Source organism: Mustela putorius, unplaced genomic scaffold (genome assembly GCF_011764305.1).
Source record: "Mustela putorius furo isolate JIRA1106 unplaced genomic scaffold, ASM1176430v1.1 tig00003846_pilon_pilon_pilon, whole genome shotgun sequence".
Classification (NCBI taxonomy): Eukaryota; Metazoa; Chordata; class Mammalia; order Carnivora; family Mustelidae; genus Mustela; species Mustela putorius.
Window position 1 is genome coordinate 13,460,003 of NW_025421999.1, and position 72,089 is coordinate 13,532,091.

At 37.1% G+C, this 72,089-nt stretch overlaps 1 long non-coding RNA gene across 1 annotated transcript; it reads right to left on the reverse strand.

Annotated features, from left to right (window-relative positions):
* Positions 1–10,274: 10,274 nt before the first annotated feature.
* LOC101691580 lies at positions 10,275–28,142 on the reverse strand. The gene is made up of 3 exons (XR_200930.3): positions 27,906–28,142; positions 11,430–11,528; positions 10,275–10,312 (listed from the first exon to the last, which is right to left on the reverse strand). It is a non-coding gene; the product is annotated as an uncharacterized LOC101691580 (long non-coding RNA).
* Positions 28,143–72,089: the final 43,947 nt, after the last annotated feature.

The following is a 72,089-nucleotide window of genomic DNA, read 5'->3' on the forward strand; positions in this document are numbered from 1 at the left end:
ATTTTTCTACTAGGCAGTGTCATATAGATTTATAAATCAGTGTTAATACCTCCCTTAGGAATCCTTGGTGTCATTATGAGCATTTGATAGGAAACGCATTGTTTTAAAGACAGACTATTTCCACTCACTTTAAACCAACCATTCACAAGACTATAGTTGTTGCATTTCATATTAATATTTTTACAAACTTAAAAAGTGGCAACCAAATGAGTACTGAAGTTCCTTAGTACTCAAGTACTGGCAACCAAATGAGTACTGAAGCTTGAGTACTCAAGCGCCTACAGCTTGAGCATAATTTTCCCCAGCAAAGCAAGGGTCAAGACACAAGTACCAGTTTTGTAATTAAAATTCTTTTTTTTTTTCATAATTTTTCACCTGGAAATTATTTGATCATAAATATTATTTTCTTTTGGTTGATTTCATTAGTGTGTATCCTCTTCATTGTTAAGCATGTTTTGAGAATATAAATAAATAAGCTCTTTTTCTTTAAGAATGAGAGATTTATATTTAAAATCAGTGTTTCTCGTCAAGCTTCCTTTTATAATGTTACAAAGAACTATTCAGTGCTGTGGGCTACGGAAAAGCTGGTTTTCTTATCTACAGACAGAATATATCTACTGGTCCCTGTGTTTTTGCCTTTGGATTTAAAAAAAGTAATAGACTTATATTCCACAAATAAGTGAAGCTATATGATAATTGACTTTCTCTGCCTGACTTGTTTGTGGAACATAAGGAATAGCTTGGAAGACATTAGAAGAAGGAAGGGAAAAATGAAGGGGGTTATCAGAGGGGGAGACAACCCATGAGAGACTATGGACTCTGGGAAACAAACTGAGGGTTTCAGAGGAGAGGTGGGTGGGGAGAATGGGTGAGCCCAGTGATGAGTATTGAGGAGGGCATGTGTTGCATGGAGCACTGGGTGTTATACGCAAACAATGAATCATGGAACACTACATCAAAAACAAATGAAGTACTGTATGGTGACTAACATAATAAAAATAGTAACAACAGACTTAGTTTTCTTAGTAGCTCTAGATTTGCAGAAAACGAGAGAAAGTAAAAGAGTTCCCATATAACTGCTTACTCTCCTTCCACCCCTGAGTTTTCCCTGTTAACATCTTGCATTGGTATGGTCCATTTGTTACAACTGTTAGCCAATATGGATACACTGTTATTAACTAAAGCTCATAGTTTACCATTCAGTCTTTGTGTTTTTTATTTTATGGGTTTTGACAAATTTATAACTATATGCTCCCACCACTGTGGGATCATACAGTACAGTTTCACTGCCCTGGATTCCACTTATTGATCCATCACCAACCCGTCCACCCCTCACCCTATCCCTTGCCAAACCCTGGCAACCACTGATCTTTTTACTGTTTCTATACTTTTGACATTTCCAGAATATCATATGGTTTCAGATTGGCTTCTTTCAGTCAGTAATATACATTAAGGTGCTTCTATGTCTTTTCAAGGCTTGATAAATTTTTAGTTCTGAATAATATCCAATTTTTGAATGTATCACAGTTTATCCATTCATCTACTGAAGAAAACCAGGGTTGCTTCCAAATTTGGGCAATTATGAATAAAGTCGCTAAACATCCACGGGCAGGTTTTTGTGTGGGCATGATTTTCAACTCCTCTGAGTGAATACCAGAAGATCATAACTGCTGGATCACATGCTAAGAGTATATTTATTTTTGTAAGAAACAGCCAAACTATCTTCCAAAGTGATTGTACCGTACTATGCTCCCACCGGAAATGAATGAGAGTTGCTTTTGCTTCACATTCTGACCAGTATTTAGCATTATCAGTGTTCTGAATTTTGTCTATTCTAATAGGCTTGTAATGGTATCTTGTTTTAATTTGCAATTTCCTCATGACGTATGATCTTGAGTATCTTTTCATAGCCTCATTTTTCACCTGTATATCTTCTTTGGTAAGACACCTAGTTAGAACTTTTGTTCTATTTTTTAATTGGGTTATTTTCTTATTATTGAATCTCAAGAGTTCTTTGTATATTTTAGGTATCTGTCCTTTACTAAATATGTTTTGCAAATATTTACTCCTAGTCTGTGGATTCTCTTTTCATTCATTTTTGCAGAGCAGTCCTTAATTTGAATGAAGTCTAACTTCTTAATTTTTCTTTCATGGATCATATTTTTTGCGTTGAATCTAAAAAGTTATGACCAAACCGAAGGTCACCTATTTTTTTTCCTATGTTATCTTGGGGGAGTTTTACAGTTTTTCTCTTTATTTGGTATATTATCCATTTTGAGTTACTTTTTACAAAAGATGTGAAGTTTGTGCCTCCATTCATCTTTTTTTTTAATGCGCATGTCCAGTTGTCCCAGAATCATTTGTTTAAAAGGCTATCTTTTCTTTGTCTTTGCCCTCTTCTTAAAGATCATTTGATTGTATTTGTGTCGATGTCTGAGCTCTCTATTCTGTCCATTTATCTATAAGTCTATTTTTTTATGAATACCACACTGTCTGTATTATGTAGTTTTTTAAAAAAGATTTTTATTTACTTATTTGACAGAGAGAGAGATCATAAGTAGGTAGAGAGAGAGAAAGCAGGCTCCCCACCAAGCAGAGAGCCCGACGCGGGGCTCAATCCCAGGGCCCTGAGAGCATGACCTGAGCTGAAGGCAGAGGCTTAACCCACTGAGCCACCCAGGTGCCCCAGGATTATGTACCTTTATAGTAAGTCTTTAAGTCATGGAATTTCCATACCCAACTTAGCTTTTCTCCTTTAATACTACACTGGCTATTTTAATTCTTTTGCCTTTCTGCCAAAATGTTAGAATCAGTTTATTGATATCCAAAAGTTACATGCTGAGATTTTGATTGGGATTACATTGAGTCTATAGATCAGGCAGAGAAGAACTGATATTGAGACAATACTGAGTCTTCCTACAGGTGCCCATGGAATATATCTCCATTTATTTAAATACTAATTTATCAGTTTTATCAGTTTCTTCATATAGTTCTTTTGGATATTGTGGTAAATTTATACCTAAATATTTCATTTTTTGCTATTAATGTAAATGGAATTGTGATTTTAATTTCAAATTCCAATTTTCCATTACTGGTATATGGGAAAACAATTGCATTAGCTAAGGCTTCAGTACAATACTAAATAGGACAACTGAGAGTGCAAATCCTTGCCATGTTACTGATCTTAGCAAGAAAACACCTAGTTTCTTGCCCTTAGATTTTTAACTGTCCTGCTGAAATCCTGGAGCCATTTACCTTTATAAGGCCATGGTACATTAAGATCTAAAACAATATTGCAACAAAAACAAAGTAAAAGCCTTGGCAATTGGTGGGCTATGGTTTTTGGTTATTCAGTATTTCCTTACATGTGTTCTGTATGATTTTGATAACTCTTGGTGGTAAAAAATAACTGTGACCAAGTAAATTTCAATGACATTAGTTAACAGAAAAGGAAAGCGAATATGTTCTCTATCCCCCACTTTGGGAAACATCACCATCTGATGAGTTACTCATGCTGCTGCTGCTGATCCTTATCATAATAAAGAAAGATGTATTGATAGTCTATTGGGTGGCAAGTTCTGTAACCAATGCTGCCTCTTTGCTTCCTTCTCCCCCTGCCCCTACACACCACAGAGCCACCAGAAAGGATCTAGTTGTAACCGGGGGTAGGAGTAGTGCATGATGTCAATGCCAGCACCAGGTCACATGAAAGGATGTCTGCTACCAGAAGCAGCTGTGTCCCTGTATCTGCAAGGATGACTGTGTATACCCTTGTGCAGCAAAAATTCTAATATATATATAATGACTGAAATCTCTACTATCCCAGATTTTATGTTTCCTTTCATAAACAAAGTTATCAAGTGGGGGCATGGCTGCTGTTTTCTGAGGCTTTAGAGTGCTTTTGAAATACAACCTTAAACTATTCTCAGTTCACTTAGTAGTTAATCACCCACAGGAAAACAGTTTCCAATCTACACATTTTAAATGCAACAAACTGGCTTTACTGCCACATGGCTGAGAATGACAGCTATTTTGATGGTGGATAGTGAGATGTTGTCTGAGTCAGCTCCCGCTGCTCTAACAAATGATCACAGACTGGGTGGCTTAAACAACAAACATTTATTTCTCATACTTCAGGGGACTGCAAACCCAAGATCAAGGTGCCAGCATATGCAGTGTCTACTGAGGGCTTTCCCCCTTGTTTGCAAATGGCTTTGTATCTGCAAAGTATCTTTGTATTGTTACATGGCAGAGAGCAGAGAGAGAGAGAGCAAGGGTACTCTCTTATAAGGGCACTAATCCCATCAAGAGGGCTCTACCTCCTGCAAGTGCCTTCATGGTGTGGTGCCTCTGAATCTCCCCAAAGCAAGTTGTCCTGGGTCTCAGTTCCAGTGGAAAGCTTCTTGTGCCATAGCTCAAGCTGTCCCTTCTGTCCTCTGCTTGGACTTCTGGGGTCCAACCCTGATCTACAGTTCAGTCTTGGACTCATTTTAAATTTCCTTATAATACAATGCTTTATAATCCATTGAAATAGGTCAATTTAACTCTGAAAGTTACATTAGGTTTTGTACGTACCACCGTCATAGTATAAATCAGAGGTCTGAACACCACCTGTGTTTTTTTTTTTTTTTTCTAAATAGTCAATGAGCTATGAACAGTTTATATTTTTAAATGGCCACATTTTACATAGGAAAAAAAAAAAAGAGCCCACATACACTGTGCTGGGCTTATCATCCCATGGGAAACTATCTTTCCCTATTTCAGACTCAGTGTGTATTTCCTTGTTCTGCTTCAGCATGTGTGTCCTGTGGCACCTAGCCCACACCACTACACTATCTGTCCCCGGCAGGAAGAAGATGGGGCCTTCTGTAGTTGTACCGAAGCTTGTATACAGGTCATATGGGGCTGGTGGGAGGGAACTGCTGGCCACAGGGGACCCATACCACTATTAAAGTTTATCTTGCTCCGTCTCTGTTCTCTGAAGAGTAAAGCATTGTTCCATCTAGGGCTTGACGCTATTTTATTTTCTTTGGTTATTCCAATATCCAGATGCTTCAGACAGAATTGTTCGGACTTGTACTTCAGGATTGTTGCATTTCTGACCCTATATGACTGGTGTCCTTGTAAAACGGAGACATTTGGTCACAGTTCTGTGTATGCACATCTAAGTAAACACACACACACAGAGAATGCTATGTGAACAAAAGAGATCAGGGTGATATGTCTACAAGCCAAGGAATGCCAAATGTTGCCAGCAAACCATTAGAAGCTACAAGAGAGACATTGAACACATTCTCTGTCATAACCCTCAGAAGGGACCAATCTTGCTGACACTTTGGTTCTTGGACTTCCCAGCCTCCAGAACTGTGAGGCAATAAATTTCTGTTGTTTAAATCCCCAAGTCTATCATGCTTTTATAGCAGCCCTAGCAAACTAATTCACTGTGTTCAATTAAAATGTCTTCCCCACTCCCCGCCCCAGACCAGAGAATACTTCTTTTTTAGAGAATATTTCTGCTTCCTTTTCTTTCTATATTCAAGCTTTATCCAAAAGTCTTTTTGGAGCTTGGAGCACATAATAGAAGGGAGCGTTAAGCACACATATTGTGTTTTTTTTATAAAACCAGTATGAGATCTGATGCAATGAAATTTCTTAGGAAAAGGATTTTGGTTCTGATTCTAATACTTCCTCAAGGTTGTCACTGGATTAGAATTTCAATCCATATATTTTCAGTGTTAGTGTTAGATGATGTTAGATTATAGAATAATTACCATTTTAATAACCTATTTTATTGGCTTTTTTAAATCTTATTCCAGCAGCAAAATGAATGCTGGGTGGGGTCAAGCTAAGCATCTGTGTTATGCTGACTCCTCCCTACACTGTGGCTTCAGTATCACTGAGACCTGACGTTAATAGCCTTTCAGCTCTATCAAACTGGAAACTTCACCTTTTTAAAATGCAGTTGCCATGGCAACAACAGAGTTCTGGGATTTTTGTTTTCTGAAGGTATCAAAAGACTCAATGCCAATATAAGAGCACACAGCATGACATATTAGCATGTGCAATTCTGTGCTGTTTTTGAATTGAAGATGGGATGAAAAGAAAATGGCACCTAAATGTTTTCATAAACCTGCCAAAGAGCTCTTGTTTAATCCTGTGTCGTAGTTCATTCACTTATTTATACCCACCCTGTGTTCTGAAAAAGTGCTTGAGTCCTTGAAATTGATAGCAGACAACTGGACACATATATATATATATATATATATATATATATATATATATATACACACACACACATACATACATGTTTATACTGCTTATAATCACATCCTCTGAAAAGGTGTCTTTGTTCTGAACCTGTTCTTAATGGATTCTGCTTTGTTAGGTCATAGCTATATTGCTTCTTTACTCTTATCTCAATGTCATATCCAATGATAAAACCCACTTTAAAAAAATCTCTTTGTAATCTTTTTAATTAAGTCTTTCATCTTTCTACTCCTCTTCTCTGGTAAAAGAGAACAGAAACCTCCCCACTGCTTCACTTATTCCTCTCCCCACTGTTATATATTTAAGCACAAGGTTCTCTACATGGAGCTGGGCAAGGGGTGAAGTGGGGGGGTTGTCAAGATTTAGAAGTGAAATTCCAGGGAACTGAATTTTTATCTCAGCCTCAAACTGACCTTGAATTAGTTTTAAAAAACAAAGAGATAATACATTGTAATAAGAATGGCTACTTTGAATTGATATTCATAATGAAAAAAGCTTGCCCCAGATCTTCACTCAAAATAGGGCTTGTTTTTTTCATGATTGACCTAAAGGTGTGTTCCAAAAAATGTTAGCAGTACACAGTATGTTAGCATGTACACAATATGAATGACTCTTATTAGAGCCTTTCTGGAGGACAGATGGTAATAGAGGGACTCACAGTGTCGCTGAGCCAAACAAATTAGGGTTCAAGTCATAGCTCTGCCATTTGCTCTAGTATTTCCACAGCAACTGCATTTTCATGTTGGATAGCATGATTAATTATGTCTGTTCTAAATAATAACAAAAACCATGGTGTTAGGAAGGGTCATGTGAAAAAAAAAAAACACTAAATATAACTGAAGTAAGTTATTTAATCTCTCTGTTAACCTCTGGTCCCTACAGCTAAGAACCTTGCCTAGCACATAATAGGTACTCAATAAGTAGCCATTAGTGATGGATTCACTCAAAACCTTACCTTAGTTTTCTATCAAAAGGTGCTAATAAAGCTCTTCTAAGAATTCTTTAATATAAGACAGCCCAGAATACTGTTGATATACAATGAATGACACCATTTCTTTTCTAACTAGGTGATAGGTTACTTGAAGACAGCAACCTAATTATTTGTATTTATATATTCAGGCCCTAGCACAACATCTGGACATGACAGGCACTTAGCATTTGTTGAATGAAGACCTAAAGTAATCTATACCAGGTACAAGCACATAACCCAAGTTCGGCCCCAGTGTCATTTCACAGCTTTTCATTATAACCAGAATAATGGGAAAGGACCCTGTCCTCACATTTTGATATAACATTCTAGTGACAAAAGCCTGGTCTTGCTTACAGCCATGGTTTCAGACTCAAATAGGCAACTAGGGCTTTAGAAGATGAAACTATGAGACAGAGAGAAGTAATATGAGAAAATAATGTAATCATGGGGGGAAAATATAGAAGCCCTGCATCCAGTCATGCATGAAGCTGACTCTACCCTTGCCCTTTCTGTGGGTGGGTAATGTAAATGTAGTAAGTCAGGTGAAAGTTAATAAATTACAACTTCATGTGCTTTGGGAGAAGATATTTAATTAGGAAAACTGGAAGGTACTTTATAAGAGGACGTATGTGACCCCTTTCTCTCTTATTATCCAGTGGAAATATATATAGAAGACAGTGCTGGACACTGAAGATCTATTTTCCAGGAGAATAATGTTGACTTTTTTTCCCCCTAATATTTTATTTAATTATTTGAGAGACAGAGAGAGAAGCAAGCAGGGGAAAGAGTGGAGGGAGAAGGACAAGCAGGCTCCACACTGAGCAAGAGTCCAGGATGGAGCTCAATCTCCCAACCCCAAGATTATGACCTGAGCTGAAATCAAGTCAGACATTTAACCAACTGAGCCACCCAGGCACCCCAGAAGAATGCTGAGTACTTGCAAGCATAGAAACAGTCTAGTATAGAGAATAAATATTAAAGGCTAAAGTGCTTAGCACTCGGAGCCCAAGGCCAGCTTTCTATAATCTGAGAAGGCCAGCTGCTAACACCTAGCAACTTTATAGGAAATGGGGATTTAGGCTATAGAAAAAAGAATCCAGCTCACCCACCACCCAGTGGAAAACTGAATTTGAGCACAGCCTCACCTGTTTACAGCCAGGCAACCTGAGCTTCCAGGATTGTAAACTGGACAACCCTACTTATTTCTTCACAATAATCTAATAACCACCCCCACCCCATTTTCACATGAGTTAATGATGGCTGCATGTCACCTACACCTAAAGTTTTGACTAATATGGGCTTAAGTGATACCTACAACTGTGCTAGATAGTGAGCATAATGAAGTACAGTTTGTGACCGTGTTGCTCATTGGTACATCTCAAGTACTGAGACAAATGCTTGGTGTTTCCTCGGCATTAACATATAAATGTTGAATGCAGGATCTAAATGTTTACATAAAATCTCATTTCATCTTCACAGTAAGTTATAATCCTCATTTCTACTCAGAAAACTGAGGCTTAGAAAAGTTAAGACACACAGCATACGTAAGTGGTAGGGTTAGAATAAACCCGGGTCTGACGCTAAGATTTATACTCTCTTGATTACTGTTCATCTCCTCCCTGTGTGAAAAGTGATTTGTAAATCACTAAGAGGTATCAGAATCCAGTTTCCAAGAATTTAGGGTTGACTTATTTATGTTATGGTAACCTCTAGCTCTGTCGGATGCTATGAACAAAAAGGGTTACATTTTATGCCTCCTGGCATCTGCCTTCTGCAGAGAGAAGTATACAATTTCTGCAAAACCAAGAAACATTTTTTTCTCCTCGATGGACAAAAGCTTAAGAGGAGAGGAGAAGAGTACCAGTTGGGAAATGTTTGTTGTGACTTTCATATTTCCATGACTATTTTCCAAAAAACGAATCACAAAGAGCAAAGCAGAGGATGAGGGTGTGTTTCTAATTCCGCCGTATGGGTCCTTCCCTCTTGCCCACTCTTTCCTGGAACCAGGCAGGCTAAAGGGTACATATTCACAATGTGTCCCTTGTCTGAGAGGGATTTATTTCCTGAGGCAGATATGTAGGTACCAATAGGTCCTATGTTTCTGTCAGTGAAAGACACCCTTCCTGCTTTAAGTCAAAGTGTGGGGAGCTCCTGAAGACCTCTCTCAGTCAGTCAGCAGATGGACACTTCAAGGCTGCAGCTGGTGAGCATTCTCAAGGCCACAGATATCTCTCTGGGGAACAGGCACAGCATCCAGTGGATGTTTTTAATTGCTATCAAAGCCACCTCGACAGATCAAGTGGAATTAAAGTGTACTGTTGCAATTTCAAATAAGAAAAGCTCAAAACACATGATTTGTTGGACCAGAGACAAGATTATGCTCCCTAGCAGTTAGAAGGATTAAAGATTTTCTCCTCTGCTTTCTTCATTCCTCCTCTGAAAGAGTGTGGAGGAAGCTCCTTTGTGGACAGCAACATCACTTTTCAATGCTTTTCCATTCCCTTCTAGTTCAAGTATCTCTGGGAAAGAAGGAAGTCTCATGGCCTTTATGGTATTTGCCAGGACAAGCAGGAAATAGTGGAGATGGGGGAGCAAGAAAGCCAGAAAAAATTCACACAAATATATCCTTAATTTAACATAAAAGTGAAGTTCTGATAGTTGCCTTAGGTAACATTCTTAATATATATATTAAATAAGGTAAAATTATGTCATATATATTGACTTTCACCACTTATCATTATTTAAGATGTCAACATTCACTTTTAGATTTATCATATTTCAAGTCAAAATGATCATATTATCCCATACAAACACTGCTATACTCTATTGGATAATATACACTAAAAAATAATCATACAAGCAGACACTTTCAGTTCTAAAAACTTTCTGATACCACATTTCATGTTGAATTTGTGAAAGCATGTATTTCCAGTCAGCCAAGTAGAAGTATATTTAATATCAGGATAACAAATAATATAATAATAAATCAAGTTCTTCGCATTCTTAGTCTTTGAGTTTTGTTTCAAAAATTACTTACCTGAAGTTTCCTTAATGGTTTTCTTCATATTAGTAGTTCTGAAAAAGAGAAGTTGAATTTCTCAAGAGCAATTAATTCTCCCCAAGGCCCCAGGCTATGAATCTGCAGGCAATGGTTTCTCCCTTATTTGAAGACTCAGACATAATTTTTCCATCCCATTTATTTATGACTTTTTAATTGATTAAGATTGTTAGAGCCTAACAAATAATTAAATATAGAATATATAGAATATAGAATATGCATATGACTGATAAGTAATTGGGGTGCAAAATATTTTTGGCATCAGATAACAAAATATTTTGGTATCAGATAACAAAATGCATTTGTAATAGATACTGAAATTGACGAAGGGAGGGATTTATTTCTTGAGGCAGATATGTAGGTAGACATATGCATGCTATACATTTTAGCCAACTACATGAATGACTTCAAATAAGTCATTTAACTTCTTTCAGCCTCAGTTTTCCCATATATAAAAAAGGACAGTCATACTTATTCATGGAGTGGTTGTACAGACTACAGAGTATAATTCAGTTGTGCTGTTCACTTGGGGGCAAAAGAAAAAATGAGGTCAGTGTGGAAGTTCATGCATTGAGTTATCTATACATTATACACAGAAGATGAGGAGAGAGTGCAAAAGTTCATGTTTAGTACTTAAACAGAGAAAAGCGCTAAAATCTAGAGTTTATAAAAGGGGTAACTAAAAAGTTACATGAAAATCATAAGACATGATAATTCCACTACTGGGCAGAAAGAAAACAAAAACACTAATTTCAAAAGATATATGTAACCCTATGTTTATTTTTTTAAGGTTTTATTTATTTATTTGAGAGAGAGAGAGAGCAAAAGCAGAGGGAGTGGCAGAGAAGGATGGAGAATCAGGCTCCCCAGTGAGCAGGGAGCCTGATGCGGGGCTCAATCCCAGGACCCTGAGATCATGACCTGAGCCAAAGGCAGATACTTAACCAACTGAGCCACCCACGTGCCCTGCAACCCTACGTTTATTACAGCATTATTTACAGTAGCCAAGATACGGAAGCAACTTAAGTGCCCATTGAATGGCAGATGGATAAAGATGTGTGTACACAAACACCCAAAGACACAAGTGTACACACAGAGAAATATATGCAGCCATAAAGAAGGATGAAATCTTACCATTTTGTGACAACATCTTGGATGAAGAAGGTATTATATCAGTCAAATAATTCATACTGGGAAAGACAAATGCCATATGATTTCACTCACTTGAAGAATCTAAAAAACAAAACAACACACAAACAAAAAGTAGAATCAGACCCATTAATACAGAGAACAAACTGATGTTTGCTAGAGGGAAAGGGGAATAAGGGGTGTGAGGAAATGAGTGAAGTGGAGTGAAAGATGTAATAAGCATCCAGTTATAAAATGGCTAAGGCACAGGAATAAAAGGTAGGGCCTGGGGAATATAGTCAATGATATTGTAATAGTGTTGTATGGCGACAGATGGTAGCTACACTATGGTGAGCATAACGTAATGCATAGAGATGTTGAATCACCATGCTGTACAGGGGAACCAATGTAACATTGTCTGTCAACTATACTTAAATAAAAGCAATTTTTTAAAAAGCATAATGAAATAAATACACGAATTCAAGAAAAACAAATGAAATTCATAAATTTAAGACATGGTTCTTCTTAGAAAAGAGCAAAACTAAAAACTTTAGAAAATAATATCAAGGGAGAAATGAAAGTACAAATAAACAAAACCAGAATACCTAACTATCACATTCTCTGATTTTTTTTAAAGTTTAGCAAACTTCAAGTTTTTTTTTTTTTTTTAATTCTAAGACCAATGAATACATTTTAAGGTCTAGAAGTGTAATTTTATTGAAATTACAAGCATTTCTGGTATTAGAATAGAATTATGGATAGGATATACTCTGATAAATTCTCAAACATTCTTTTTTATATGGATTTTTAAAATTTATTTGACAGAGATGGGGGGGAGCAGCAGGGAGAGAGAGAAACAAGCTCCTGCTAAGCAGAGTCTAATGGGCTCGAACCCAGGATTCTGGGATCATGACCTTAGCCAAAGGCGGACACTTAACTGACTAACTCACCCAGGCACCGTGATTCTCAAACATTCTAAATCCCAAGAGTTTTATCAGTAAATTATTTCAAATTGTAAGGAACATGCTACATAAACGCTTGGAGAAAAGAGTTAAATATATTCTGCATCAAAAGTTTTAAAAAAGCAAAAAAAGGTCAACTTTATATATGTTATTGATACAAATTCCTAAATATAATATTAATGAATATAATTTAATAGCAGTTTTGAAAGAATAATGCACCATTTGGAATAGTTTAATTTATCTCAAGAAGGGGAAGTTGGCTCAATAGTGGGAAATCTTTTCCTATGATATACCTTTACTACAAGGAAATTAATAATAAAAATCTCTCTAAAAGGTATTAAATTCCCAAATTAATTATCTTCTATTGAACTTTCTCATAACTATCCATAAAATCATATTGTATCAATCTGACATAGAGTGTCTGTTTCACATCAAGAGCCAATATCGTATTTACTGATGAAACATCACTTCCTTTAAAGTACAGAATGATCCAAGGGCACCTACAATTACCATTATTCACTAGTGTTTTAGTCATTCTGGAAATACTAGAAGACAGGAAACACACACACACAAAAAAACACATACATGAAAGGAATAGATGAGATATTATTTGCAAAAGATTAAAGAAAAAGGATAGGATGGAATATCTAAAAATTCAAAGGAATTAACTAAAAATCCAGTAGGTTTATAGAAGAGGTCAGTTAAGTGGCTGTATTAAATATAACTTTAGAAAAACATGGCATCCTTATATAATAGCAACAATTAGGTAGGAAGAATAATGTTAGAAGAAATCCTGGCAAATCACAGTGGGCTGAGTGGTAGTAGCCCTTGTTAGAGCTATTGTGCTGATGTGTGATCTTTAGTTAAACAGATGAACAGTCTCTCACACTTGCCATATAACAGTTGATCTGATACTTGTGTTCTTGTCAGTTCCCATCATTACAGAAATTTAACAGTTCATATTCACCTGGAAAAGTCAGCAGTACACATTCTATATATTGCTTCAAGTCTATATTAACACGTGCTTTCTATTACAATACAGTCTGAAGAGACCCTCATTGTCTAGATATTCCATGAAACACCATGCTGATCCTCTACACTGATGGTGCTGTGCTAATTATATCAGGTGATCAAGAAGTAGAAAATACCCTGGATATAAAGCTGAAACACATATGTGCAGGGAGTGGGATATAAACTCTACAAAGTTTCCAGAGCCTACCATAGCAACAAAATTTTTAGGAGTTGAGAGTTCAAGGACATCCAGAATATCCTTTCTAAGATAAAATATATTGTATCTGGCATGTTGTCCCATCTACCACCAAGAAGAATAGTATCTAGAAGGACTCTCTGAATTCCTGAGATAGTTCAACCTGCCTTAGAAATATTGCCCTGTCTTAATTACCAGGTGACTCTGAAGGATGTCAAGTTTGAATGGGGTCCAGAGGAGGCAAGGACTCTATAGCATACTCAGTATTGGTACAGATTGCCCTGATTCTTGGGCAATATGACTAGCAGATCCAACACTACTGAAAGTATCCATAGTAGGTAACAACAATTCATGGCATGTCTGCGAAGCCTCAAAAAAGAGTCAAAGTTAAGGGGCACCTTGGTGGCTCAGTGGGTTAAGCCTCTGCCTTCAGCCCAGGTTATGATTTCAGGGTCCTGGGATTGAGCCCCGCATTGGGTTCTCTGCTCAGCAGGGAGCCTGCTTCTGTCTCTCTCTCTCTCTCTCTGCCTGCCTCTCTGCCTACTTGTGATCTCTGTGTGTGTGTGTGTGTGTGTGTCAAATAAATAAATAAAATCTTAAAAAAAAAAGAGTCCAAGTTAAGACTCTAGGTTTCTGGAGCAAGAACACGAAAGAACAAAAAACTACTTGTCATTTGAAAAGTAGATCCAATAGTGTAGCTAAACCCAAACAGAGACTAATGGTCCATGGGCATCAAGTGATTATGCAACCAGAGCTTCCTATTAATAACTATGTATTGTTAAGTCCCCCAAGGCTCAATGCCAGGTGAGCAAAGTAGCAACTTATCATGATAATGGTACATTTTGAATAAAGCCCAAGATGCTCTCAATGGCTCAAATAACCTCTACAAATTTGTGGCCTAGACCCCTTACCATCTATCTCTTGCAGTCAGTACTTCTCTATCAGTTTCATGTGTATGTGTGTGTGCACGTGTGTATATATATACATATCCATACATATATATGTATGCATGTGTGCATATGTGTGTGTGTATGTATGTATGTGTATATATCTATCCATCCTTTGGGATTTTTTTCTATAGTCAGCTGATGAGGCTGTGCAATTTTGGACACAGTTCACATTTGGATTAAATATCTGTATAGGTATAAGCTGAAAACAGAATGGGGCACACAACAGGCCCACTCAAAGTCTGTCCATGGTGAGAGGCAACTTCCCCAGGAGGCAGAGTTTTGAGCAGTATACTTCATCTCTTTTGTATGGAGAAAGAAGGGTCGCCTCTGAAGTAGGAATGGATGCTTTAGTTCTGGGGTCTACAAAGCAAAGCCTTTGGGCCAAATCCAGCCTGATGTCTGTTTTATAAATAAAGTTATATTGGAATACAACCACACTCATTTACTTACATATTGCCTATAACTGCTTTTGGGCTACTGTGGTAGAAGTTGAGTAGTTGCAGGAGGAACTACTATGGCCTGTAAAGACTCATTATCTGGTTATTTATAGAACAAGTCTTCTCACCCCTGATACTGTTCATTGGGAAGGGATCAAAAGAACAATATGGAAGGTCAGAGACATGACTATCTGGGGAAATTGTGTGTGAATGCAGACATGAGAGTGGGTGTAAAATATGCAGAACTTCCATATCAATGCCTGCCAGTCAACAGCCACTAGTGAAGAGAAAATAAGCAACCAAATAGAAAAGATGTCTCATTCAATGGAAGTCAGCTACCCTCTGTTTTCAGATATATCATCTTGAGATGCAAGTCATACAAAGGCCAAAAGCATGGAAAGAGAATGAGAGAGAGAGAGAAATCTTAGATATGGGTTTATGTTAGCATTGCTACCTCAGGGTTTACAGAGGACCTGATATGCCCAATTGATCAACAGGAGGTGCCTAAATAATGAGTGCATCATACTAGGGACCCCTCTTCTACCTAAAGAGGTGCAAACATGAGTACTTATCAGAGGACTCACTGATTCTACCAAACTGATAATTCATATAGTCATCCTGACAGAGCATTATAACAAACTCTTGGGGGTTCAGCTATGGTTTCAGTTTGGGAACAGCATCCTTAAGTTATAGTCACTGCCCTCCAAGAAGTAGTATATATCTTAAACCAATGATCTTTACATAGTACTGTATGATCAATAACTAAAATACACAAGTTTCTCCACTCACCATCACTCTCAAGGACTCATGTAGGAAATTTCTACTTTCTATTTCTGCAACTTTAGCCTTCATGGGGACAGAGATCCTGAAACACTGGAAATGGAAGGGAGGTGGGAATGGTAGCCAATGCTTCCATCATGGACACATTGAGCTAAAATAAAGCTATGACTACCATTTGGTCATTCTGAACTTTTCATGCCTAAAAACAAACAGTCAAATAAAGGAGCTCTTATAATTGGCTCTGATTTTCACAAAGAACAGAATTCTGCTAAATTATAGGAGCAAGGGCTGTATCTGGAGCTCTAAGGCATATTGGGTTCCTCTTGGTATTCCCATTTCTACAACATATAAGGAATACTACGAATTAATAAGAAAACATAACAAAAAATGTGCAAAAAGTTTGAACAGACTATTAACAAAAGAGGATATCCACTTGGCCAACATAAATCATGAAAAATCATGATTTCCTCTGTTAGTCATCAAAGAAGTGCAAATTACACCACAATGTGATGCCAATACACACCCACCAGAGTGACTAAAAGGAAACAAAACAAAATAAATCAAAACAGAAAAAAAATGTTGACAGGATGTCAAAACCAAAACTCTCATATGCTGCTGGTGGGGGTGTAAATTGGTATACTACTGGGGAAAAATGTTTGGCAGTATCTAAATGTGTGCATGTATGTATTCACTAAAAGATGTGTACTGGAGTGTTCATAAAAGCATTGTATGAAATAGCCCAAATCCCCATTAACAAAAGAATAAATAATTATTGCATATTTACACAGCTGACTGCAGCAGTAAGAATGAAAAACTACAATTACTTGCAAAAATATAAAACCAAACAAACAATGCTGAAAGAAAGATGTCAAGCACAAGAATACATACAATATGATTCCATGTGCATAAAATATAAGAATAGGTAAAAACAATCTAGGATGTTGAAGTCACAATAATGTTTCTCCTTGCAGGGGAAGAGGGTTGTAGATATTACAAATAAACAGAACTTCTGGGGTTCTGTGAATATCCTGTTTTTGTTTTTTTTTTTACATGATTGCTGGTTATGGTTGTGTTCACTTTGTGAAAATTCATTGATCTGCATACTATTTTCACTTTCATCCTGTATACATTTCTTATTTTAATTTTAATTTTTTTAAATTTCTTTTAAGTGGTCTTATATACATTTCAATGAAAAGTTCAAAGAAAGAAAAATTGTAACCTCATTTGTTGTTAAAGTCAAGGACATCTGGGTTACATGTTTAAAACACTAGGACTATCTATAGCTAAAATATTAAATTATTAATAGTAGCTGGGATGGTGCTAGGAATGATTTTTCTTCTTCCTATTTGTGTGCATTTAATGAGCACATATGGCTTCAAAATAAAAATATTTTAAGCTGAAACGGCTTTTTCATTATATTAAATTAAACCTGTTTATCATTTTTTAGTCATGAGAAAATGATTAAAAGAAATGTGGGTAGACTAGCATTATAACATTTTTTAGTACCTCTAACATGCCTCTAATCTTCAGAGCCATGTTGCTGGTGTTGTTAGTACCAGGCAAACAGTGAGTGAAAAAGGCCTGGCTGTTTCCTCTTGGCTCACTGCTCATGTTGGAGTATCTGTGAGAGCTGAAAATGCCTTGACTACACGATTAACATCCCTCCTCCCTACTTCCACCATATTAAGAATGTTCTTTTTTTTTTTTAAGATTTTATTTATTTGACAGACAGAGACCACAGGTAGGCAGAGAGGCAGGCAGAGAGAGAGCAAGAGAAGCAGGCTCCCTGCTGAGCAGAGAGCCCAATGTGCGGGGGGCTTAATCCCAGGACCCTGGTATCACAAACTGAGCCGAAGGCAGAGGCTTTAACCCACTGAGCCACCCAGGCACCCCAAGAAAGTTCATCTTTAGTACAGTTCCAGTCATACACAATATGTTTTAATCCTTCACATCTGCTTGTTCTCCTCTCCCACTAGTCATTTCCACAGCATTTTCTAAAGTCTAAAAAGAACAGTTATATCCTTAGGAAATACCTATTGACGAAAATGATATGTTGTAAATATTAAATACCTTGTCTGGATTTCACAAGGCAAGAGGTATAGACAACACCCATCAACAAATTTCTCTTTTTTATTTTCCACAATACCTAATATTCCAATTGATGTGGAATCTGTAAATTGGGTACAACTCTCAATTTACAGCATCAGTATGCTTCATGCTCCACCTGTTTTCACTGATTGTCGATTCAATAAATAAAATAATCATACTAAAATAATTAGTAGTATAATTATATAATCTGAAAATAGAGCCACCCTAAGCAGTGGAAGATAAAGTTAATGAATGTGCATTAATTTAGATGGCATTTGTGATCAATATCTCTATTCATCAAAGTCTAATAAAAACAGATTATTTTTTTATTAAAGATTTTATTTATTTGACAGACGGAGATCACAAGTAGGTGGAGAGGCAGGCAGAGAGAGAGGAGGAAGCAGGCTCCCCGCTGAGCAGAGAGCCCATTGTGGGGCTTGACCCAGGACCCTGAGATCATGACCCGAGCTGAAGGCAGAGGCTTTAACCCACTGAGCCACGCATGCGCCCCCAGAAATTCTTTTAAGTATTTAAAAGAGAGAATTTGTTACAGAAAAATTGATGCATGGATGATGGAAGAAACTATGGGGTCATTAACTCAGAAATAAGCCATAGCAGGAAGCCACTGGCCCTCCAGTACTAGAGGATGTGGTTTAGCCTAAACCCAGAAACCAGAGTCACATAGTATAAGTCAGAATCAATGGCTTGTCCCGCAGGAGCTAGAGCCATGAGAAAGACAGTGCTGTTGGCAGAAATGCTACCTGAGGAAGAGACAGTGGATCATAGAATAAGCATATCAAAGACAAACACAATTCCTAAATTCACAGTAGCAGAAAGTAGAATGCAGACACTGCCCTGGGTTTATCCTACACTGAATTTTCACCCTTCCCTGATCATCAAAAAACAAAACAAAATCCTGAAAGAGGGTGGGCCATTAGATTCAGGGCTAAGTTCAGTCCTTGAATTGCCATTTACTAATAAAATAACCAAAAATCTTTATTCCTGGTATAGGAGATATTATCAATAAAAAAAAAAATAACCTGAATCAATGAATCACTTAATTTGCACTATTCCAAGAGTGGCAAAGAAATCATAATTGGTAGCATCATGTAATTTTGCCCATTTTACCCTATTTGAAGTAGCATTTAAGATAGACAGAAACCATGTATAACTATATGTATATATAATGTACCTATCTATCTATCTATCCATGTCAATCCTGTCTAAAATTGATAGGGTGAGATGTTTTAACAGCGCTCTCTCTGGTCCTCTGATGAACTTCTTTTAGAGATAATTTTCCAAATCTTCTTATATTCTTTCATGCCAATCATTTAACCATGAATTGCTTAAACTTACACATAGGAGTAGAGAGAATAATATTATAAATGCACTAGTAACCATCACCACAAATTATTCATATTAATTTTTTACTTTTTAAAAAACCTTTTATTTTAGAATAGATTTAAATTTACAGAAAGATTGTGAAATTGGAATGGAGAGTTTCCATGCTCCCCATAGCCAGTTTTCCCTTTTAACATCTGTCATTAGTAAAGTATATTTGTCACAATATAGAACTGATGTTGATACCTTATCAACTGAAGTCCACATTTTATTCCAATTTATTGGTTTTTACCTAATGTACTTTTACTGTTCTAGGATTCCATCCCAGATACCATATTACATTTTGTTGCTCTGTCTCTTTAGGCTGTTCTTAGCTCTGATAGTTTGTCACTTTTCTTGCTTTTGATGACTTTAACAATTTTAAGTACTAGTCAGGTATTTTATAAAATGTCCTTCATTTGATATTTTTCTGATAATTTTCTCAGGATTGGATTAGGGTTTAGGATTTGAGAAAGGAAGATCAAGAGGTAAAATGCCATTCCTATCACATCACGTTAAAGTACATACTATTAACATGACTCATCACTGTTGATACTGACTTTGATCACCACACAAAGGTAGTCTTTGTCGGATTTCTCCACTGCAATGTTACTCTCTTCTTTTTGCTGCTTTTATGCTCTATTGTGTCAAAGAAAGTTATTATGCACAGTTCACACTTATGGAATGGCAAGATATGCTCTTTCTCCTTGAGGGTGGAAAACTTATATAAAATTTGGAATTCTACTGCATGGAAGATTTGTCTCTTCTCCTCCATTTTTTTACATCATTATGTTCTTATGGATGTTTGTTTTATGTTTTAAGTTATAATTCAATACTACTTTGCTCAAATATTTATAGCTTTAGATAGAAAGAGCTTTTACAGTTGGATCTGTGTCCATTTGACATATCTTTATCCTTTATCGTGTGGGAGGTTTTTTAATTCTTTTTTTTAAGTAACATTATTATTAGCCCCAGGGGTACAGGTCTGTGAATCACCAGGTTTACACATTTCACAGCACTCACCATAGCACATACCTTCCCCAATGTCCATAGGGTTGTTTTTTGTTTTTTGTTTTAACACTTAATTTCTAGCTCTGCAAGATGCTCCAGGATGACTTTGTATATATTTTTTAAAGATTTTATTTATTTATTTGTCAGAGAGCAGAAGCAGAAAGAGCAGCAGGCAGAGGGAGAAGCAGTCTCCTCATGAGCAAAAAGCCTGACACAGGACTCGATCCCAGGATTCTGGGATCATGACTTGAGCCCAAGGCAGCTGCTTAACTGACTGAGCCATCCAGACATCCCGATATTGTATATTTTTTGCAACATTCCTATAATCAGCATTTCTCCACAGAGTCCTGGTTCTTTTTTATTGGAGAATGGTAATAGAAACTTAAGATCTGGGTACTAAGTATACTTTTTGGTACTGGAAAGTCACTTGCTTTTAAGACCTTTCAGTTGACAGAGAAAATATATGTGTTTATATTAGCCCATGTATATATACATATCTACAAATATGTCTCTTTACATATATATCCATTTGTATCTATAGTAATCTATAGATTTGCCTCTATATAATAATTTGTATATACTATATATATATACTATATAATAATATAGTAATCTATAGATTTGCCTCTATATAATAATTTGCCTCTATATAATTATATAGAATCTATATAATCTATAGTAATGACCTCATCATACTGATGCACCCAACTCTAATCCATGTATTTGCTTATTCAATTCTATACATAGTGATTTCAGAATTGTTACCCTATACCCCCGAGTGGGGTTGAAAATGGGATTGGTTGAGAGCTTTTATAAAAATATAAGAACTGTATAACCAGATTTCCCTCCCTACTTTAAGAAGGTGGGTGACCTGAGCCAACTTATGCATTAGGCACAGCAGGCACAAGCCCATGATACTTTTGGGGACCTATGAAAATATTTTAATTTCTTTTACATTCAGAGCTAAAAAGTTTCATCCATCCAGTTTATATGTCTTTATATAAACACAGTAATAAAGTATAATTTTTCTTTTTTTTAAATTTATTTTTTATTTATTTTCAGCATAACAGTATTCATTATTTTTTCACCACAGCCAGTGCTCCATGCAATAGAGCAGTCTATACTTTTAATGCCATTCCGATCAAAATTCCACTGGTATTCTTCAAAGAGCTGGAGCAAATAATCCAAAAATTTGTATGGAATCAGAAGAGACCCTGAATCGCTAAGGAAATGTTGAAAAACAAAAACAAAACTGGCGGCATCACGTTACCTGATTTCAAGCTTTATTACAAAGATGTGATCACCAAGACAGCATGGTACTGGCATAAAAACAGACACACAAGACCAGTGGAACAGAGTAGAGAGCCCAGATATGGACCCTCAACTCCACGGTCAATTATTCTTCGACAAAGCAGGAAAAAATATACAGTGGAAAAAAGACAGTCTCTTCAATAAATGGTGCTGGGAAAACTGGACAGCTATATGTAGAAGAATGAAACTTGACCATTCTCTTACACCGTACACAAAGATAAACTCAAAATGGATAAAAGACCTCAACATGAGACAGGAATCCATCAGAATCCTAGAGGAGAACATAGGCAGTAACCTCTTCGATATCAGCCACAGCAACTTCTTCCAAGATATGTCTCCAAAGGCAAAGGAAACAAAAGCGAAGAGGAAACCCACGGAATGGGAGAAGATATTTGCAAATGACAGTACAGACAAAAGGTTGATATCCAGGATCTATAATGAACTCCTCAAACTCAACACACACAAGACAGGCAATCATATCTTTTATTTTTTTTTTTTTTATGGAGGAAGATGTTCATGAAGGCAAAAGAGAGTCGTAATGTAGTCCTAGAATGACAGCCGCTCTCCCACTATGAAAAGGATAGGAAAGTTGATTTGACTTGTGGAAAAGTTGAAACAGAATTGGAGATTCAGTCATTTCATTTACTGAAGACAGGCTTATGATGCTGATAAAGGGGATAGCAAACGGAAAATCTTGTTACTAAAATGTCCAGCTCCTGGGTCTTTCGCTACTTGTAATGAGTAGTCACAAACAGGTTTAATCAATTCCTATGTTAGGGTAAAGAATACAGGATTATTTTTGAGAGAACTGACAGACTCTAAAGAAAAAATTCACAATACCCAATGAAAAAGTCATTTTGTCAAGCTATAGCCATAAAGTAATGCCCACCAGCCCACAAATCCTAGCTCTGCAGAACAGATAGCTTCTAAATCATAAAAGCTTTCACATTAATTATAAGTAGGACAAAAAAGCACCATGTGCCATAAGGTCTCTAATTTGAAAAAAAATGGAAGAAAACGTTGAAGCAAAGATAATGCTAATGCAAGGGGCAAAAAATTTCTCTCAAAGAAAGAAAGAAAACTAATTTTAGCAATCTCAAAGAAATAAAAATAATACAACCAAAAACATGAAAAATATGTGTACTTAATTTAAAAAAATATATTTAGGCAATAAGAAAGAGCCCTGGAAATTAAAAATATGATAGAAAACCATAAAATATAATAAAATATATAGAAGATAATAGAGTAAATAATAGATAATAGATAATACAGTAAATCTTCTAGAAAACAGACTAAAAATAAAGACAGTGAAGATAAAATATGAGACAATAAATGAATTAAAATAGGAAATACCATGTTTATGATGAATAGGAGACCAAAAGATGAGACTAGAGAAATCTAAAGGAACAAACACATAAAAAACACAAAATATATAAATAAACTTCTAGAACTTAAAGTATGTTTTCAGACTCAACAGACCTAAGAAATACTTTAAATGCGAGAATAAAAACATCTATGTAAAGGCAAACTACTAATGAAATTTTAGGACTTAAAATAAAAGCTTCCAGAAAAAAAAAAATCAAAGTACCAAAAATCAGACTTCTCATCTGCAATACTGGACGCTATATCAGAGATCAATGTCTTCTCAGTTTAAAAGCTATAATTTTACGTCCAGTATGTAAACTATTTCTAATTTATAATTCTCTATTCAGACAGCATATCAATCATGAGATTAGGATAAGGATATCAACAGACAGGGAAAGTGTTTTAAAATTGTTCCTGTACACCATTTTTTTTTAAAGATTTTATTTATTTATTTGTCAGAGAGAGAGCGAGCGAGAGCAAGCACAGGCAGACAGAGTGGAAGGCAGAGTCAGAGGGAGAAGCAGGCTCCCTGCGGAGCAAGGAGCCCGATGCGGGACTCGATCCCAGGACGCTGGGATCATGACCTGAGCCGAAGACAGCTGCCTAACCAACTGAGCCACCCAGGCGTCCCATTTTTCAAGGCACTACTGGACAACAGAGTGTTTTAAAACACAAATGTAACCAAGAAGGAGGAAGATACAGATACAGTAAGGCAGGAAGGAGGTAAAAGGAATTTCCAAAAAGGGAAATATGAATCTGATAGCCATGGTGCAGGCCTCGCAAGCAGTTACTACAAACTGGAAGGGGCCAACAGGGGTATCTTCAAAAGAAGATTGTGAAACTGATGGATCAGCTTGTATGTGTTGAACTGATGAGGAAGTTTTCATAGCTCTGGCAGAGATCTTGACAATGAATTAGTTTAGTTATCAGATTAATTCAGCAAATAGCCCAAAAAAGTAATTATTAACACCATGGAAAATAAAAGATGGGATAAGAAAGGAACTCTAGTATACTACATGGCTTAATTGTGATGAAAGTATTTGCATGTAACAGTGAAAATATTTTTCTGCTGTCTTAAAATGTGGTATATTAGTCCCTGCAGAGGCAGTGAATGTTTGTGTACATGATATAAGAAAACTAAATCCTCATCCTCCTAAGTCTCCTGAATATGTGTCCACTTCCTCTGATTTCAGTAACTAGTCTTTCACCTCTTTCTTGAACTTCTCTAAAAAATTACTAACTGCTTGTTCTATACCCAATCTTTCCATAGTTTGTTCTGCAGTCTACAGCAAGAGCACACTTTTCTACACACAAGTTTAGTCGTATCACATTGTACCCTTAAAGGCTTCCTGAGGCCCTTAGGACAAAAACCCTAGTCTTTGTTATGGCTCTTCATGTACTACATAATCTAGATCCTTCCTACTCTCATTACTTTCTATCCCTTTTCCCTGAACTCTCTTTTCTTCACCAGCCTTTCAAAGATGTCATAGAACCTTTCCTTCATAGTGATGTATCACATTCTATTCCTTCTTTTCCGAAGGCTTCTCTCCCACTTATGTCCCCAGTATTACCCACACTGAGTTGGCCCATTGCCCAACACTTCTTGACTCAAGTGTCATTTGCTTAAAGATGTTTTCTGATCTTCCATACTAGAAACTACCATTATCCTAAGTAATAACCCCTTACCAATTCTTTCCAAAGCAATCTACTTAAATTTCACAGGGACAATTTTCTATTCGCATTCATATTACGTTTCTTCAAGCTATTGTTATTGAATTACATAATTAAAGTATCAAGTAAAACTTGTAAAAACAAGTATAGGAACAAACTCAACTGATGTAATAAGGGCACAACTGAATGGGTGAGAACAAAAAGTGAGCGTACTAGTGAGTAGCCTGCTAGTGTTTAGCAGGCCTGGTACCTCAGCCATTATATTTTATAGAGTAATGGAAAGTGGCAGGAAATGAGGGGTGTCAGTTAAATACAGGGTTCATTCTTAAAAATTCTGTGAGGCAGGGACATGTCTGCATTGGCTTATTGATATAAAGCTATGGTCTAGCATAGTCAGCACACAAAACACAGTAGGTATTCAGCAAAGATTTTGCAAATAAATGAATGCAAAAATACATGAACACATTTGTAAACGGTCTGTTGGCTGTTGATCACATATCCTTCACATCTGCTTCACTGATATTGCCTGGAACATTTGTACTGACCTTCTTGTTCTTTGCCTTGCAAATAATTTCTACAGCACTCTGTAATTGTATTGGTAATTGTGTTGTTCAAAAAGCTCTAATCCACAAATTAAGTGTGCTTTAGAGCATGATTAAACTTTGAAAAGCAAAATTACTGAGGAAAATCCATTATTGCTATCTAAACAGTTGAACCACTTTCCAAAATATTCATAACACAAATTGTTCTTCTAAAAGGCAAAAATGAAAATTGTTCATGGTTTACAGAAAGGCTAAGTTAAATAAAAAAAATTTTACCAAAGCTTAATGGGCAAAGATAATATATTCTCTGTATAACTGGGAATTTTTAAAAAAATTACTTACTTATTTGATAGAGAGAGGGCACAAGCAGGGGGAGTGGCAGAGATGGAGGGAGAAGCAGGCCCCCAGCTGATATATGGGCATTTTAAACTTACTTTAAACATTAAATTATTTAAACTGAGAAAAAAATGTGTATGGAACTTTATTTAGTAAATTCATTTTGAATAATAAGGAATTAAAACTATAATTCAGAGAATTAAATTTGAGTTGATAATCACAGGTAATGCTTTAATTATACTTAGTGAGAATAAAAGGGAAAAAAACAGGCACACCTTATCAAACACAAACATAATAGGGCATACTTGATCTTTTCACTTGTTCTCTGCTTTATAATTGTTTATATTTTCTTTATTACTTTTTCAAGTTACAAAGGTATTACATGTTTTCAGTGACAAGTATAACCACAAGGGGGCATATAAAAAAGTTAAGATTCTGAACACACACCTGGATAGCCATGACTTTGATTCCTATATGTACAAACATATATCATCTATAGCTATTCAGATTTGTAGATAATACATAAAGTAGGATATGTAATATATGTATAGATTATGTTACTTTTGTAAGAATTGGATCATACTATATCCATTAATTTGAACTTTGCTTTTAAATTTTTACTAAGACTAGGTGCCTCATTAGCGCAGTAGGTAGCGTGTCAGTCTCATAAATTTTTACTAAGATTATAGATCTTCCTTTAGTTCAGTATATATACATGTATTTAATACTTCTACCTATTTTTTAATTTAAATTCAATTAGCCAACATACCAATATATCATTAGCTTCAGATGTAGAGTTCAATCATTCTTCAGCTGTGTGTAACACCCAGTGCTTATCACATCAAGTACCTGCCTTAATCCCCATCCCCCAACCACCTCCCTTCCAGAAACTCTCGGTTTGTTTCCTATAGTTAAGAGTCTCTCATGGTTTTTAAATTAGTATTATTTTATCTACTGACACTATGAAATCGTAAGTGCCTAATGCTGAAAAATGTGTTTGTTAGAACAAAAATACTTTTGCTTTATGTTCTCTATTAGAAATTCAAGATAATAATCCTTCACAAATATTTAATGTTAATGGATATGAGAGGCATTAACTTGCAACACTTAATCATATTTACTCTTCCAAACATGAAAATGTCTATCAAATAATACTAGAACTTTTAATACCTCTAATTGTCACACCAAAAAACACTAAGAGGATCAATGTTTGGATAAACTAGCTGATGTCTTACAAATTTCATTTCAAACTTCCCAGTCATATTATATTCATTTCCCCTGGTTGCACAAGTTTTGAAGAGTTTATTTTGTGCTAAGATATACTGAAAGAAGAAAATAAGAGAAAGGCGACAAGTAAATTATTTCATAGCACTAACCATAATAATGTCTATAAATTTATACCACCTACTCCACAATTATATTGGCCAATTATGCCATTTCTGCAGGGATCTCAGTCTAATAGAATTCATAGAATAATTACAATGATAAGGTTCAGAAAAATAGAAGAATTCTTTTTTCTTTTCTATCATAGTTTTATAGCAGATATGTTTTTAGCAAGTTTCATTTCCTTCTATGACAATTCATGGGGAGGAAAAAAGATATTTTTCCTCCCCATGCCAGAAGATACAGTACTCAGAATGCTTTTCATTCTGTCCTGAATTTCAAGCCTTTGAGTCTTAAAGAAGCCAGTGTAAAGAAAGACATCTTCTTTCCAGAACTTATCTTTTAAAGTTCTCATAAATAGAAATGAAGCAATAATAACGCTTTCAGAGAGCACTCATAGAATAGAAATCTTCTTCATCTGTACCTTAGCTAAGGAGGATGAATGCTCCAACCTTGAGACACCCTTTTATTTTGTTTCCATGTGGATGAACATCTCTTGGATAGAGCTACTACAAAAGAAATAGGCAAATAGCCCAAGTCATTGTCATTTAATATAAGTGTCCATGTTGATTATATTATACCTTGAAATGGAAGCATCAGTAAAAGAAAATTCAGATGCAAATCAACAGAATTTCAACTAGTGATATATTCATTTAAAATATAAAAGTGAAATAGAAGAGCTATTGTTAGCTATAAGCAGCTTTATAAGGTCAAGTTTCTAAACAACTTTGTTCACAAAATTAGAGACCATCCCATCCACACTCACCTAGGAAATGAAAACAGCTGATTTTAACTCTGATTTTACTCTATTTAACTCTAACTGAAAAAAAGATTTATATAACCTATGAAGATTCGTAATCTGTAAATTCCTTGCTCAACCTTAAATATATGGTGAGGAAAGCAATTTTTTTCAGAAAGGATATTCTGCTCCAATCTTATTCCCCCACAAGGATCATCTATTTTTATATCAGTCAGGAAAAAAGTTATACTGCAGTGCCAGAGTATTTCCCAAATCTAAGAGAATTAAAATATTATGGGATAATTTCTCATTCATATTACCTGTCTGTTGTGAATAGAGGCAGTTCTTTGTTCTGGATTGTTCTTACTCTAGATCCAGAGTAAAGGGCCCATTCTCTGGAATATTGCTGGTCCCAGTGACATAAAGCGCTCTGGAGAATCTTGTGCCAGACAGAAACTTTCATGCCTCATCTCCCCTTCACAATTCACTGGCCAAGACTAGTCACATGGCTTCATCCAGTTACAGGGTCAGGATGAGCAGTCCTGAGAGGTTAATGAATGCCTAAAAGAAAGAAAAACAAAAATGCTTTTGCTAAACAACACTAATGAATACTACAGTCCAACATGCTGTCTACTAAATACTCATGTCCTCTCTCTCCTTCAGAAAAGAAAGATGTATCCTCTCCCACCAGGGAATCAATTCCACAATCCCATCCAGGCTTGGCATCAAACTCAAACCCAGCATCTCTCTTGTAACAAGTGTGTCTAGCTCCTCTTGATCTGTAAACCAATGGACTAAAAAGTTATCTACAAATGTCAACCCAATATTCAATGGTGAAACAAGGACAGAATAACAACAATCACACAATTGTCCCAGATTTTTTAGTCAAATATTATGGCTTATTTAACAATATAATTCTCTTTAAAACTTTGTAGGCTTTTTCCTTATTTAAGTCAGCTCCATATGTGCCATCATTTTTTAGTCATCCTTTCTTAGATTTACTATCTTTCTGTTATTGTATCACTTCCGCCCCTCTTTTTTCTCCTGCCTAAATTACAAAGTACTTAATCCTTTTAGATTTTGGTTGGAGAGTCACATGCTTAATCTCTTTTCTCTCAGTCATTTTGTTCAAATGAATATGCCTTCTGGATACCACAGCCTTATTTGGACCATTGCTCTAAGATTTTTTAATCCACTCAGATTTTTATGATGGAGGTGGCAGCCACATTTTAAATTTGAAACTTGCCACAGAATGAATTCTAACTGGTCTTTATTTGTCAAAAATTGTCTCAGTTTTACTTTTCATCAATTTTGGATGAGAATTAGCTGCCTCTTAAAAAACTCTGTGGTTAGAAGTCTTAACTATTCTCTTTAATTACCACTTGCAAGTTCATTCTTTTCTTCTCTCTCTCATTTCTCTCTGTGTCCCTCTTTATCTGATTTCTCTCTCTTCCTCTTTCTTCTAACCCCTCTCTGTCAAATATAGTAACTCCACATATGCTTTCACTTTTCTGGCTTACAACTTTATTCCCTAAAGCTACTACTTCACTTAATATATTATCTGCCTATCAGATGAATGTAGATTATGGTTTTTATCATATATTTAATCACTAAGTAACATAAATTACCATCCTTCCAGCTTCAAATACCAGTTTCCTTACTTTCCATTTTATCTCTCCTAAGTAATAGACAGACATTATAGTTATCTGGTTGTAGTAACACCAGCTATTGGTAACAACATCTGTATTAGTAATATAGATTATGCTGCGATAACACATAATCCCATAATCCTAGTGACTTTATATGGTTAATTTTTTATTCATATTATATGCCCATCACATTATATGCCCGTTCATATTACGTGTCCATCAAGAGTTAAATGGAAGCTCTGTTCTGGGTGTCATTACTCAACAACCCAGACTGACAAAGGAGCTACAATCTGAAATATCTCTGAGCTCTGAAGGGTCTTGGGCCAAGAGTTAAGTGCTCTGTCCCAGAAGTGATATATATTGCTTTTTCTCAGGAGTCATTGTAGAGAACTACCTATGCTACTATCTGTGCTAAATATCTGCATACTTCTATTCACGAGAAAGGTTGCCTAGGCTTCCAGTTGAGTTCAAACACTGGGAGGTACCAGGAAGTAATTGGAAGGCAGGAGAATGAGTATCCTTTCCTCTGGGGTCATTGTGGACAGCCTGTGTTCTTCCAGTTTCCAGTCAGGTAGCCCTCTCCATTCAACTACACTCTAGATCGTGAAACCAGATAACCATTCCCTCCCCTTGTCCCTTCAGCCCTAGGAATAACAGATCTATCCCACTGCTGGCCCTATGGTTCTGCCTTGTCATTTATTGGTTTCTGTAATCTCTGTCACAATCTAACAATAATATTTTTATTAAACATTTCTCAATTATTCTGTTTTGCCATTTTTTTTTCTTCTAAGATCCTGACTAATCTACCACTCACTTAAGAGGGAGCCAGAAAGTACAATCCAACCTACTTTCCAGAAAGTAGAGGGCTATTATAAGGTTTTTACTAAGACCACTAATAACCACTAGAATGTTCTCTTCACCAAAACCCCAGATATATTTATTAGCTCGGTAATACTATAATGTCAAGAATCTGTCCCTACTATAGTGAGATTTGTCAAGCCATGCATAAAAGTAAGATTGGGACAGACAGAACAATTCTCAAATTCAATTCCTAAACAGATAACAAAGCTCATATTTATGTACAAATATCATCGACAATCACCTCTATATCTCAGTATTTAAAGTTAGTAAATATGAACCAATTCAAACTCTATCCCTACTCTATCTCTAACCTAGCCCCTTCTTTATAAATTCTGCTCTAGAAGAATCCTTATTGCCTCCTTGACTCTGCAAACACTGAATTCTCCAGGTATATTTTGACTTGTCCTTCGGAAACCTATAAAATTCTCTCCTTACACAGCCAATTTAAATTTCCAAGTGAAAGAATTTAGTAAGTCCAATTAGTCACCATTTTTATTCTTTGGACAAAGATTTTCTTACAATGTGTTTCCACTAGCTACTTTCCAATACATAGCCTGCTGTCTGTGAGCCTCATGACTTATCCTAGTACAATAAGCTACAACTAGCAGAGTTATATAAAATCATGCATAGAATTCAGTGGTTAAAGAATCACCTAGGCTGGATGAAATCTCCTTATAAGAAGTGCCTGTAGGTCGGGCATCCATCCTGAGGCTTGTCTTAATGTTATAACAAAATCTCAGTTATAAATTGAAAGAAATATTACCAAGAGTCAGTTATAGTTGGCATATTACGCTTCATGAAATAAAATATCAGAACCAAGCAACTGAACAGAGCTGTTTTTTTTTTCTTAAGAAAAAAATTTTTATGAGATAGAGAAATATAGAAACTAGAGGGCTATTTAAGAGAGGTGGTATTACCTAAACTAGTGATTCCTAAAATTTGGCGCCTGAACCAGCAACATCATCATCAACTTCTATAGGACCTGTTAGAAATGCAAATTCTTGGCCTCTATCCTAGACTAATTGGATCAGAAACCTTAGAAATGGAACCCAGCACTCTCTGCTTGAATTCACCTTCTAGCTAATTCTGAAACATTCTGTGGTTAAGACCTCTTTTCCTACACCAGTGCTTCTCCAAACTAATGAACATGCAATTAATTGGGTATTCTGTTAAAATGCAGATTCTGATTCAGTGGGTCTGGGATAGGAATTGAGATTCTGCCTGTTTAACAAGCTCCCAGAAGATGCTGACGCTACTGGTCCATGGGCCACATTTTGGTGTCAAGGCTAAATTACCAGTCCTTCAGAATATAATCCATTTTGTCATCGTTAGCCCTCGTTCAGAATAAGTAATTTCCTGGTATTATTGGGACACCTGTGCACATATCCCTTTGCTGCAAAAAAGAATTTGAAATACCTTCTAAAAGGATTTTTTGGATTCAAAACATCATGCTGTTCTTACTGAATGTGCCTAACCCAACAGCAACTTTTCTGTATTCTCCAGTATACCTTTCACTTTTTAGTGACTTGCTTTCCCTTAAGGAGCTACGTGTCCAATACAACCCCGTAACTTAGAATCCTAACTCTAAGGCTGATGACCACATCGTGTTGTACTCCTCCCACCAAAGCAGTTGTCTGATAACCCAGACTGCTAGAGCTTTATTCCCACTGGAGCAACCTTATGTCACCGCTGCCAGCAGGCAATTACAATCCCAGACCTTTAACTTCCTTCCTTTCCTAACCTCTCAGTTTTAGTAAAAAATGCTTAGGCAGAAAGGTGAGGTAGCTTAAACTCATCTTCTAAAATAACTATTTCAGATAATTTTCCTCTCTGCTTCTTCCCTCTTATTGACTGGACTTTGTTCTCTCAGTAGGTGGTCAGAATGCTCCCCAAAAATGCTTAGCTATACCTGGTCTCATAATTACCCTTTCTTCTCCAAAATTTCTGTTAGAAACCCAGTTCCTTCAAAAGCTTTCAGTTTTCTGCCTTCAAATAGAGCTATTATGTAATATATTCTCATTAAGGCAATAGTAATTTATAATAATTTATTTTACTACCCCACCTGGAGATATTTACATTTTAATGAAAGACACCTGTAAAAGAAAATCCAACAGTTCATAAACTTTGGTGATTGTAAGAATCACCTAGGAAGTTTGTAAAAAATGCAGACTCTCAGGTATTGACTAAATCTGTTGAAATCTCTGACGTGAAGCATAGTGCTTCCATGTGAGAATTCCTTCCTGAAGTTTCTCAGGAAATGTGAATGTGTTTCCCAATGCAGAGAAAAAAATCATTTAAAAAATCAGGAACACAGCAAAAGGCATTATAATTTTTTGCAAGATTTTTTAAAAAGGATTTTATGTATTTATTTGACACACAGAGAGAGATCACAGGTAGACAGAGAGGCAGGCAGAGAGGGGGGGGAGGCAGGCTCCCCACTAAGCATAGAGTCCAATGCGGGACTCGATCCCAGGACCCCAGAACCATGACCTGAGCCGAAGACAGACGGTTATCGCCTGAGCCACCCAGGCGCCCAATATTTTGCAAGATTTAAAGCTTAACAATAGACATAAAGTCTACCCTGGTTTAAAGAAATCCACTGACTCAAGTCAAACAAAAGGAGAAAACACTGATGTTCAGAGCAAGAAGTCAAGGTCAACAATTCCAGGAACCGGTGATGTAGGAAAGATGTTAGTGTTTGAAGCCGATGGCCAAGAAGGAATTCTTGAGACATCTTTGGTGCAAAAAGCTGTTTTTTTAAAGCACTGGGACAGGACCTATGGGCAGAAAGAGCTGCTCTGGGGTCATGAGGAGTGGCCCATTAAATACTTTCAAGTTGGGAAGGGGTTAGGGATAATGTAAGCCTCCCAGATATTTTGGAAACAAGGTTTCCAGGATCCTGAGGGGCTAGCTATTGTTAGAAAAAGGCCATTTATGACTGTTTAGTAAAAACTCAGTCATGAGACTCTTCAGATGTGTACTGGTGGATCACATGCCTGGAGAATGATTGCCAACATATATCTTGGGTGCCAGAGATAAAGGTAGTTTCCAAAGCAATTTTTATATGTCAAAGTAGACTTACAGGATCCTGGAGGTGGGGCTAAGATTGCCTTTTGCCTTAGCATAGTATTAACATTGAGGCAGCTGTTTCTAGAGGAATATCACTCTGCCTGTTTCAAGGACTTGTCAATGGGCTGTAAGGAATAAGGAAATTTAATAATTTTTCTTCTGCCTTTGTTTCCCACATCAACCAGGACTAGAGAAGGTAGAAGGGAACCAGCTAGTAGTTAGGTACCCAACAGTCAGTATTGCTTTGAGCTGCTGCCATATTTAGAGTGTGCATTCATGGTCCTGTCTAGTGCTAACAGTAAGTCATTCTTACAATTAATATAAATATTAATAAGTGTTTGTGTGTAATATGCTTTGTACAAATTTTATGAAGGGTATCTCAAGAAGGAAGTTTTAGAAGCAAAGTTAGTCTTTTCTGAACATAATTCCCTGTACAGCTATAAATCTTGCTTAGGACATCCAGTCATTTTGTCATTTGAATACTACTCAATAATATTCCCTGGCATTTCTGGTATTTGAATATATGTTATAGGTGAATATAGATTAATGGAAGTAATACAAATATCAACCAGAAACAAACAAATACAATCAGAGCAAGCAAAGTATTTTCCTAGTATAAGAAGAAAATAGTTTATATAAAGCATATGTATCCTCATGTCCAACTTGAAGAAGCTTTTGAATGCCTTCCTAACAATTTAACGAAAATCAAAAAACATTCTCTACATTCAGAATATCTGTCAAGAAAAAAAAATGACTAACATGCCAATAAACGCTTTGCAGGTTTTAAAATTTCATTTTAAAGCAATTTTAAAATATTTAATATTTGTGGTATTATCTTTCCATTTTTAATGATTTCCATATATTTATTTCATATTAACTTTCCCATATTGTAACAATATATTAATTAACAAGGAAAAATAACCATGTATTTATTAGTCTTTTTTCACAGAAAACCACCGAATTTTTTGAATAACCATATGACAGATAATGATTCATTATATATTATTATTGTCACTCATTATTACTTAAAAGCACATGAATAAAAATGTTACCAAAAATACAGATAATTTATAATTAAGGGAAAGCAATTTCTCATTCCCAAATTCCAAATCCTAGCAATTGGCAAACCCAGGTGGGGCACAGAAAATTGTATCTTTCACAAGCATCCCAGGTCACCCTAATATGTGCATCCTAATCTAAGTGGGCAACATGGCAGAATACTACCTAAAGCTGATGGAAACAACCAGAGTCTCGGGGACTTAAGGGAAGCAGCTAAAAGACTTACGGAGGCACTGGGGAGTGGGACTTCCTGGTTTCTGCTAACATCCTTCAAATAACACCATAGAGATTGTACCTAAATCTGACGGCTCACATATGACTTGAAGATAGTATTACTTATTTCTATGGTTAATGTAACAACAATACATCAAATCACCTTAGAATCATGCCTGTCACATAATAATTCCCTTCCTCTTGAGCCTACCATCTACTTTATTCTTCCAAGAACGCTGGCCTTTATAACTATTTGTTAGCCACAGACTAAGCACCTTACTGTTGTTACTCAACAAATCACTCTGTGCCTCCTAAGTATCAACAGAAGCCTGAGGGCTTGCAGGAGAATAGCAGTGGTATCCCCACAGGCAGCCATTGAGGTATGTGTTGAAGGAGACCAGAATGTCTGGGTTGCTTGGCACGTTAGAACTCAGCTCACGCCTTTGTGTAAACGTGGATACTACATTCTTTATAACAGATGCCAGAACGTTTCCAGATTTCCAAAGTGATGGCTATACAAATTTGTGCTTTGAGAATTATAGTCGTAAACATAGAAAAGCGTGCCCATAAACGGTAGTTTAGGACTCTTGTTTGCTTTATATTCTACATTAATTGACTTAACCGAATGATTTATGTTTACGTAAACTGTAATTTCAACAGGATGTTAAAAAGTTTCCAAGAGAATGTATTAAATAAGCTAGCTTTGTTATGAAACACTGCAAAACACGAAGCATTTTAATCTCAAAAATTTTATCTCTGTAAGTCAGTATATGACTTTTCCTCTATATAATTTCTAGGAAAGTAGGCAGTAACTGTACTGTACTTGTAAGCTGTAACTTAAAAGTAACTGTAACTGTAAGCTAAGTTGCATTAATCGCTATATATTCCTTATTTATTTTACAAGTAACTGTACTGTACTTGTAAGCTGTAACTTAAAAGTAACTGTAAGTTAAGCTAAGTTGCATTAATCACTATATATTCCTTATTTAGGAGTAAGTTAAAAGAAATAGATGATCTTAGAAAAAGAATTAAATATATATTTCCACATCTAATCAGTGTGTTGGCCTGGCTCTTAGAGCACTTCATATCTCACAGACATGATTCACTAATGTTTTGAATCAGGCTACATCTTTACTTCCTAATACATACATATTTTAAAATATTTGCAACATTTTATTCTTTTGGGAGAGATAAATGTCTGCAAATTATGGCTATGTTGACTTAGCATTTCCAAAGTTAAAATTCGAGCTAGCTACATGTGGATTTATTTTCATAATTGTATATCACAGCTTCTTTCTTTTTATGGAAGACAGAATCTTTTTAAAGTTTATTTCTTTTTAGTAACTGCTACTCCCAATGTGGGGCTTGAACTCACAACTCTGAGATCAAGACCTGGGTTGAGATCAAGAGACCAGGCACTTAACTGACTGAGCCACACAGATTCCCCTACAGAGGACAACTTTTACTCAGCTTTCATGTCAGTGTGCCTGAACCCTTGCCTGTGCCTTGTGCTCTGGAGATACTCAGTAAGTATGTGACGCATAAAAAAATTCATCCTTAGGGTTCTGGGAAAGTGCTTATAGTTTCCTCTGCAACCATTCTAGTGTCTCTTACTACTGACCTGTGGGGAAGTTTTTCCTTGCGTATGACATAACTCACTCCCACAGTGATGAAACATCGTTTGTCCTTGCTTTGGTCACTAAACTTCTCCAGGTTATATATGACACACCCTTCACTTTATCCTCAAAGTGTCTCAAGTGAGGCCCAGAATGGAGGGATTAGATGTTCAAGTACAAATGAGTCAGCACAGGGCAGAGCTGTTGTCCAGGGCATTACTGAGTGCTGAGTTGGAATCCAACAAGAGTTGAATCAATGTGGGGTGATTTTCGTGAACATAAAGAATTATATTCATCAGAGAAGCAACTGGTTATCATACATAGGCTTTTTGGTTTTTTTACAGACTTGTTTGCTCTTTGACACTTAAAATATTAAGGTATGATGTATATACAGTAAAATTCACCCCGGTTCATAATGTATAATTCTGCAGTTTCTGACAAACACACTACCAAGTAACCACTGCTACAATCAAAACATAAAACAGCTCCTTCACTCCAAAAAACTCCCTTGTGACCCTTAGTAGTCAACCCCTCCACCAGCTCCTAGTCCCTTGCAACAACTGTTTTATCTCCTTATAGTTTTGCCTTTTCAAGAATATTATAAAAATGACTTGATTCCAGATTTTGATTTGATTTTATCTGATTCCGGATTCTTTCACTTAGTAGAATGCATATAAGAGTTATCCATGTTGTGTGTAGTTCATACATTACTGAGTAGTAATTTTATTTCTTTGTATGGATGTACCAGATTTGTTTATGCATTCTCCAGCTGAAGGATATTTGGGCGATTCCCAATTTGGAGCAATTATAAATAAAGCCACTATAAATATTTGTGCACAGATTTTTGTGAGGAGCGCAGAATTTCATTATGCTTGTATAAATACCTAGGAATGAGATGGCTGGGTCTTATGGTAAGTATAACTAACATTGTGAGTCTACCAGAGTGTTTTCTAAAATATCTGTATCATTTTACATCCCCAGAAGCAGTGTATGAAATTTCCAGTTGCTCCACATCCTAACCTGCACTTGGGATGGTCAGTCTTTTAAATGTTAAACCTTCTAGTAGGTTAGCATCTCAGTGGTGTTTTTATCATTTCCCTAATGGCTAATGATACAGAGCTTTACTTTCATGTTTATTTGAGATTTGCATATCTTCTCTGAGGAAGTATCTACTTAAATCTTTTATCCCCGGTCACCTGGGTGACTCATTGGGTTAAGCGCCTCTCTTTGGTTCACATGGCTACCCTAAGGTCCCAGGATCAAATCCTACATTGGGCTCCCTGCTCATCAGGGAACTGGCTTCTCCTTCTCCTCCCTGCTCCTGCTCTCACTATCTCTGTTTCTCTCTCTCTCCCCAATAAATAAATAAAAATCTTTAAAAATAATAAAATAAAAAATAAATCTTTTATCCATTTTGTATGGGGCTTTGTCTTACTGTCCCAATAAATAAATAAAAATCTTAAAAAAATAAAATAAAAATAAATCTTCTATCCATTTTGTACAGGGCTTTTTTAGTCTTACTGGGTTTTGAGATTTTTTAAAAAACATATTCTGCATATATACGAGTTCTTCTATATGTGATTTGCAGATTTGTTCTCCCAGTTCATTCTCTTAACAATGTCTTTTGAAAGGGAGAAATTCTTAATTTTGATGAAATACAATTTATTGTTTTTTCATTTATGGTTCATACGTTTGGTGTCATAGCTAAGAAATCCCTGTTATATCAGTTTCAGGTGTACAATATAGTGATTCACCAATTTCATATATTACTCAGTGCTTGTCAAAATAAATAAATGTACTCTGAATCCCCTTCACTATACCTATTTCACCCACTTCCCCTGTGTTAACCATCAGCCTGTTCTCTATAACCAAGAGTCTGTTTCTTGTTTTGTCTCTTTCTCTCTCTCTCCTTCTCCCCTCTGTTTTTACTTTGCTCATTTGTTCTGTTTCTTAAATTCTACATATGACTGAAGTCATATGGTATTTGTCTTTCTCTGACTTATTTTGCTTAGCATTATATTCTCTAGCTCCATCCATGTTGTTGCAGATGTGATTGCTACTTTTAAAAATGTAGTCACAATTGGGAAACTATAATTATTTCAGTCAAGTTGCTAATGTTTTATTTTGTTTTTAATACATAAAGATCTCATAAAATGAGCTTAGAACTGTTCTTTCCTCTTTTATTTTTTGGAGGAGTTTGAGAATGATTGATATTACAGTTCTTCTTTAAATATTTGATAGAATTCACCAGTGAAGTCACCAGGTCCTGGACTTTAGTTTGTTGGTTTTTGATTACTTATTCAATCTCCTTACTAGTAATTGGCCTGTTCAAATTTTCTATTTCTTCATGATACAATGGTGGTAAGTTGTATGTTTCTAGGAAATTATTCATTTCTTCTAGATTGCTCCAATTTGTTGACTTAATTTTATGATAGCTTCTTATGATCCTTTGCATTTATGTAGTGTCAGTTACAATGTCTCCTCTTTTTTTACTTACTTGAAACATCTTTTTATTTTTCTTGGTAAGTGCAGCTAAGAGTTTGTCTATTTTGTTTATTTAAAAAAAAAAAAGCTTTTAGTTTGATGGATATTTTCTAATGTCTTTTTAGTTTCTATTTCTTTGTTATTTCCTTCCTCTTCCTAACTTTGGGTTTGTGTGCTCTTAGTTGTTTGAGATATAAATGTTGTTTATTTGAGATTGTTTTTCTTAATATAGGCGCTTATCACTATAAACTTTCCTCTTAAAACCACTTTTGCTGCATCCCATAAGTTTTGTTATACTCTGTTTCAATTTTCTTTTGTCTCAAGATATTTTTATATTTCTGACTTTTACCCACTTGCTGTTTAGTAACATATTCCTTAATCTCTACATATTCATGAATTTTCCAATTTCCTTTGTGTAACTGATTTCTAGTTTCACACCGCTATGCTTGGAAAATGTGCTTGATATGACTTCAATCTTTTTTAAACTTATTAAGACTTGTTTTGTGGATTAACATATGATGTACATGAAGAATGTTTCATGTGAGCTTGAGAAAAATGTGTATTATGCTTCTATTGAGTGGAATATTCTGTATACATCTGTTAGGCCCGGATGGTCTAGCATGTAGTTTAAATCCAATGTTTTCTTACTGATTTCCATCCAAATGATTTATCCATTATTGAAAGTGGATATTGAAATACCCTCCTATTATTCTATTGGTATTTTTCCTTTCAGATCTGTTAATAATTGCTATATATATTTAGGTGCTCCTATGTTGAGTCTTATAAATATTTACAATGTTATATATTTTTGATGAATTGACCACTTTATCATAATATGATGTTTTTGTCTCTTGTTACAGTTTGGCTTAAAGTCTATTTGTCTGATATAAGTATAATGACCCTTGCTGTTTTTTGGTTTCCATTTGGATGGAATATCTTTTCTCATCTCTTCACTTTCAGTTTATGTGTTTCTTTAACACTAAAGTGAGTTTCTGGTAGGTAACATATACTTGGTTCCTTTTCTTTTTAATCCATTTAGTCAGTTATGTCTTTTTTTTTTTACGTTTTTGTTTATTTATTAATTTTGAGAGAGATGGAGAATGTGAGGAGGGGCAGGGGTAGAGAGAGAGAGAGAATTTCAAGCAGGCTCCATGCTCAGTGTCAAGCCCAATGCAGGACTCAATCTCAAAACCCCAAGATTACAACCTGAGTTGAAATCAAAAGTCAGAAACTTAGCTGACTGAGCCATCCAGGCACCCCTCTGTGTCTTCTGATGAGAGAATTTAGTCCATTTCTGTTTCAAGTTATTATTGACACGTGTGAACTTACTGTTGCCATTTTATTAATTGTTTTCTCACTGCTCTGTAATTCCTTTCTTCTTCTCTTCCTCTCTTTCTTTGTGATTTGATGAATTTCTACAATGGTATGCTTTTTCCTGGTGGAGGGTAGGGGGAGACACAAGAGCCGTCCTCATAATGAATCACAATATTAAATGTTACATTTACTTCCTTTAAGATTTTATTTTGTAAAGCCACTCTTTTTTTTTAATTTATTTTTTATTTATTTTCAGCATAACAGTATTCATTATTTTTGCACCACACCCAGTGCTCCATGCAATCCGTGCCCTCTACAATACCCACCACCTGATTCCCCCAACCTCCCACTCCCCCGCCACTTCAAACACCTCAGATTGTTTTTCAGAGTCCATAGTCTCTCATGGTTCACCTCCCCTTCCAATTTCCCCCAACTCCTTCTCCTCTCTAACTCCCCATGTCCTCCATGCTATTGTTATGCTCCACAAATAAGAGAAACCATATGATAATTGACTCTCTCTGCCTTATTTATTTCACTCAGCATAATCTCTTCCAGTCCCCTCCATGTTGCTACAAAAGTTGGGTATTCATCCTTTCTTTTATTTTTTTTTAATTTTTTATTTTTTATAAACATATATTTTTATTCCCAGGAGTACAGGTCTGTGAATCACCAGGTTTACACACTTCACAGCACTCACCAAAGCACATACCCTCCCCAATGTCCATAATCCCACCCCCTTCTCCCAAACCCCCTCCCCCCAGCAACCCTCAGTTTGTTTTGTGAGATTAAGAGTCACTTATGGTTTGTCTCCCTCCCAATTCCATCTTGTTTCATTGATTCTTCTTCTACCCACTTAAGCCCCCATGTTGCATCACCACTTCCTCATATCAGGGAGATCATATGATAGTTGTCTTTCTCTGCTTGACTTATTTCGCTAAGCATGATACGCTCTAGTTCCATCCATGTTGTCGCAAATGGCAAGATTTCATTTCTTTTGATGGTTGCATAGTATTCCATTGTGTATATATACCACATCTTCTTGATCCATTCATCTATTGATGGACATCTAGGTTCTTTCCATAGTTTGGCTATTGTGGACATTGCTGCTATAAACATTCGGGTGCACATGCCCCTTTGGATCACTACGTTTGTATCTTTAGGGTAAATACCCAATAGTGCAATTGCTGGGTCATAGGGCAGTTCTATTTTCAACATTTTGAGGAACCTCCATGATGTTTTCCAGAGTGGCTGCACCAGCTTGCATTCCCACCAACAGTGTAGGAGGGTTCCCCTTTCTCCGCATCCTCGCCAGCATCTGTCATTTCCTGACTTGTTGATTTTAGCCATTCTGACTGGTGTGAGGTGATATCTCATTGTGGTTTTGATTTGTACTTCCCTGATGCCAAGTGATATGGAGCACTTTTTCATGTGTCTGTTGGCCATCTGGATGTCTTCTTTGCAGAAAGGTCTGTTCATGTTCTCTGCCCATTTCTTGATTGGATTATTTGTTCTTTGGGTGTTGAGTTTGCTAAGTTCTTTATAGATTCTGGACACTAGTCCTTTATCTGATATGTCGTTTGCAAATATCTTCTCCCATTCTGTCAGTTGTCTTTTGATTTTGTTAACTGTTTCCTTTGCTGTGCAAAAGCTTTTGATATTGATGAAATCCCAGTAGTTCATTTTTGCCCTTGCTTCTCTTGCCTTTGGCGTTGTTTCTAGGAAGATGTTGCTGAGGCTGAGGTCAAAGAGGTTGCTGCCTGTGTTCACCTCAAGGATTTTGATGGATTCCTTTCGCACATTGAGGTCCTTCATCCATTTTGAGTCTATTTTCGTGTGTGGTGTAAGGAAATGGTCCAATTTCATTTTTCTGCATGTGGCTGTCCAATTTTCCCAGCACCATTTATTGAAGAGGCTGTCTTTTTTCTATTGGACAGTCTTTCCTGCTTTGTCGAAGATTAGTTTTTCGGTGCCCGAGCGGCTTGTAGCACATGCGTGGTGATGCTTCTGGGCTCTGCTGTGCCCGCTCGTTGCCTCGGCCGATGCTGCCTCAAGCCGTCGCCGCCGCCGGGTGGGCCCGGCCGGGGGGGGGGGCCCGGGCGCCACACGACTTTTTCGGTGCCTGAAAGTAAACACGCCATTAAGATGGCGGCTGAATGTGAGCCAGTAGGCGGAACTTAGGATTTTTTATCTATGTGGCTGCGAGTGATTGGTTGTGCAACCTTGGTATATATATAGACATGCACGGGCGGGGGAGAAGAGTTGAGTTGACTGTAGAGTTGAGGGTCTATTTCTGGGCTCTCTATTCTGTTCCATTGATCTATGGGTCTGTTTTTGTGCCAGTACCATGCTGTCTTGATGATGACAGCTTTGTAATAGAGCTTGAAATCCGGAATTGTGATGCCACCAACTTTGGCTTTCTTTTTCAATATCCCTTTGGCTATTCGAGGTCTTTTCTTGTTCCATATAAATTTTAGAATTATTTGTTCCATTTCTTTGAAAAAGATGGATGGTACTTTGATAGGAATTGCATTAAATGTGTAGATTGCTTTAGGTAGCATAGACATTTTCACAATATTTATTCTTCCAATCCAGAAGCATGGAACATTTTTCCATTTCTTTGTGTCTTCCTCAATTTCTTTCATAAGTACTTTATAGTTTTCTGAGTATAGATTCTGTGCCTCTTTGGTTAGGTTTATTCCTAGGTATCTTATGGTTCGGGGTGCAATTATAAATGGGATTGACTCCTTAATTTCTCTTTCTTCTGTCTTGTTGTTGGTGTAGAGAAATGCAACTGATTTCTGTGCACTGATTTTATATCCTGACACTTTACTGAATTCCTGTATAAGTTCTAGCAGTTTTGGAGTGGAGTCTTTTGGGTTTTCCACATATAGTATCATATCATCTGCAAAGAGTGATAATTTGACTTCTTCTTTGCCGATTGGATGCCTTTAATTTCCTTTTGTTGTCTGATTGCTGAGGCTAGGACTTCTAGTACTATGTTGAATAGCAGTGGTGATAATGGACATCCCTGCCGTGTTCCTGACCTTAGCGGAAAAGCTTTCAGTTTTTCTCCATTGAGAATGATATTTGCGGTGGGTTTTTCATAGATGGCTTTGATGATATTGAGGTATGTGCCCTCTATCCCTACACTTTGAAGAGTTTTGATCAGGAAGGGATGCTGTACTTTGTCAAATGCTTTTTCAGCATCTATTGAGAGTATCATGTGGTTCTTGTTCTTTCTTTTATTGATGTGTTGTATCACATTGACTGATTTGCGGATGTTGAACCAACCTTGCAGGCCTGGAATAAATCCCACTTGGTCGTGGTGAATAATCCTTTTAATGTACTGTTGAATCCTATTGGCTAGTATTTTGTTGAGTATTTTCGCATCTGTGTTCATCAAGGATATTGGTCTATAGCTCTCTTTTTTGATGGGATCCTTGTCTGGTTTTGGGATCAAGGTGATGCTGGCCTCATAAAATGAGTTTGGAAGTTTTCCTTCCATTTCTATTTTTTGGAACAGTTTCAGGAGAATAGGAATTAGTTCTTCTTTAAATGTTTGGTAGAATTCCCCCGAGAAGCCGTCTGGCCCTGGGCTTTAGTTTCTTTGGAGATTTTTAATGACTGTTTCAATCTCCTTACTGGTTATGGGTCTGTTCAGGCTTTCTATTTCTTCCTGGTTCAGTTGTGGTAGTTTATATGTTTCTAGGAATGCATCCATTTCTTCCAGATTGTCAAATTTGTTGGCATAGAGTTGCTCATAGTATGTTCTTATAATAGTTTGTATTTCTTTGGTGTTAGTTGTGATCTCTCCTCTTTCATTCATGATTTTATTTATTTAGGTCCTTTCTCTTTTCTTTTTGATAAGTCGGGCCAGGGGTTTATCAATTTTATTAATTCTTTCAAAGAACCAGCTCCTAGTTTTGTTGATTTGTTATATTGTTTTTTTGGTTTCTATTTCATTGATTTCTGCTCTGATCTTTATGATTTCTCTTCTCCTGCTGGGCTTAGGGTTTCTTTCTTGTTCTTTCTCCAGCTCCTTTAGGTGTAGGGTTAGGTTGTGTACCTGAGACCTTTCTTGTTTCTTGAGAAAGGCTTGTACCGCTATATATTTTCCTCTTAGGACTGCCTTTGTTGTGTCCCACAGATTTTGAACCATTGTATTTTCATTATCATTTATTTCCATGATTTTTTTTCAATTCTTCTTTAATTTCCTGGTTGACCCATTCATTCTTTAGAAGGATGCTGTTTAGTCTCCATGTATTTGGGTTCTTTCCAAACTTCCTTTTGTGGTTGAGTTCTACCTTTAGAGCATTGTGGTCTGAAAATATGCAGGGAATGATCCCAATCTTTTGATACCGGTTGAGTCCTGATTTAGGACCGAGGATGTGATCTATTCTGGAGAATGTTCCATGTGCACAAGAGAAGAATGTGTATTCTGTTGCTTTGGGATGAAAGTTCTGAATATATTTGTGATGTCCATCTGGTCCAGTGTGTCGTTTAAGGCCTTTATTTCCTTGCTGATCTTTTGCTTGGATAATCTGTCCATTTCAGTGAGGGGAGTGTTAAAGTCCCCTACTATTATTGTATTATTGTTGATGTGTTTCTTTGATTTTGTTATTAAATGGTTTATATAGTTGGCTGCTCCCACGTTGGGGACATAGATATTTAAAATTGTTAGATCTTCTTGTTGGGCAGACCCTTTGAGTATGATATAGTGTCCTTCCTCATCTCTTATTATAGTCTTTGGCTTAAAATCTAATTGATCTGATATAAGGATTGTCAATCCTGCTTTCTTCTGATGTCCATTAGCATGGTAAATTCTTTTCCACCCCCTCACTTTAAATCTGGAGGTGTCTTCGGGCTTAAAATGAGTTTCTTGGAGGTAACATATAGATGGGTTTTGTTTTTTTATCCATTCTGATACCCTGTGTCTTTTGACAGGGGCATTTAGCCCATTAACATTCAGGGTAACTATTGAGAGATATGAATTTAGTGCCATTGTATTGCCTGTAAGGTGACTGTTACTGTATATGGTCTCTGATCTTATCTGATCTACCACTTGTAGGCTCTCTTTGCTTAGAGGACCCCTTTCAATATTTCCTGTAGAGCTGGTTTGGTGTTTGCAAATTCTTTCAGTTTTTGTTTGTCCTGGAAGCTTTTAATCTCTCCTTCTATTTTCAATGATAGCCTAACTGGATATAGTATTCTTGGCTGCATGCTTTTCTCATTTAGTGCTCTGAAAATATCATGCCAGCTCTTTCTGGCCTGCCAGGTCTCTGTGGATAAGTCAGCTGTCAATCTAATATTTTTACCATTGTATGTTACAGACTTCTTTTCCCTGGCTGCTTTCAGGATTTTCTCTTTGTCACTGAGACTTGTAAATTTTACTATTAGGTGACGGGGTGTGGGCTTATTCTTATTGATTTTGAGGGGCATTCTCTGAACTTCCTGAATTTTGATGCTCGTTCCCTTTGCCATATTGGGGAAATTCTCCCCAATAATTCTCTCCAGTATACCTTCTGCTCCCCTCTCTCTTTCTTCTTCTTCTGGAATCCCAATTATTCTAATGTTGTTTCACCTATGGTGTCACTTATCTCTCGAATTCTCCCCTCGTGGTCCAGTAGCTGTTTGTCCCTCTTTTGCTCAGCTTCTTTATTCTCTGTCATTTGGTCTTCTATATCACTAATTCTTTCTTCTGCCTCATTTATCCTAGCAGTGAGAGCCTCCATTTTTGACTGCACCTCATTAATAGCTTTTTTTATTTCAACTTGGTTGGATTTTAGTTCTTTATTTCTCCAGAAAGGGCTTTTATATCTCCTGAGAGGGTTTCTCTAATATCTTCCATGCCTTTTTTGAGCTCAGCTAGAACCTTGAGAATTGTCATTCTGAACTCTAGATCTGACATATTACCAATGTCTGTATTGATTAGGTCTCTAGCCTTCAGTACTGCCTCTTGTTCTTTTTTTTGTGGTGAGTTTTTTCCGTCTTGTCATTTTATCCAGATAGGAGTATATGAAGGAGCAAGTAAAATACTAAAAGGGTGCCAACAACCCCAGGAAAATATGCTTTAACCAGATCAGAAGAGATCCCAAATCGTGAGGGGGGAGAAAGGGAATAAAAAGAGGTTCAAAAAGGGAGAAAGAAAAAAAAAGAAAAAAAGAAAAAAAAAGGAAAAGAATTTAAAAAAAAGAAAACGAATAAAGAAAAATATAAAAAAGAAAATATATATATATTAGATAAACTATTTAAAAAACATTAAGAAAGAAAAGGGTAAAAGTTAAAAAAAAGTTTTTACCAGAAGGCGAGAAAAAAAACAAAAAATGAAAAAGAAAAAAATTAAATTATCTGCAAGACTAAAAAAAATCACAGGGAGAAAGCCATGAGTTCCGTGCTTTGCTTTCTCCTCCTCTGGAATTGTGCTGCTCTCCTTGGTATTGAAACCGCACTCCTTGGTAGGTGAACTTGGAATTGGCTGGATTTCTTGTTGATCTTCTGGGGGAGGGGCCTGGTGTAATGATTCTCAAGTGTCTTTGCCCCAGGCGGAATTGCACCGCCCTTACCTGGGGGGGGTGGCAGGCTGAGTAATCTGCTCAGGTTTGCTTTCAGGAGCTTTTGTTCCCTGAGCGCTTTCTGTAGAGTTCCGGAGGATGGGAATACAAATGGCGGCCTCCTGGTCTCCGGCCAGGAGGAGCCAAGAGCCCGGGGCCCCACTCTTCAGTGCGCCCTCAGAGAACAGCACCCAGTCACTCCCGTTTGCCTGACCTCCGGCCGCTCTCCGAGTTCACCGAGCCTGTGACCGGTTCAAGGTAACACTGAACTGTGATCTTACTGTTGGCTCTGTCTCTGTAGCCAGCTTTCCTGTTCCAATACCCGCAAGCTCTGCGACACTCAGACACCCCCGATTCTTCTGTGACCCTGCAGGACCTGAGGCCACGCTGACCCCGCGTGGGCTTCGCCCCGGTTTAGCCTCTGGAGCGATGTCCCTCAGCGGAACAGACTTTTAAAAGTCCTGATTTTGTGCTCCGTTGCTCCACCGCTTGCCGGGAGCCGGCCCCTCCCCCCGGGGTCTATCTTCCCATCGCTTTGGATTCACGTCTCCACCAGTCCTACCTTTCAGAAAGTGGTTGTTTTTCTGTTTCCAGAATTGCTGTTCTTCTTCTCTTCGATCTGCCGATGGATTTGCAGGTGTTTGCAATTTTTAGATAAGCTATCTAGCTGATCTCCTGGTAGTTGAAGTAGTCTCAGCCTGCTACTTCTCAGCCATCTTTTGGTATTCATCCTTTCTGATGGAGGCATAATACTCCATAGTGTATATGGACCACATCTTCCTTATCCATTCGTCCGCTGAAGGGCATCTTGGTCTTTCCAAAGTTTGGCGACCGCGGCCATTGCTGCTATAAACATTGGGGTACAGATGGCCCTTCTTTTCACTACATGTAAAGCCACTCTTTAAAATGGGTTTATTCATCATTTAGAAGTTGAAGATCTGATTCAAGAATCCAAAGATGAAGAGAAGTATAGAGTATAATATATTTAACTAAGTTAAAACTGCATTTTTCTTACCTATTTGCATATCAAATACTTAATTCTTGCCTAAAAGATCAAAACAATTTTAACAACTAACACAGATAATTATTTTTTAGGGGGGGAGTTCTTTAAAACATAGGTACATACGAATAATTTGTAGCTTTACAAGCAACTTAAAATATTTTTATTAGTCAAAATTTCCAAAGGTTACTTTGAATACAAAACCTTTCAGCATTTTACCATTTTGTTGTCAACTCTTAGTTTACAGGCATGCCTTATTTTGTTGCACTTCACTTAAATGAACATCACAGATACTGTGTTGTTTTACAAATTAAAGTTTTGCAACAAACTTCATCAAGCAAGTCTATCAGCACCATTTCTCCAAGAAAATTCACTTACTCAGTGTCTCTGTGTCACATTTTGGTAATTCTTGAAGTATTTCAAACTTTTTCATTATTGTTATATTTGTTATGGTGATCCATGATCAGTGATCTTTGACATTACCAGTGTAATTGTTTTGGGGCACCACAAACAATGACCCATATAAGACAGTGAACTTGATAATGTGTGTGTTCTCAGTGCTCCACCCACCAGCCATTCTCCCATCTCTTTTCCCTTTATTGGATCCTCCCGATTCCCTGGGGATTCCCTCCCTATTCCCTATTCATATTTTATAATATGAAAATTAGGACAATTAATAACCCTACAATGGCCTCTACATGTTCAAGTGAAAGTAAGAGTCTCAAGTCTCTCACTTTAAATCAAAATCTAGAAAGGATTAAACTTAGTGAGGAAGGCATGCTGAAAACTGAGACAGGCTAAAAGCTAGGCCTATTGTGCCAAACATTTAACCAAGTTGAGAATGCAAAGGAAATATTTTTGGAAAAACATTTAAAAGTGCTATTCCAGTGAACACAGGAATGATAAAAAAACAAAACAGCCTTACTGCTGATATGGAGAAAGTTTGAGTTGTCTCTATAGATGATCAAACCAGCCACAGCAGCTCCTTACATCAAAGGGAATGAAGAGCAAGGCTCTAACTTTCTCTTTAATTCTTTGAAGGCTGAGAGAGGTGAGGGAGTTGCAGAAGAAAAGTCTGAAGCTGGCAGAGGCTGGTTCATGAGGTTTAAGAAAAGAAATCATCTACCATAACATCAAAGTGCAAGGTGAAGCAGCCAGTGCTGATGTAGAAGCTGCAGCAAGCAAGTTCTCCAGAAGACCTAACTAAGATAATTAAGGTGGCTACACTAAACAACAGATTTCAATGGAAATGAACTGGGCTTCCATTGGAAGGAGATCCCATCTAGGACCTTCATAATTACATAGAAGAAATCAATGCCTTACTTCAAAGCACAGGCTGATTATTATTAGGGGCTAATGCAGCTGATGACTAGCTTGAACCCCAGGACTCACTGACCTTCAGAATCATGCTGAATCTACCCTGGCTATGCTCTATGAATGAAACAACAAAGCCTGCATGACAGCATATCTGTTTCAACAAGGTTTACTGAAGATTTTAAGCCCACTGAAGTTCAGAACTACTTCTCAGAAAACAATTTCTTTCAAAATATTACTGATCATTGACAACGTACCTGGTTCTCCAAGAGCTCTGATGGAGATGGACAAGGAGAGTAATGTTGCTTTCATGCCTACTAACACAGCATCCATTCTTCAGCCCATGGGTCAAGAACTCATTTTGACTTTCAAGTCTTTTATTTAAAAAATACATTTCATAAAGTATAGTTGTCTTAGATAGTGATTCCTTTGATGGATCCGGGCAAAATAAATTGAAAACTTTCTGGAAAAGTTTCACCATTCTAGGTGACTTTATGAACATTCATATTCATATTGGTCCAAATACCAACATCAATAGGAGTGTGGAAGAAGCTGATTCCAACCCTCACTGATGACTCTGAGGGGTTAAAGACTTCAGCAGAAGTAACTGCAGATGTGGTGGAAAAAGAAAGGGAGCTGGAATTAAACGTGACTGCATTGCTATAATCTCATGATAAAACTTTAACAGATGAGGAGCTGCTTCTTGGGATGAGCAAAGAAAGTGATTTCTTAATAGGAAATCTACTCCTGATAAAATGCTGTGATGATTGTTGAAATGACAATAAAGGATCAGAATGCATGAACCTACTTGATAAAGTGGCAACAGAATTTGAGAAGATTGACTCTAATTCTGAAGGAAGCTGTACTGTAGGTAAGATGTTATCACACAACATTGCTACAGAAAAATCATCTGTGAAAGGAAGAGTCAATTAATGCGGCAAACTTCATTATTGTCTTATTTTAAGAAATTGCCACAGACATCCCAACTTTCAGCAGCCACCACCTTAGTTAGTCAGCAGCCATCAACATCAAGGCAAGACCCTCTACCAGCGAGAAGATTACAACTCACAGGAAGCTTGGATGATAGCATTTTTTAGGAATAAAGTATTTTTTAATTAAATTATGTACATTTTTTAAGACATAATGACATTAAACACTTAACAGACTACATATAGTCTAAGCATAACTTGTACATGCACTGGCAAACAAAACATTTATTTGTCTCACTTTACTGCAGTGGTCTCAAGCCATCACCTAATATTTCTGAGATATGTCTGTACATATAATTGCTATGTTAATTAGAGTCCTCAGGAAGGCAATTTTCCTTACCAAAATCCTACCTATATCTTCAGCTAATAAACTGTTTCACAATAAAATATTCCAGAAGCTATGTCCTTAAGATCTAATATCTATAATGTGTAAATGAATACTTTGAAAAATCCTTTACATCAACAATGACAGATTAAGCATTTACTATATGCTGAACACTGTGCTATCCCCAAAGGATATAAACAAATAAATAAACAGGATGGGTCAGTGGAGGTGTTGACATTATAGTAAGTAAATTATGAAATATCCAATTTGTATAACTTTTAAACGTCTCAAGTGAAAGCACCATCTTAGTTTTATTTTTAGAATGCTCTGTTATGGATTTGTCACAGATTAAACTGTCACCCACGGAAAAGCTTCCATAAGAGAAGTAATTCAAAAGAAGCAAGGTATGCAAGTAGGAGTTTAAAACTTTTCCTACACTCTGACTAACCAATCACACAACTCAACTAAAAACAAATCTTTTAGGAAACGAAAATATACTGTTTGTTTTATTGCATTTACAGAGAAAAAAATAGCTGTCTGATTTTCTTCCTTTTTCAAAAGGAGATGTCATATGGATACAGCTTCATCACTTGGGGAATAAGTCAGATATTATCTGTCTTGAATGAATATCCCTTAATGAATAACCTTAAGATTATAATGTTTTCCTCTCTTTTTGAATAGTAACACTCATTCTGTGGAAACAAAGAAATAATTTTAAATGGATCAAATGAAATATACCTTTTGAAGTCCCTACTTAATTTATATACTTTCATTTCCACGGGACACAGCTGAAGTAAACACTGAAGTTACAGCACAGACTGAAAAAGAAGATCATGCACAAGCATTATCAACAAGACCCAAACTATGAAAGAGCCCAAATGTCCATCCAACTAATGGATGGGAAAAGATGTGGAATACATACATAATGGAATATTACTCAGCCGCCAAAAATGAAATCTTGCCATTTACAATGACATAGGTGGAAATAGAGTGTATTATGCTAAGCGAAATAAGCCAATAAGAGAAAGACAATTATCATAGGATTTCACTCATATGTGGATGTTAAGAAATGAAACAGATGAACATATGGGAGGTGGGGGAGAGAGAGGGAGGCAAACAATAAGAGACTCTTAAAGACAGAACAAATAGAGAGTAGATGGAGGGACGTGGGGGGGGGATGGGCTAGATGGGTGATGGGGATTACAGAGGGCACTTGTCATGTTGAGCACTGGGTGTTGCGTGTAGGTAATGAATCACTGAATTCTACTCCAGAAACCATATTGCACTGAATGTTAACTAACTAGAATTTAAGTAAAAATTTGAAGAAAAAGGCAATCATGCACATGTATGAAAAGATTATCTATTGTGCTAAAATGGAGACAATGTAAGCCAATGATTTTACCCTGGGGCTCCTGCACACCTACTTGCTAAAAGAGAAAACAAAACAAACTTTCTCCATTTGTCTCTCCTATTTTTTCTCCCCTTTTCACCTTCCTCTCCATTTGAGAAAAGGAGTTATCAGGATTAGCTCTGGAGACCCAGATTTCCTTGGTTTGCACTCATTACACTCAATAGCTTTGAGTAAACAAAGATTTTTTTTCATGCCTCGGTTTAATATTCTGAATACAATCAGTTGGAGTATTTCAATATGGTTTATACATTTGGGTAAATGTGATTCATCTCTGACCCTCATTATTTTATCACTTTGAAACATAAATCTCTCACTTTTGGAAATGTCTTTTTGGTCCAGCATGATTATAAAATGATGTTAATTTAAGGTAGATTTAGTTTCAAGGAATATGTTATTTGCTGCATGGGGATATTTGTTAATGCTTCAAGGTTTATTCCCTTATAAACTGATACACTTTAACCTTGATTTCTTTTCTTGATTTTTTTTCGGGGGGGGGGAAGAGCAGAGGGAGAAAGAAAGAGAGAATCTTAAGCAGGCTTCACACTCAGCACAGAGCCCAATGTGGGGTTCGATTTCATGATCCTGAGATCACAACCTGTGTTGAAATCAAGAGTTGGATGCTTAACCAGTTGAGTTACCCAGGCACCCTTCTTTTCTTGTTTATTTGGCCAAAATTGTACCTCGAAATATACATGGTATGTAGCAAATTGTCATTTGTAGATAACCCAGTAACTATATATATTTATACCCTTACAAGTGCCATGAGGTATGCATTCAAAGAATTAGAAAATGTATGCTAAGACTTACAAGACCAAATATCTGACCTTAAGGAGCATTCATTTACAGTGAAGAGGATGGAATCACGAAAGTTAACCAAGAATGCCAGGCATAGCTATAGACTAAAAGTTCTAACCCAGATCAGGGAAAGGCAAAATCCCTTATTGCTCTGGTCACACAACCTGGTTTCTCTAGGATAACCTCAGTTTTTATCTATGTCTTGATTTAGGCATTTCCTTCATGCAAAGGTGTCCAAGTTTGGATGATAAAAGACTCCTGAGGGAAACTCCATATTGGTGTGACATATCAAATGTGTGCTATTTTTGTTAGAAAAGAGGAGAGCGAAATAACATTATGAGGCACATGAAAGAATGATATAAATGTTGGTTTATCCCACAAATATTCAATTAATTTCCTTCTTCCCAGTCAGGATAGTTGGTATTTGGCATCAACATTGTCATGTGAACTGGTCTGTTGTCTGTAATTGTGAGGAGAGTTTGTTTACAAAATTTCTGAAAGATGAGACTACAATGTCCTAATACCCCATAATTTGGTTCTGGTTTAAGCTGGCAGTTTAGGAAGATCCTGAACTCCCCTCCTCCCAGGGGAACCCTGAGTCTACAGTTGCCCATGGAACGACTTCCTCTTAAAAACACATGAAAGGGGACGCCTGGGTGGCGTCCCACCCAGGGACGTTGGTTAAGCCGCTGCCTTCGGCTCGGGTTATGATCTCAGGGTCCTGGAATCGAGTCCCGCATTGGGTTCCTTGCTCACTGGGGAGCCTGCTTCTCTCTCTGCCTCTGCCTGCCGCTTTGCCTGTGTTCTCTCTCTCTCTGACAAAAAGATAAATAAATAAAATCTTAAAAACAACAACAACAAACACACACACACATGAACGCTGGGGGCGCCTGGGTCTATCAGTAGATGAAGCACCTGATCTCTGCCGGGGTCAGGATTCCGAGGTCCCGGGCTCAGCCCCCTCCACACCCTGCTCAGCGAGGGTCCGCTTCTCCCTCTCCCTCTGCCACTCTCCCTGCTTATGCTCTCCTCTCTCTCTCTCAAATAAATAAAAAAAAAATCTTAAAAAACAAAACAAAACACCTGAGCACTGGCTGAGGGACAACTGCACGTAGAGCAAACTAGAAGAACACAAGGCTGCAGCAGTGAGGAGAGGCTGGGACACAGCCTCACCATAACCGCCGCCGCCACCACCATCACGACCTTTGACCGGGAGGGTATGCAAAACCCAAAAAAGGGTTCAAACCCCACATCAGGCTCTCCGACTTTAAAGGCATGCCTGGGAGAAACCCCCAAAACACCTAATTTTGAAAACCGATGGGGCTCACACCCCGAGACCCCAAGACTCGTGACCCAAGAAAGGGCTCTTAAACGGCTTGCACCCTTGAACTCGTCCTACTTCGAGCCCAGTCAGAGGCAACGAAAGTGAAGGGGGCTCACCTGCTTCTCTGTTAACGCGTCGGTCTGAGTACCAGGCGTCGAATGTAACTCACACGTCGAGAAGCCTGCCGGAACACCCTGAGAGAGCCGGACCGCCTCAGAGAGCGCCGGACCGCCTCAGAGAGCGCCACCTTCACGTGCCTCCTTTACGTCGCTCCGGACGCCAGGACTCTCTACGGAAGGAAGCCTTTCCGTTCTTCCGGATCTCTGTGCTGCCGCCTAGCGGAAGGCTCTAGATCGCCGGCCTCTGGAGGGCAGGGGAGCTTACACTTCTGGTCTCCAGGGACTCTAGAAATCAGTATCACCCAAGAAGGAGCTCATACCCTTGTCTGGCATCCCAGTTTTTGCAATTGCTGTTAGAGGACACTTCTACACAAGGCCTGGCTCTGGCTGCTGTGGCTTACCCTTGTGGTGCCCACAGAACTATGACCAATGGAGAAAGTTTCCTAAACAGTTACCACCTCCAGAGCATAGCAAGAAAAAACAGACTCAGGAGCTCAGTTTTTTCTGCGAAGGAGACCTATTTTCTAACCATCAAGACTGTGGCCTCAGCGGTAGGCTGTTTTTTAAACACACATTGGGCCTCCTTGTAATCCTTTCCAGAGACGTCAGAGGGCTGGTGATGTCTTTGAGCTCACCTTCTGCCACACTGCAGGCTGCTAATGTCTCCTGGAGAGGACATTTACATGCCCATGTTCCCCTGATGTTTATGTCTGGTACCCCAATTTTTTTCAGCTGCTGCCTGGGGGATGCTCTTTGATTGCATGACCCTAGTGACCAATGGAACATTCATTCCTGCAGAACCCTGGCAATTCAAGAGATGATTCTTCTCAGGCTACTACCACCAAGGTGCCACATAGAGATGCCCCGGAGTCTCTGTGTGAAAGAAGCCTCATTGCTTGTTCTGGAGCTTTGGCTTGTGGCACAAACTTCAGGCTTGGCACACATTCAGTGGTCTCTAAAGCTGCCATACAGATAGCCAACAGATACATGATAAGATGCTCTTCATCTGTAATCATTAGGGAAATGCAAATCAAAACAGAATGAGATGTCACCTCGTATCTGTTAGAAAGGCTACTATCAAAAGGACAGAAAATAACAAGTGTTGGCGAGGCTGTGGAGAAAAGGGAACCCGTGTGCGGTTGCTATGGAAAACAGTACGGAGGTTCCTCAAAACATTAAAAATAGAGCTACCATATGATCCAGCAATTCCACTTCTGGGTATGTTTCTGGAGGAAAATAAAAACATGGATTTGAAAAGATATATGCACCTTTGTGTTTATTGTAGCATTGTTCATAATAGCCAAGGTATGGAAACAACCAAAGTATCCAATAGTGGACAAATGGTTAAATAAATTGTGATGATATATTTATATATTATTCAGCCATAAAAAAGAACAAAATCTTGCCATTTGCAACAACATGGATAGACTTCTCAGACATTATGCTAAGTGAGATAAATCAAAAGAAATGCAAATATCATATAAGCTCAATTATATGTGGAATCAAAAATATATGTTAAGAAAAAGAAAGAAAGAAAGAAAGAAAATCATGAATACAAAGAACAGATTGGTAGTTGCCAGAGGAAGGGATGGGAGAGGTGGAAGAGAAATGGGCAAATTATTTTGGTTTTGTTTTAAGTAAATAAAATGCATAAAAAATAAACCCGTTACTGATCTTCCTGGCATCTCATTTTTTTTTCTTTTTAAGATTTTTATTTATTTATTTATTTGATAGATAGGGAGAGATCACAAATAGGCAGAAGGCAGGCAGAGAGAGGGGGGAAGCAGGCTCCCCACTGAGCAGAGAGCCCAATGTGGGGCTCGATCCCAGGACCCTGAGATCATGACCTGAGCTGAAGGCAGAGGCTTAAACCACTGAACTGGCATCTCATTTTTAAAGGTAGCTTGACACACGGTTAGAGACAAACGGTTTGGAACAAAAAGCCCCACATTCAAATCTAGTTTCTGCCCTTTCTTGGCTCTGTGAACATGAAAAAATTTAGCGTGCCTTTATTTTTAAATTGAGATAGTGCTTATAAGATTTCAGAATAAGGAGTACACTTGCTGCGATGAGCATTGGGTGTTGTAAGGAAGTGTTGAATCACAAGATTGTACGCTTTTGAAACCAATATTGCACTATGTGTTAACTAACTGGAATTTACATAAAATCTTTAAAAAATAAAATTAAAAATGAGATTGAATATGTGAAAGCACACTGTAGATTCCTTGGCTAACTGGAAGTGATCGGTCAAAATTTGTTGGCTCTAAAAATGCACAGCATGCTCAGACTCTTGAAATATAAACAGATCTATGAACCTGTCAGTAAAATCCCTGCAAAAAAAAGCAGCCAGACACTTGCAGCCACTCTGCCAAAGCCAGGTAAATGCAGGGTAAATACACTCATTCCCAGGCTCAAAAGAAGAACCTTGCCAAGTATCACAAGAGGAGCCAAGCAAGTAGGCCTTTTTTGACTTGCATACGCCTCTAGTTCTGTGTCAGTACCCCTCAGAAAGCGTTAAAGTCACTATCACTAAAAAAGTACAAGTAAAATAAAGACAAAATGGGAATAGTTCCAAAATTGGTCCTAAATAAATGACAGTGTTAAAATATTCTCTTTTTCAGGAAGCTTTGAACTGCCTTGATGACTCAGTCTTCTATCTCCAAAGTCCCTTCCTGGCATCAGCTCCATGGTAGCATGAAACGATAAAAGTTAATCCTCATAAGTCACCATGAACTTAGTCATCATATGGCCTCCACATCTGCCTTCTAGTTAATGGACTTGCAATGAATAAATAATGAATAAATAATCTGGTTCCAAAAGCTCTGCATGTTTATTCCCCCAAAGACTCACCCTATTGATTCTTTTTATGTTCTGATTCACAACTTCCCTTGTGGATTTTGGAGAAATACAGTCATATTTGAAAAGAGGACGAGGTTATATTCAGTTAAAGACACAGCTTCTACTTACTATCTGGTTTGAGAATTGGAAGCAAATTTAAAAATAAAGAATTATGCTTTCTCCCTTACATGATAACTGAAATCTATACATATCTCACAGTTCCAGAGAGGATATTGACAGGAAGACTTCCAAGTAAACATATAGACCTTCCGGAATTTTGCACCTCATGATGTTAGGACTGTAGAGTAATTCTTTCAAATCACAAATTAAGAAGTAGAAGATGTGGACTCAGGCTTTAGCTCTGTCTTTAAACGGTTCTATAACTTTGGGCAATTTCTGTAAGTCTGATGCTTGGTTCACCGTTCCATACAATCAAAGAGCAGAGTTATAGTTTCCCTGAGGCTCCTTATCAATCCCAGAAGTCTAAAATTCTTCCATTCTAAATAGATCAGGAATCCATACATGTTTAAGAAACGCCAACTAGGGCGCCTGGGTGGCTCAGTGGGTTAAGCAACTGCCTTCGGCTCAGGTCATGATCTCCGGGTCCTAGGATCAAGTCCCACATCGGGCTCTCTGCTCAGCAGGGAGCCTGCTTCCTCCTCTCTCTCTCTGCCTACTTGTGATCTCTCTCTGTCAAATAAATAAATAAAATCTTAAAAAAAAAAAAAAGAAAGAAAGAAACGCCAACTAAATTCAAGAGACGTTTTAACTCTTTCTCATATACTCATTTTATATTATAGTCTGCTCAGTATATGATAGTCAGTTGGGATGTGGAACAATTTTGATGAGAAAAAGTAGCCAATGAGTATTCTGCACCTGCTCTGTGTTAACATGTATTCTTATAATTCCTCCATACCAAATTTATCTCAAAATATTCAGTCTTTTTTTTTAAATCAACCCTATAATACTAAGAAGTTCTTGACAACTAGTTGAAGCCTAAGTCCTAGTAATAAAATATCCTTTTTGACATCCTTCTTTCCATTTATTTCTCTGAAAATATTAGATATTTTCTTTTTCGCAAATGAAGTATTAATTTGTTTTTTTAAGGAAATTTGCATATCTCAAACTCTGGTGAGGGACAAAGTGGGTGTGGGGGCAGTTGGGAGAGAATTCCTTTTGAAATCGTAGGTGCCTTTTCCAAGGTCTACTGCTTACGTTCATAATACCTGAGTTTTCACAAAGGGGGGAAAAAAAAAAAGCAGGGAATTGGTTTTAAGTGGTCTGGCTCCCAGGCATGTCGTCGCAGAAACAAACACAAACCTTTCTGGCTTCACAGCTAGTGCAAACTGATTTGGCACAAATGAGCAAGACTTTCTCCTTCTTCAGAAATTTTAGCGCAGCCTTCAGAGAACTCTGTTTTATACTAGCTTTATAAGAACATGGTGATCGCAATGGGAGAAGCATCTCTTGGGTTTACACAGAAGCATAACCTGACCAACCAGGAGCATCAAACTTCCAAGAAGGCTGTCAAAGAATGCTGAGGGATGAAATCCCAAAGACACAAAAGAGATAGAAAGATACCCACACACAAAATACACCAAATCCCAAAACCACTGTGAATGAGATGCAAAAGAAATATGGAAACAAAACCAGAAGACAAGAACTTAAAGATTCTTTGCTTGACTAAATTTTAGTCAGACTCTTGAACCTCTCCTAGGCTCATCTGTGCACTTCCTTACAAAATCCAGGTTTACCAAGAACTCTGCAAGTGAGTTTAGCCAAAACTCCCCTCTATATCTGATCAGATTCCTCATCCCTCATCTGATGTCTGATCACCTTGTCTGTCTTCAGCAAGAATCCCCTTACCTCTGAATTTCCTCTTAGTTTTCCATATATTGCCCCCCACCCTGCTCATTGTTTATAAACTCTGTTACTCAAGGTAAATCCATATGTATATGAGTATTTAATTTATAATAGAATTGACATGGAAATTGAGTGAAGGAATAACAAAGATTTCAGTGAATGCTGTAGGACAATTGCTTATTCATTTAGGAAAAATATTGAGTACATAGAAAAAACAAATTCATATTATTCAACTCTTATGTGGAAGTCAGTTATGACAATTTTTGAAGAAAATTTGAGAGACCATCTTGATGGTAAGACCCAAGAGGAACCAAGATTGAGAAATACAACTACAATAAAATTAAACACAATTTTACTAAGACATTCCCAAAATTGAAAATCCAGACATATATTAGAATATATTCACTACTGGCCAGAGATTAGAAAATAGAAAATACTGGGAACTTAATAAATTACTTTTTGAAAAGGTAAACACCCCAGTATTAAAAAAAAAAATTAGGCAAAAGAATTGAGTAGAAATTTACAAAAGTGGAAGCAGGAATGATCTATAAACATTTGATAATATATTTAATCTCATTAGAATCATGGAAATGCAAATTAAAGCTGCAATATGAGAAGTTGTCATTCCCACCTACTGTAGAACAGTAAGAACTTTCATACAGATTTGATAGGTACATTAATTATTGCAGTTACTTTGAAAAACAGAAGCATACTATCTATTAAGTTTACATACACATGTTCCCAGGATCCAGCATTTTCACTCCTCCATAAATATACCCTCAAGAAAGAAAGCTTGCATATGAACACCAAAAGACATGAGCAAGAAGGACTAGAGAAGCACCACTTGGTTTTTGTTTTTGTTTTGTAAAGATTTCATTTTAGTTATTTGTCAGAGAGAGAGAGAGCACAAGCAGGGGGAGCAGCAGAGGTGGAGGGAGAAGCAGCCTCCCTGGCAAGGAGCCCGATGCCGGACTCTATCCCAAGAGCCTGGGATCACGACTGGAGCCAAAAGCAGACACTTAACCGAATGAGCCACCCAGGCATCCCAGAAGCATCACTTGTATTAGCAAGAAACAGGAAATAAAACAAATGTCTAATAGAAAAAAATAAATAAATTACAGTAAATTCTTTGAAAGTACTGCTTTAGAAGTGAAAATGAATGAAACAAGACTCCGCAAAAAGACATTAGGAAATGAGGAATATATTTTGAATTACAAAAGTGAGCAAGAGAAGAACATATATGGTAAGATTCCTATTATACAAACTTTAAAAATATGCACATACTTGGTAAAATTATAAAGAAAATCAAGAGAAAGATAAGGCCCAAATTTGGAATATTTGTTATTTTTGAAAAGGAAGAGAGAATAGAACAAGTGTAAGATAGAGAAGGAGCTTCAAAGATAATGGCAATTTTCTACTTCATATGCCAGTGGTGGTTTCACAGGTGTTTGTTATGTTGGATTTTTTTCTGTCAATACATAGAATATAAACTCTTTTTTCAATATACTCAAAATTGGGCAAAAACCAAAGAGATTAACATTTGAATCTGTTTTGTTCACAACTCACTCTCCAATAAGCATGCTGTGAGACCACCTATGAAAGACAAAAAATAAATTTGATTCCCCAAACCCAGGCATTCCACTTATTAGTTTATGTGTGTTTTATAGGTTTCACGTATTGGTTAGAAAGAAAAAAATTAAATTATTGCAAAAAAAATTTCGACTTTCTCCTCCTACTCTGTTGTGAATGGTGATAGATAAGGTGTTGTTCTTTCCTATGACTAGAGGAAACAGCAGTATTATATTGTGCTTTAAACTTCACTAGGTGTCAATAGGTTTTATTTTAATTGGAGGATTTACAGAAAAAAAAGAATAGGCTTTATTTTAATTAGGGGATTTATAGAAAAAAAAGAATCAAAAAGTATTATGAATGGTGAAGTATAATAAACGTCTTGGATTCTCTGAGGTTTATGGACAGTCTATGGTGCTTTGACACTTGATTCTTTTTCTTTTTGCTACTTTTTATAAAACATATTTATTTCTTTACCCAACAAGAAAAACAAGAGCTAGTTACACAGAGTATACCCAAAAAAGAAAAAAAAAAAGTTTTCACCCTAGCTGTGAGACCGTAGGCAAAATCATTATTCACCATAGGTTTCAATTTCCTTATTTGTAAAATCAGAATGGTGGACATCAGTTCTAAAATCCATCCTCTGTGAGGTTAATCATGGGAGATGGAAAATCTTGCACAGAGACATCGTTGTCTATAGTTAACAAATGTGCAAGGTGTATTCTAGGAGAGGCGATGTAAAGCAGCAAATTAGTTGCAGTAGTGTTTGCTGCATTGCGGCTGGTTAGAGTGAACAGTAGGATACCTTTTCACAGATATGACTGGGAACACGAAGGAGCACTGGGTTTCTTGTTCCCATGGAAATATAACCTCAATTAAAATTCTATTCTCATCTCTGAGAAACTGTGCACTAGAGTCCGAGAATTAAGAATGATACTGAGAAACCTGCTGAGCTTTGTAATGGCCCATGCTCTTTTTCTGCCCTGATTTAATTTGGCTCTAGTTAATCAGAGATGCTCATCCTAATTCCTTTTGGAGTAATTCCAAGTTATGTATTTGGAAACCCCACCCAGGGCCACTGAATCAGAATTTCCCAGGGTGTGACCCCAACACATGGATTGTTTTAGATGGTCCATGGGCGGAAACACTGATTTAATGAATTTCAGCTTCCAGACATGATCTGCACTGGATAAAAAGGAGAGAGTAAGATTAAGCCCTTTTGTTGTTAAAGAAAAGGCTAATACCCTCAAAGAACAGCCCACAACTCACAGTTGTTATTGGAAATGTTTTTATACCAACTGCAAAATAACAACATCTATAATAGAAAATGGAACTTTAGGTTGGGGTAAAGAACAACTTGCCCAACTATGAAGCAGATATAACAAATACCAGACCTCACTGTAGACTATGTTTTAAAATAATGTTTTAAGGAAAAAGATAATTAGCAAAATACAAACTCAAAGTAGGGTGCTTTCTATAGAAGAAAAGAACTAAGATCTGTTGAATGCCTATGCAGGTTCAGGAACTGTGCAAGGAACTTTTAATATATTCTTTCTAATCATTGTAACAAGTTAATTCCTCTATTTAAAAAATAAAGAAATAGAAGCCAACAGAAAATAAGATCCTTTCCCAAGATCTTGAAACTAACAAAATTAGTATGCTTAAAACTAGGTCTTACAATTGCAAATTTTGTTGGATATAATACCAATGCTATCATTCACTATTCCTTGGAGTTATTTGGACAGACGGAAAAAAAGAAATTTTCATGGTGCTACTTTCTCTCCTGCAGATACAGATACTTTTAGTAGTACGGAAACTGTACTAAAGAAATGCTTTTGGTCTGTAGCCATTCCAAGAATGAAAAGAAAGTTCTGGTAAACAAAGTGCATGGAGAACCTACTTCTCCTGTGCTGCATGTGGAGCTGATTCTAAGCCAGTCTGGCTTTCCCAAAAGCGCCCTTTAGATGTGGGAATGGGTGGGACTTGCCCACAAACAAGGGCAGGTAACGGTGAGAAGTAACGACGGAACTCTGAGTAGAAGGTAGAGATGTCAGGATCAGGATCAGAAGAGTGGACAGTAGGAAGTCTTTTATTGTAAAGGATCAGTCCAGGAGAGTCATAGATGGAGATATGTTACCATACCGGAGGCCATTTGGAGAGAAGGACAGAGTAAATTCTCATTCTTCTCTATGTGGTCTGTTCAACCATTGCACCAAAAAGGAAGAAAACATTATTTATGTGTGATAAGAAAATAAAATACATGATTACATAAAATTAAAGAAAATTAAATACATAATTACATAAAACCCACTTATACATGTATTCAAGCTCCTTAATCAAGACAGATTAGAGTCATCACCAGCATCCCTTGGTTTATAAGTTAAATGCCTCTATGCCAATGTGTCTTTCTTCTGAAGAGTTAAAAATATTTGGTGTTGGGTGCCTGGGTGGCTCAGTGGGTTAAGCCGCTGCCTTAGGCTCAGGTCATAATCTCAGGGTCCTGGGATCGAGTCCCGCATCGGGCTCTCTGCTCAGCAGGGAGCCTGCTTCCTCCTCTCTCTCTCTCTCTCTGCCTGCCTCTCTGCCTACTTGTGATCTCTCTCTGTCAAATAAATAAATAAAATATTTAATAAAAAAAATTTGCTGTTGATTTATGCCTATTCTCATAATAAACCATAGTTCAGCCTGACTGACTCATTATTATTCCATGAATTACTTTGAAGTTCCTAATATATATGGGTCAATCAGTAGTAGATCATGGTCTTTTAGAAATGAAAGAGATTGGAATAAACAGCTTCAATTTACAGACCAGAAAACTTAACTGAGAGAGAATGAGGGACTTCGCGATGGTCCCTGTAGATTTTAGTAGCAGAACTGTGCTTAAGACTGTTGAGTCTTACTCTAGGGGTCTTTCTACTTTTTTTCAGAGGTTTTCAATACATGTTCCATAGAGCTTAGAGATAAACCACGACGGACAAGACCCTTCCCACCTTTGGTCTGGCTGCTGCCTCCGCTGAAGGTTGAATTTATTAACAGTTCGCAATGTTTGCAGGTTCCCAAGGTGGCATCCACCTTCAGTGGACATGTCAGCTGGTGGTGTAAAGCAGATTAAATCAGGCTTCTTAGATGAGGACTGGGCAGCAATCTGTCCCTTCCAGCCTAAACATTGTAACCGATCTGATTTTGATTAACATTCTTTTCTTTTAATCTGTGTTGTAACCTGTCCAAACTTAGCACTATGCTTTATGCTACTTAATGTAATAACACTGAAAGAAGTAAAGCAATGGAAAGATGCCAGTGGGATTTCTTGATCATATCTTACACCCCCATTATCCAAAAGCACTATGTTTAGCTAACAAGGAAAAGAATGAAATCGAACCACAGCGGTGCCTGGGTGGCTCAGTAGGTTAAAGCCTCTGCCTTCAGCTCAGGTCATGATCCCAGGGTCCTGGGATTGAGCCCCACATCAGGCTCTCTGCTCAGCAGGGAGCCTGCTTCCCTACCTCTCTCTGCCTGCCTCTCTGCCTGCTTGTGATCTCTGTCTGTCAAATAAATAAATAAAATCTTTAAAAAAAAATCCAACTTCAGCATACTGAAAGTCAACTTTCTGCAGGATGTATTCCCTTCTAGTAGCCAGGATCTATCATATGTTCATAATTACTTTTGATGATGCTTAATAGTTTCCTATCTCTAAGATTCTAAGTTCTACTGTTATAGAAATTTTATTTTGTCTTGTTCTCTATTGTGGTAAAAAATACATAGCATAAAACTCAGCATTTTTAAGTGTACAGTTCTGTCGAATTAATATATTCACATTGTGCAATCACCACCATTCCTCTCTTAGAACTTTCTCATCTTCCCATGCCCATTGAACACTAACTCTCCATTTCCCCCTTCCCTTAGCCCCCGAAAACCACCATTCTATTTGCTGTTTCTACTAATTTGACTATTGTAGCTACCTCACATTCATACGGAATTTACCCATATCTTCAAGGTTCGTCCATGTTGGTAGCATAGGTCACAATTCCTTCCTTTTAAGGACGGCATAATGTTCCATAGTATGTATATGCTACATTTTGCTTATCCTTTCATTTGTGGGTTGGACATGTGGGTTGCATCCATCTGTTGGCTATTGTGAGTAATACCACTAGGAACATGAGTGTACAAATATCCTTTTGTGCCTCCACTTTCAATTCTTTTGGGTGTATACCCAGGACTGGAATTACTTGATATTTTGGCCATTCTATTTGTATTCTTTAAAGTTTTTACTTAAATTCAAGTTGGTTAACATACAGTATAATACCAGTTTCAGGTGTACAATATAGTGATTCATACAACTTCCATACTACACCTAGTGTTCATCACAAGTGCCCTTTTTTTGTCTCCATCACCTATTTCACCCATTCCCCACCCACTTGCCTTATGGTAACCATAAAGCATACTAACACCATTCACTAACAACTGTCCTTTCCCCATCGAATGATCTTGGTGTGCTTGTTAAAAATCATTTGACTATACATGTGAGGGTTTATTTCTTGATTCTTTATTCTATTCTACTGCTCTATATTCTTCCTTTATGCCTGTAACATATTGTTTTAATTATGGTTGGTTTGTAGTAAATTTTAAAATAAGGATGTGTGAGGGGCACTGGGGTGGCTCAGTGGGTTAAAGCCTCTGCCTTCGGCTCCGGTCATGAACCCAAGGTCCTGGAATCAAGCCCCACATTGGCTCTCTGCTCAGCAGGGAGCCTGCTTCCTCCTCTCTCTCTCTGTCTGCCTCTCAGCCTACTTGTGATCTCCATCTGTCAAATAAATAAAATCTTTAAAAAAAATAAAATAAAATAAGGATGTGTGAGACCTCCAACTTTGTTTCTATTTTCAAAGTTGTTTTGGCTATTTGGGATCCCTTAAGATTCTATCTGCATTTTAGGATGGATTTTTCTGTTCCTACAAGAAACATCTTTAATATTTTGATAAGAATTGCTTTGAATATGAAGATTACTTTGAATACAATTGCCCTCTTAACAATATTAAACTTTTCAATCCATGAACACAAAATGTGCTTCCATTTATTAATGTCTTCCTTAATTTCTTTCAGCAATATTTTGTAGTTTTCAGTGTATAAATATTTTGCCTCTCCCACCTGGGTTAAATTTATTCCTAAGTTTTTTTTTATGTTATTTTATACTTATAAGATCATGTCATCTGTGAGCAGAGATAATTTCACTTCTTCCTTTCTGAAAGGAGAGAAATAAATGACTTTTATTTCTTTTTCTTGACTAATTGCTCCAAATAGGACTTCTAGTACTACGTTGAGTACAAGTGGTAAAAGTGGGCATCCTTGTCTTGTTCCTGATCTTAGGGAAAAGTTTTCAATTTTCACCATTGACTATATTAGCTATAGGTTTATTTGTTTTTTAATCTATGGGCATTTTTATAATGAGGTGGATTTCTTTGTCATGGATAGTTAAGAATCCAAGGGAGGAACAATTCCTACAGAATATTTGATTCTGTTTTGATTTCACTTAATTGAAACCTGAGATGCCACCTGTCCATGTTCAATATATGATAAAGAGAACTGGCATGAATTGTATTGTCAAGGGCCACTCAACTTGATCTTCAAGGATGGAGCAGGAAAGCATAAAAGGAAAACTTGGTCCTCAGCACACCTCTTCTATTGCCTTACTTAGGGGAACATTTTGACCAAAGACTGTTATAATTTTATTCATGAAGGACCACTAAAGGCATAGATTCTTCAGGAATGAAACACTGCTTCACCTCACAAGACAAAGAATTTCAGTCAGTCAATGTGCTAGCTTAAGTCAAAAGGAAAATGGGTAAATATTGGAATGAGGAAAGTCATAAACAAGCCAGTATACCTGGTGGTAGCAATAACTCCTGGGAGAAATGACTAATGTAGCTTCACCTATATTTCTTGACTCGTTCTAATATATTTTTAGTTTGCCTCAGCTTTTACTCATCCTAAATTATCCATGTACTGACAATGTATTGACAGTGTTACCATTGGTTTATAATTTGTTGCATATCAAGATGAATTCTTGCCCAGACTGAGGGGGCAAGGATATTCTTGGGTAAACCTGGACTTGTAGAACAGGCTTAGAGGCCATAATTCCAGAGAATGTTACTGGGTGCAAGGTGGGTAAGTACTCATTTGAGAACAGAGCATGGCTATAGCTGTATACAGGATTGTTGCATAATAGCATATTAAGTAGAATTTTTCCCACTGCATGAGTATTGATGACTGAGCCCAAATCTAAGGAGAATATGCATTAAGTAACCCATATTATTAAAATAACCAAGTGCTGCTCTTCCATTAAGAATTATCAACAGACAGCAAAACTAGCACCAGCATCCTCAACCATCATCCCAATCTCTCCTTGTCACCCCTGCCCTGCCAACTACCACCACAGTTCTATATAAGACTGAGCAAAGGGGGTGCTTGGGTGGCTCAGTGGGTTTGGCCTCTGCCTTCGGCTTAGGTCATGATCTCGGGGTCCTGGGATCGAGTTCCACACGGGGCTCTCTGCTCAATGGGGAGCCTGCTTCCCCCCTCTCTCTGCCTCTCTGCCTACTTGTGATGTCTGTCAAATAAATATATAAATAAAATCTTAAAAAAAAAAAAGACTGAGTAAAGGAGAGAAGGAGAAAGTAAAAGAGTTATATGGTAAGAGTCTCCCTGAAGCTAAATGTATGTTAGGAGGAGAGATAGAGTATTGGATCCAAAAGAAAGAACCTTGACAAATACAGGTGAGGAAAACCCAGTTTACATTTAGGTTACACTCCATTAGATGAACTTCACCACTCAAGAAACATTAACTAAGCCTTTAAGCCTTTACGGGGGCACTGTGCTAATTCCTGAGAATAACAATGAAAAACATGGGATCTCAGACAATGGGAGAGACAGACGAATATATAAAACAATTACAACACAGTGTTAGAAAAGGCATGGACAAGGCGGTGGAGAGCATAGAGGAAAAGGACCTAACATCCTCTCTCCTAGGTGGGGACAGAGAAGGTTTCCTGGAGATATTACTCAGATACAACTTGAAGAGCAAAAGCTGAATTATCAGACAGCTTTTTGTAGAAATAATCCTTTTAGGAATAAAGAAAAGAGATGGAAGAAGGTTTGGGTGTTGAGCAGTCTCTTCTTTTTAATTACAGAATCTGAATCTTGTTCTAAAAAAAATATTCCTGAAAGAGTGAGCAGAGGAACAACATGGTGATGCATGTATTTCAAATAAATCACTCTAGCAGCACTTTTGAATATGGAATTAAGGGGGTGTTCACCAAAAGGAAGGAAATCAATTAAAAAGATAAATCAATGACCAAGGCAGTAAGTACTGAAGAACTGAATTCATGTAGTGGTTGGCCTTGAGGCTGACATGGAGGAAGGGACTGGTGTGACAGGTATTAAGGAAGCCTCCTTGAAAAGTTGTAGGTTGGAGAAATGGGCAAAGAAGAGTAATGCTAAAATAGCCCAAATTTTCTTTTGCTCAGAAGCTTCTCTGGAGTATCTGACAGCCAGTAACAGGAAAGGATTTTCTATCTCTTCTTGTTCAGAGGCATAGGTAAGAATTTTGTCATGGCATTACCATAGTTTGGTGGGAGAGATATGGGTTTAGGGGTGGCACTTGTCTATAAATACTGCTCCAGAATTGACAGGCTGATGACACTGCTCAAGTTTCTCAACCTCCCTAAGCTTTGATTACTTCAGAGGGTCACTGAGAAGGTAAAATATGATAATCCATAAAACAATTGGTCTAAAATCCATTTGGCACATATTAGGTCTTCACAAAATGTTAGCTTTCTCCCTATCATTATTTCTTAATAACAATGTATGAGGCAATGAAATGGGCATAATTTTATCTAAATGTGTTTTTTTTTAAATATCAGAAATAGATATGTGATACTATGCTTATTTTCTATTTTTTCCAATGCTCCACTTAGAAGGGGAAAAAAATCTCCCCAGCAGATACACTGTTGCTTTAATCATCAGAGACATTTGTAAGTTCTGTCATAGTTTTCACTTATTATACAGAATTGTAATTTCTTGGGTATGTGTCTGTTTTGCTATGTAGAGTATTAACTCCTTCAGGATTGTGAATATGTAACATTTCCATTATAGAACTTTTATTGTGTATTTTATATATTATATGAAGACATCAGGTACACAGAACTTGATAATACTGATACAATTTTCTTTTTTGTTTTGCAGTAAGATGTCATCTCATGTTTTGTAAAACAATCTTTTATTTTTTGTAGTCACATCCCTTTTTGTGTCCCTAAACCCAGTCCAATCCAGCTTCTGTTTCTTTAAGCACCCATTCTCCTGCATCACAAATGTGCCTTTCTAATCCATTGTCCAAACAATTGTGTGTGTGTGTGTGTGTGTGTGTGTGTGTGTGTCTTCAAATAACCCACAGTATTATCTGGCATATGCAGTTTCTTTTTTTTTTTTTAAGATTTATTTATTTTATTTTAGAGAGGGAGAGAGTGCATGCAAGCAGGAGGAGGGGCAAAGGGAGAGGGAGAGAGAGAATTTCAAGCAGACTCCCTGCTGAGTCTGGCTCAATCACATGACCCCCAAGATCATGACCTGAATCGAAATCAAGAGTTCTCACTCAACTGACTGAGCCATCCAGACGCCCCTGGCATATGGATTTTCAATCCTTCTTTTCATTCTGCCTCCTAAGTCTTTCACACAATTTTATTTTTGAACATACTATTTGATCCATATTTCTTATGCCATATGAATTCATTGCTTTTGACTATGTATGATAAACCAAACTATGCAGATACTGAATTTTATGTATCTTCTCTCTGATTCATAGACATTTATGTTTTTCCTTTGCTATTTCATGCAGCACTGCCATGAATATCTTTGTACACATCTTACTTAGTAAATCTCATACCAAAGTAGTAAGAGAAACAATTACTTATTTAAGTATCTGTCAAAGACAGACGCAAAGTTTTGTGTTTTTCTTTTTCTGTCTAATAATTTTTCCTAAACCCACCAAAACTTAATAATCAGCAAGGGAGCTTATGAACTTAATCCACAAGAAACAGAACATCAGTGGAGAAAGGTATCACAGGGAGCTCTCTTTTCCTTGATGATCAGTATCCCCCTGAAATGAGAGAGAGGTGGATCTTCTTTTCAATGGAGCACCTACCCCATGAGAGCTTCACAAAGACAGAAGTACAGGGAGCAGAGATATTATTTTATTTTTTTTTGCAGTTATTAAACTATCCACTTATTGAAGAGAATATATTATTAGTGTCTGTCTCCACTAGTGGACCGTGAGCTCTGTGAGGGACTGGCTGTTGTGTCCCCAGTGCTCATCACAGGACAGGCACAGAACAGGGGCTCAGTAACTATGTGTGAATTAACAGAATATGAAAAAATGCAGAACCAGGGCAAAAAACTATGGGTATTGATTTTCCAGCTACAGTTTCATCTTCAATAGGCAAGTCCAAAAAGATCCCTTTGGACCCCCTTTCGTAGAAAAATCATCAACAAACCCACCCCAGTTTAGGTGGGGAGACAAGACCAATTCTCCCTGTCAGTAAAGGTTTTGAGTTTTAATGAGATGGACCTGGAGTGCTCTTCTCTTCTCTACCGGCCTGCTTGGATCTCAGCTTAGGGTTGGGATCAAAAGGTGAGGGAGAGGGATAAATGGGAATGGGAATGGGCTTGAGGGGCCGGGGCAGGGGCTAGGGCAAGAGTAGAGAGCAGAGAGACTGCTAAGTCCACAGCCTGAGCTGAGGCAGAAATCCAAGTCCTTGTAGCCTCCAAGGGTGAACACAGTGTACAAACACCATGTGTGTGGTCCTTACTTACAAATCAGTGTCAGAATGCACCCAAAATACCTGGGCAAGGCTTTACTGGGCTGGTAACAGAGATTTTAGAATTTCATTGTCCAACAGTCAGATGCTCCACGTGAATGCTGAACACTTGAAATGAAATGGCTGCAACCGAAGACTTGGAACTTATATATTATTTAATTTTAACTTAAAAACTGACATTTGCTTTGTCACTGGAACATTTTGTATGTTTGGAACAACCTGAGTATATGAATCATTTTTTCAACTTTAATTTCATTGTATATAAATACAGATCAAAGATTTCCAATGAAATTGAGCCTCCAAAATTACATTCCCTTTAAACATAATGTACACACCAGATTGTAAAGAGATAGGATATAGCAGATATCATCACTAATTTTGTATATTGATTACATGATGAAATAATACTATTTTGGATATATTGGATTAAATAAAACATATTATTAAAAGTATTTCATCTGTTTCCTTAACTTTTTTAAATGCTACTATAAAAATTTAAATTGTATATGTGGTTCAAATTATATTTCCATTGGAAAATGCTCCTTTAAAATAAACATCATCAAAACAGCTAATTTTGCTGGTAAAAAAGTAAGGTTCACAGAGTTTAAGGGACTTTTCCAAGATAACAGCTGGTCAGAGTCAAGACTAAGTACAAGAACTTAAGACTTCTAGGCCAGGACTCTTAGAAAAATAACTTGATGGTCAGCTTGCCAATGCTGTGCTAGGTCAGGATTTCAGCAAGAAAACAACCAATGATCCTACTGGGTCTTTTGTTGTTTAATACATCAGAAATTCTTAGAAGAAACATCCACTTTATATTTTAATTATGTTTAACTTTAATTTTGAATGGATAAAGTCCTACACTAATTTGTATTACATTAATTTGGACTAGCTCAAATGATTTGTAAATGTTTTCCTTGCCTTTTGTTTTCTTTGGTAGTGAGTCTTTTTTTTTTTTTTAACTAAAAAAAGGACTTTAATTCTTTCTTCCTTTTACCTGGAAATTGAATAACTGCAATTGCTTTGTGTTGGTTGCTGTTACTGCTATTTTGTAACAGTCTTAAATGGAAGAGTCATATGCTGACAAATATATTGCACTCTCCGTAATGTCCAGAATGACTCATATCATATAAAATGAAAAAATTTTGCATTTCTAAGATGCAGTAAAAATATATACCTTCCCTAAATATTCATGGTTCCGCTCCAGGTAACATCAAATTTGCCACAAGATTACATAAAGAAATGCTCTATTAGTTTTCTAATTTGCAAGGTTTCTTTAATCTTCCATTTTATTATTTCTCTTTCCTGCTCTCCACCCACAAAGAAAATATAGTTGAAACAATACTCCAAGTGTTGCTGAGTGTAGCAATTAGGAAATCACAATACTAAAAAATGTTTTACTGGTATTTAGACCCAAGGAAGCAAGAGAGGTGACAAGGAACTGAAGACTTCTCTGCAGAGAGGCTTTCTCTGAATAAAGCTGAGTGATAACCAGAATTTTCAGACTTCCAGATAAAATCCTGGCTTGCAATGTTAGTAATTCTAATATTATGTACAAGTTTTTTGTTTTGTTTTATTTTTTAGAGAGTGAGTGCACAATTAGTGGAGGTGGGGATGGGCAGAGGGAGAAGGAAAGAGAGAGAATCTTAAGCAGGTTCCACACCCAGGGTGGATCCCCTCCAGGGGCTTGAGCTCAGGTTCTGAGCAGAAATCAAGTCTGAGCTTAACCAACTGAGCCACTCAGGCATCCCAATGTGTAATTTTTAATAAGACAAAGAAATGCACCCAAACAAAATATCTTGTTAGAGGTCAAGTTGGTAACTTATGCAAGTTGTTGTACACTGACGTCTATAAATGCTTCCTTCCAACACAGTAGGTGTGGCAGGGACATTTAATGGTCCCTGAATGAAGAAGGTACATGTGTTTTCCCACATTTTCCAGCCCCTTGCAGTGAATGTGGTTATATGACTGGTTCTGTCCAATGGGCTACGAGCATTCCAGGTCATGTCATGTAAGAACTGGGAAGTGAGAGCAAGGGTTTGTGCTGATTTACATTTGTTTAACTCAGTTGGAGCCATGTTTGAAGAATTTCCTTTTTTTTTTTTTTTTTTGGTATGATTCTGAGTGAGAGATGTCCCAAAGAGAAATCCACACAAGGTTTAGAAACCAGAAGTAAAGGTTTTTTGAAGGACTTTGTAATTAGACAGTGAAGAGTGATTTTTAAAAAAGATAGGTGGGTCAACAGTGTCCAGCTTGTCCTTTCTTTTCACCCTTCATG